The following is a 65,127-nucleotide window of genomic DNA, read 5'->3' as shown; positions in this document are numbered from 1 at the left end:
GAGGTGTGTTCAGTTCACGTGTAAAGGATTCACTAGTGGGGTAGGTGGCGGGTATGGACAGGGACAGTTCCATTGTTTTCCTGCACAATAACTAAACATCCTGTGGCCATGTGATGTTGTGATGACAGGAAGAGAAAGAAGACGACCATGAGACGAGGAGCGGAGTTGTGTAGCTGGGATGTAAGGGAGAGCAGTTGAGAGAAATAATCAGGGCAGGTGTCACAAAGACATTAAAACACAGCACGGACAGTTGGTACTGGAGGCCACAACGGATGGGAAACCTGTATAGACAACGAAGGTTTGTCATTTCGTCAGTTCGACTTTTTGTGAAAGAATTTTCTTGTTTCTCTAAAACCTCAAAGCACCTTTGTCTGAACACAAGTTACTTCTGCAAAAGCAGTTGTCTAAGACAAGAGGCTTAGCACCAAAAGATTAAGGGAATTAGAGAAAGAAATAAATACAAAGACGAATTTATGAATTCTGTAATATGTTTTACTCCTGTGACATCACATCGCATGCCGGAGAAGCAAACTGCAGTCAGTACAATCATGTGTCAGCTCAACAAACTGTCTGCTGTGCTTTCTTCACTCTCCATCATTCCTTGAGTGTACAAGTGGGTATAAACATATGTAGTTATAATTTCTGTACTAAACATGACAGATGAAATCAAAAGTTTCAGCAAAGAAATAAAAGGAGCCACCACTGAGGCGGGAAAGTGAAGCCTTGCTGACCCCATCACTATTATATCTCCAGCTGTAGGCGAGGTCGGGGACTGGAGGAACTGGGTCACTGTGGCCCAGAACGAGGCTTTCGACGCGCTGTACGAGAAACGTATGGCCGGCAGTCAGCTGACCTACAGATACCAGTGACTCGTGTCCCACTCTGCCCTTTGTCAGCCTCAGCTTCTTTGAAGTGACATCAGATAACGATGTGAGATTCGACGACAGCTGTCCTGTTATCGTTGACGCTTTTCGTAAGGGAGATAAATGCGGCAAGATGGGGATGGTGTCCCATATGTTGAAGCTGTAAAAAGGAGTCTAGTTTATTATAAGATGTTAACTTCGCTGATGATTCCATGTTACGACTGAGCCGTTACTGGACTGTCCACATTTAAGCAGTTTTATGTATTAATTATATCCGTGTCTTAGCTCTGAATATTTAAACAAAACACGTGACATCATAGCTGACCTCAGAGTTGAACTTTCTCGTAAAAATGCGTCAAAAGACTAAAGTCGTTTAAAGGTGACAAACATTTAGTTTTTGTAAACTTCTATTCGTGTGTGTGTGTAGAGTGTGTGTGTGTAGAGGGTGTGTTAGTAGAGGGTGTGTGTGTAGGGTGTGTGTGTGTGTAGAGTGTGTGTACAGACGGTGTGTGTAGAGGGTGGGTGTGTGTAGAGGGTTGTGTGTGTGTAGCGGGTTGTGTGTGTGTGTAAAGCAGACCTGCGCAAAGGCCGGCCCGCGGGCCGGATCCGGCCCGCCTCCTGTCTCTGACCGGCCGGCCCGCCCGCTGTCCCGCCCGCCAGTATATATACTATATATACAATATTGGGTAAAACTGAGTTAACTATATTAGTCCGGCCCTCTAAGACCATCCCATTTCTCATGCGGCCACTTGGGAAAATTAATTGCCCACCCCTGGTGTAGAGGGTGTGTGTGTAGAGGGTGTGTGTGTGTAAAAGCCGGTACAGAGTGTCATGGCCCAGTGACCATAATGACAGAAACGTAAAGTGGTTTATCGTATCTAGGTCTAAGCAAGTCCTTTTTTACCTCCCCTGATAAATTAGGTTCGCATGTCTTCTATTCCAGAAAATTTCCAGTGACAGATCGGAGAAGACCTTCCACCCTTTGCACTACCCTCCAGGGGCAGCACAATATATATTTTACATTGTATATCTGGCCTCTGATGTTTGGGGGTAACTCAGTGTGAGACACTGTAACGATTCGCAATTCAAAGACCAATGTATTGTTTTTATTGTAATTATTTGTTTTCTGTGGTACCAGGGGAGAGCAGCCACGGAAGCGCTGACGTAATCCCCACGCAGATTATTTCACGTCATTCGACGTGTTTGACGTAGAGAAAGTTGTCATAGGCGTAACTATGGCGACTGCTGCCGATTGAGGTGGGAGCCATGCCGACCACACGATACAGAGATTATGATTGGTCGGCATGGACCCCACGAAGAATCGCTAATCAGTCGTCTTAGTTAGCGCGTTGCTAATGGCCTGATTGGTCATTAGAGTGAGAGGAGTTAGTTAAGTTAGGACAACTAACGTTGCTGTAGGAGAGAGAGCTGAGTGGAGTAAGACCTACGAAGAGTATCAAGTCTTTGTTAACGGACGCCAACGTCCATCCCCATAAACGTGGAGCCGAGTCATCATCTTGTGAGCTCAACACCGACCGACCGACGAATGACAGACAGACAGGCTGACTGACACCAATCATTCATTGCTAATGAGAAAGCGTGATTTTTTAAAAAAGAAGATTGTTCAGTCTTTTCCAGTATTTTTGTGTAAGAAATGTGTGATTGCTTGATGTTTGATTGCTTATTGAATGTCAGTAAATACTGTGTCACCACCGCAGGCGTTGTTAAGACAACAAAGGGTTAAAGTAGTAAGAACATTGAAAGGTTGTAACTGTATGAGAAAAAGAATTCACAAATCTGGAATAATGTAGAAAGAAAAGAAGAAACCAATTTTTACACAATATATGCAAACAAGTACCAAACCAATATATATTTTCTTGAAATATACATAAAATATAAATATTACTTACCTACTGTCTACGTAAATATTGAATCTGTTTCTGTTTGTCAGTCTGTTCGTCAGTCAGTCAGTTGAACGGCGTGCCACTCACTTCATCAATTCTGTCTGAAGTCAGTGAATGTTGACATTACTGTCATGACATAAAGGTATGTAGATAGCAGCAGATTGAGGAACTTATTTGACACGTTTTTGATCTTGCCATCTTAACAACAACAACAACAACAACAACAACAACAACAAAATCACCTGTATGTATGGAAAAGATGTACCTATGAGACAGTTTTAAAAACAAAGCTCATTAGTCTAATCAGTGGAACAGTCTTAGGAAGCTCGTCTTCCACTTTCTACAAAGGCTCAACATGTTTGAGGCGTTTGTATGAGTTACCGTGAGTTACACATAATGAAACGACTCGCATGCTTGTGTGAGACTCACTCACCGAGTGCACTTTAAGAGGTGAAGGCGAGGGCGTCGCAAGATTCTCCGAGAAAATAAAACCGACACTGTATCTGTAGTGTGTGTGGAGGCTGAAGGGTGGAGGGAGCTTGAAACACAAGTCGTTTGATATGTAACAACCAATCCTGTCTAGTTTACCATACATAATACACACATAATGTTTGGTGAGAACCTGTACTACAGCGGCCTTGACACGATGAACTGTATTGTCAGAGACTTCAGTTCACACGGGGGTCACACAAGGTGATATCGTGTGACAAAACAAGACCTAGTGACCACCAAACACAACTTGTCAACACAGACACGTGATCACGTAGACCTGACTACAGGAAGGTGCACGCGCCTCGGGGTCATGGACGTGAGGAATTCATTCGTTTACTTATTCATTCACTGACTGCCAACAAGTCACGAGCGTCTGACGATACTTGTCGTTGGGGACAACATCTGGATTTGTCTGCTTGGGATTCCTTCCTGTGACAAAAACAATAAAATGTAACAAACGCATCTTCATTTGTAAAATACTTACAATTAAACTTCATCCAGCGACCTCTTTATCCTTCGTCACTTCCTGTGGTCTTTGGCTTTCACCGGCTTCCTTGGGTGAAAACTCGTACCTGATTAACTCACCTCATTGAAGCTTTTTATTCGTTACCTTCTGATATTTTAATGGTGTTTCTTGGTTCACTAGGTCACGTGTGCTTAGTTTGAATTGTATATCTGTTTCTGCATACACTCAGCTCATTATCAAAGTACTGGGAAGTACTCGTGTACTCACGAGTGCACTTTCAGAGGTGAGAGCGAGGGCGTCGCGAGTTTTTCCGAGAAAATAAAACCGACATTGTGTCTAGTGTGTGTGGAGGCTGTAGGGTGGAGGGAGCTTGACAAGAAAGGTGTTTGATATGTAACAACCAATCCTGTCTTGCTTACCACTCATAATACACACATGATGTGTGATGTGAACCTGTACTATAGCGGCCTTGACACGATGACCTGTATTGTCAGACACTTCAGTTCACTCGGGGGTCATACAAGGTGATATCGTGTGACAAAACAAGACCTAGTGACCACCATACACAACTTGTCAACACAGACACGTGATCACGTAGACCTGACTACAGGAACGTGCACGCGCTTATTGCTAAATGTATAAAACACATACTCACACTCCTAAGTTCCATGCTCTTAGTGCATAAGAACACAAACGAAACATGGACAGCATACGAGGGACAGGACAACAAACAAACAACATAAGATTTATACAAGAATAAACAACCAAACTAAACGAAGAATAAAATCAAACACAGAAAACACAAAGAGGAACCAAATAACAAGAACAAGACCTGAGAGCTACATGATATTACAAAAGGAAGGGTGTGACAAAGGACGAGCATTATGGGATAGATTGTTAGGAGTCATGGTTACGGAAGAGGTGTGTGTTCAGTGCACGTGTAAAGGATTCACTAGTGGGGTAGGTGGCGGGTATGGACATCGAGAGAGACCAATTTATGAGAGACAAAGACGAATTTATGAATTCTGTAATATGTTTTACTCCTGTGACATCACATCGCATGCCGGAGAAGACAACTGCAGTCAGTACAATCATGTGTCAGCTCAACAAACTGTCTGCTGTGCTTTCTTCACTCTCCATCATTCCTTGAGTGTACAAGTGGGTATAAAAATATGCAGTCATCATTTCTGGAGTAAACATGACAGATGAAATCAAAATTTTAAGCAAAGAGATAACAGAAGCCACCACTGACGCTAGAAAGTGAAGCCGCGCTGACCCGGATGTGACGTAGGCCACGCCCTTCTCGGGGTCACGCGAGGATGTGTGATGATCGATGGTGCGCTGCACCCAGCTGTCACACTTCTCTAACTAAAGGTTTTCAATTGTTGTCTGTTCTGAAACGTGAAGAGAGTTGAATTAACAGCCTTTCCTGTCTTTAGTAGATGTAACTGGCTCCAGGGTGACTCCTCTCTTTTTCATATTTGTCCGTTTATCTGCGCGAGATTTTGTGTCTAATGTTCATCAGTTCATCTGTTTATCTTTTCATCTGTTATTTTCTAAGTTTCTAAATGGATGTCTGCACCACTTTCCATCTTTTCGCCATTTTATCTTTACCCTGACATCGGCGCCATCTTGTCATCACTTAGATGTGAGATGTTTACTAATGCAATATTGTAGATAATACAAGTACACACACACACACTGACAAATAGCACACGTCAGCAAAGTACAAACACCATTATTGTATAGAAGTCTGAGTTTATTTTTAAAAGCTTTAGCGAAAGAAGAAAGAAAGATGGTTGTATGTTGCCATTGTTGTTTATTATTATTGTGAGTGTCAATGCGAGTACATGTGTCTCCAGCCTCCACACACACTAGATACAGTGTTGGTTTTATTTTTCGGAAAATCTCGCGACGAGCGTCTGTCGATACTTGTCGTTGGGAACATCCGTTTTTGCCTGCTTGGGATTCCTTCCTGTGACAAACAGACTAAAAGTTTATAAATGCATCTTCATTTGTAAAATACTAACAGGTGAACTTCTCCATCCAGCGGCCTCTTTGTCCTGCGTCACTTCCTGTGGTCTTTGGCTTTCTCTGGCTTTGCTGGGTGAACCCTCCTACCTGATTTACTCACCTCCTTGATGCATTTTATTCCTTACCTTCTGACATTTTCCTGGAGTTTCATGGTATATTAGGTCACGTGTGCATAGTTTGAATTGTATATCTATTTGTGCATTGACTCAGCTCATTATCAAAGTACCGGAAGTTGACTTTGTAGGAGACAAGGTGTGTGTTGGATCGTCTTGTGCTTGAAGAGATCACAAACTGAGAGATTGCCTGAGGAACAGGGATGTTATATAATACATGTGGTGCACTAAAATAGAGACAGACTAACCCTGGAATCTGTACTACATGCTACATGTATACAAACAGAATATTTACATTTGAAAGTATTGTCTACCTTTAAGTTTGGGAATTAGTACAGGATGAGAAGTAATGCTCGAAGTAAGTAGCCCTCTGCTTATTGCTGCTTATGTTTGAAGATTTTGTGAGATATGATGGTTTGATTCTTCTTGTCCAAGTACTGGTGTACTCTCTTTCTCAAGAACTAGTTTCGTCCCTCTACGCTCTTATTCCGCTTCCATTCTGTGTGTATTATGTATGGTGAACTAGACAGGTAGGCAGGTACGACCACGTGCTACCTGTCCCCCCTTCCCCAATCCCCACAAAAAGGACTTGTTGTTACATATAGAATAACTTGTTTTTCAAGTTCCCTCCATCCTACAGCCTCCACACAGACTAGAAGCCATGGTCTGATCCCCAGTCGCTTTTATTTTGTCGCGAAATGTCGCGACGCCCTCGCACTCACTTCTTCAAGTGCACTCGGTGAGTGAGTCTCATACAAACCAGAAAGTCGTGTAATTAAGTGTAAGTGATTGTAGCGCGACACCTGGTGGTTGGGGTGTCTGAACATGTTGAGCCGTTCAGGAAAGGTGGAAGACTTTCTACTTAAGACTGTCCACTAATTAGACTAATGAACTTTATTTTTAAAACTGTCTCACAGCTACATCTTGTCCATACATACAGGCGATTTTGTTGTTGTTGTTGCTGCTGCTGCTGCTGTTGACGGTTTGGGCGGACACGTGTAAAATAAGTTCCTGCCTCTGCTGCTGTCTACATACCTGTGTGTCATGACAGTCATGTCAACATTCACTGACTTCAAACAGCATTTATGACACGTGGCACGCCGCTCAACTGACTGACTGACGAACCGACTGACAAACGCGTGTGACGCGTTTTACAGGTGTCGTGTCAATCCGTAGAATAAGTTGGGTTTTTTTTTCTTTGTCGCCAGATAACTTTCATAAGAGCCCAGCGTCTACCTGTACTCACAAAAGGTTCTCAGGTTTAACAGAAAAGACACATACTATGTTAAATGACTGTGCTACTTGAATTCTATCTGTTGTGCTTATGCACCTATATAATGTACTATGTTCAGCGTGCATTTCATAAGCTTTTTGTGTATAAAATCATGCATATACCTGATGATGGGTAGTAATTTCAGATGATTTAAAATATTTTATTAGTGTCTAAAGAAACACCAGTCAGACTGACATCGCCGAGTTGATCAAGATGTTACAACTTACAGAGTGCAAAGCTTTCCGCGAAATCACAACTTGAAGAGAGAACCAGACATTAAACTGTTTCTGTAAGCCCTGTCTACACAATGCACATCTTGATTTGAACTTTGAATGTTTTTAAATCCAGTTTAGTACAGGTTTTATTTTAGCATCAAATTTTTTTCACACGGCTTTAGACACATTTATCAGCCACAGGTGGAAAGAAATTCACAAAATTTAAAAGTTGCGACCAAAAAGTGCGAGTACTCTTACTCCAGGTCAACAATCGTAACTCACTTTGTAATCACTTGTACCAGAGCTAGACCTCAGGTAAATGTCTCTGTATCTACGACATTGACAGTTAATTGTCCAGTTTCAGTTTAATTATCGAGATACTCATCGTCGTGACGCACATCGTCTTCATTCGACCTCGAGTCATCTCGTGTTTTCATCCAGAAAATGTAGCCGAAGGCTGAACTTTCAACTTTGTAGCTGAACATTCATTGAGGAAACGAACTTTTATCGACTTTGCCAGGTCGTCCTCTGCATCATCATAAATGTCGACCTCAGGTGTCTTTCGTGCTCTGAGGATTCGGTCACCGAAATCGGTCAGGTTTTGTTTAAGTTTTTACTTGGGTAGAATGTTTTAAATTTGTGTGTTCTTGTACCGCTGTGCTTGTGTGATTCTGTCTGTCAGCTGTCCACAGTGTCAACAGAATAAATGCTGTGGCCTGTCAGTCTTTGTCATGCCATTACACATGCTGACAACCTGAAGGTGTCTCTGACAAGAGTTTGTTATTGCAATAAAAAGTTTGGCTTCATGAGCGGGTATGAGATAGTGTTTATACAAACAAGGTGTGTGTGTGTGAAAACGAGATGTTCCCATAGTCTGCTTTACATCAGTAATCATGTTTACTTCTTTATGTTTACATTAAGGTAGCACGTGCACTTGCTGAACTCAGTGCAAGCTAATTCTGCAATTTCTTATGTCCTTGCATTAGCATCCCCCATGTCCGGAGCTTTCTGCTCCATTTTTCTCTTGTTTACACATACTGACACACACTCAGATGATGGATCGCAGGTTTCTAAGTTAATCTCTTCTTTATTTATGGGCCTGCACTACCTTAATACTCCTTGTCCTTGCTGTTGACAAGAGGTGAAGTAGATGACATTGATGACCTCAGCAGGTGTCCACAATAGGTCATCGTTAGTGTCATTATGTCAGGAAAGGCTGCTGTAGTGACAACCATTGTTAGATGAAGACTCAACCATCTTCAGTGTATTAATTTGTTTGTGTGATGTTTCCACCTTGATATATAGTGTCCTGTGTCTTGTATTTATGTCTCAGACACAGTGTCTTATGTACAAACCTTACTCTCCTATTGTCTTGTATCCATGGCATATATACATATACTTACCTTGATACATGGTGTCTTGTATTTATGTCTCTCACGCACAATGACCTATGTACATACCTTACTCTCCTATTGTCTTGTATTTATGTCTCTCAGACACAGTGTCCTATGTACATACCTTACTCTCCTATTGTCTTGTATCCATGTCTCTCAGACACAGTGTCCTATGTACATACCTTACTCTTCGAATTCCAGCGGCTTTAGCCAATCAGATTCAACCACAGCGGCACGTGACAAGGTATCACAAACACTGAAATTCAAGTTGTGGCCAGAAAATGTCAGTCCTCTTGCTCCAGGGTTAGAATTGTAAGTTAAATTGTAATCTCTTGTACTAGTGGTATTAATACATTTTAGGTAAGCATCTCTGTCTGTAGTCAACTGATATCGTTACTAGTCGTGACGCACGCGGTCTTCACTCGACCTCGGGTCATCCCGTTTTTCATCGCGAGGAATATAACGGAGGACTGACCGTTAAATTTTGTAGCTGAGCACTGAATGAAGTAACACATTTTATAATCTTTTCTATGATAATTTATATCCTCCTCTGCAGGATCATAAATGTTGGCCCCTTACAGCGCCTTCTTTAAGCGAGGTAAGCCCTGGTGTGGAAATTACCAACAGTGTGTGGGTTGTTAGGTTTTTTTGTTTGTTTTTTTTGTTGCTTGTTTTGCTGCTTGTTTGTTTTTTGTTTGTTTGTTTTGTTTGTTGTTTTGTTTTGATTTTGTTTATATTGGTTTTATTTTTATTTATTTATTGTTTTGCAGCTGTAGAGATAAGGCACAGAGGCTCAGAGAAGTTTATTAGGAAGACGATGTCAAAGACATCAGTACACTGAGAGGTGTTCTCAAGTCTTCATCCTCTACCTTCGCACTTGATGACAGTTCACCTGTGCAGGGGGCAGATAACTCAACGCGAATGTCAGTTGTGACAGGACAAGGAGGAAAACCATAAATGTGGATGTCAAGCCCTTCGTCATCCGTCTTGGCTGGGCGAGAGTAGGTACAGAGGACACTGATTGGATGCAGAGTTGACATGAAAATAAAACCTACTTACTCACCTCATTAGCATCTCTACCTGGTGGCCTTGGTGACCTCTCCCTGTGACAGTCATCGCTGTATCCGGGTTCCTCCTCTGACGAGATGCTTATAAGAGAAGCCACTGCCTGCTTTGGCCAGTAACCAGGTCTAGCGACTGTAACAACCACCGGATACCCGTCACAACCCAGCTCCACGTCAAACGAGAACAAAGCCTTCACAGTGAGTTGCTTGCTTTCACCATCAACTTGTCTGATAGTTCTGTGCTGCTATCCTACAATCTTTCAATACATACTCATTAGTCTTCTATTACTTCATTTTTTATTGCTTTATTGTTGGTATTTTGTACCTGTTGGACTGATTTAACATCACTTTCCTTAGAATTTAAAATGATAAAATTCAGAGTAGAAGATTCTATTAATTAATTTTTTTAAATCCTGATAGCCGTAGGTTTGTCTGTCTGTACATCTATGCGTGTACAAAGTCAGGAGCACCTTGTGTGTCCAAGTTGTTTATTGTCTAAGTGTGTAGACAGTGTTACAAAATGTGGCGAGTGTCTTATTTGTTGAAATTCGTTTGAAGTCACAAATTTTTTGTTCCTCTTTGTTGTCTGTTATTCATTCAAAGTGACGATCAGCTGTGGTCCTGTTCACACATAATCATGAACAGATTGTGTGTCTGGGTTTATAGTCTTGACGGTCAAAAATTGTTTTTTATGTATTATTAAATGTATTATTGGTTATAATAGATCACTGACAGCTGGTATGTCTATGGTGTTTATTGTCCATAAACAAAGTAAACACAGTATGTGTGTATGTTATTTATTGTCTCACTGTATACCCGGCCACTAACAGCTCTGGTGACCACTGATTGCAGCATCTCACCATGCGACTCCTAGTCATCCTGGTGGTGGCTGTTGTAGGCCTGTGTGTCGTGTCTGCTGCAGCTGCTGATGGTGGGTAGCCACTTGGTTCTTTGTATATATATATAAGGTATATACACTGGTGTATGTTATTACGATAGATGCAGTTAATCCATTCATGCTACAGTGGGGAAGTGTGTGTGTGTGGAGTGTATCTACATGTACACAGGTGTGTAGACACATCTAAAGGAGTTTTAAATTTATTTATGTTTGTGACTGCGTGCGTGCGTGTTAGTTCGCCTGCGCGTTTGTGTGTGCATGCGTGTGTAACTATGTATGTCTGTTGTTGTGCTGTGTGTCTGCAGCGTACAGTCAATATAACTTTATATATATATACACACACAAGTAAATACCAACACAATAACATCAAAGACCAGTTTTTAATTATCATTATTTCTTCGTTTGTCATCAGCTGCCCTAGAGGAGCAGGGATTGTTGCATCTGCTGCTGAAGAGACAGGCTGGCTACCCTAGTTACCCACGAGTGCCCCCTCACCACCCACCTCGCCCACCTCCCTGCGTCTGCGTGAGGCATCCGTGTCCGTGCTCTGGACCCGGGTATTAGTCGTGATGCTACCCGCCACCCCTTAGTGTAGAGCTCAAGCAATGAGAGAGATGATCTCGTCACCTCTTGACCCTGTGTGTGACCCCGTGATTACTCATAACCACCAGGTCAAACGTGCAAATGTGTCATTATGAGTATTTCATTCCTACCAGGAATATAACCCAGGTATAACCGGACTAGACGGCAGTCAGAAAACAAGATTTTCACATAACCGATGATTTTCCAATCCGATGAAAGTGTATGCAATATATACACAACATACATTTCTATTATTGATGATTTGTAACAGAAAACTGTGTTCATATCACTAATAAATTTTGCACAAAATAAAACGTGACTGGTTTATTAATTACCTCTCTGCAAGAGAATGTAAAACAAACGATTTTTATAAATCCACGAAGAAAACACGAAATAACCTTTTTTATCGCAAAGGTGGGCTGACTAAGGTTGGCGACTCATGGAAGTAGATACTTTACTGATGGTTAGTTAATTACACACTCCTTGGGCTTCTCAATTAACTTTTTGTATCATCTGTCGTGAGTGTGTGTGTGTGGGTGTGTGCCTGCCTGCACGAGGGTGTCTGAGTATCTATTTGTGTGCATGTGAACTGTGTACGCAATTATTGCGCCATGGAGCAGAGCAGATATAACTATGTAGCAGCAGGCAGTAATGAAAACACAGCAGGCAGTAATGAAAACACACCAGGAATCCCTCCTCTACCTTTACAAACTTTACAAACGTCTTCCTGCCACACAGGCTTGTTCGTGAATGTCTAGTTGAGTGTACAGTGAACACTCGGCTCCTGCCTGCACTCTCGCATTCGCATCACGCGCAACGATCCAGGGGCAGTAACTCTGGTCAATGACACTCTTCCACGACTATCTCCCTTTAATAATAATAAAAAAAAAAATTAGGTCGTTCTACCATTTTCCAGTGAATAACTGTGGGCAAACACATATTCCTAGAAGTGAAAGGTTCTGTGGACTAAGTAACACTGAGGACATACGCAATAAATTCCATGATATATTAATTGTAAAACATTTGATGACCAGTAAAAAAATAATTTTCCGCTTTTCCATATTCACAACTCAAATGCTTATAAGTTCCAGTCATTATTAACCTCAAACAATAAAAAGTCTCTCAGCTTACTAGTCCGTTATGTGAAGTTATTACTAAGGATGGTGAAGTAAATGAAGGATAAAATTTGGCTGAAAGAGGGATAATGTATATTGGGATGGATGAGTGTATTAATATGCATAACACCTCTTAGAGATAAAGAAATAAAAATACAGAATGTATGTGCTGAGAGAGAAAAACAAGAGTGTGTTTATTCTTTATTTACAGTTTGCAAATGATCGAGGGCTTTGATTTTTCTTGACTATATATGCAGGTATGCATGAAGAGTTTGGAAGAAGGAAACAAAATGAGTGGATGACACAAAAAAATGTGTTTTGTTTAGTTCTTTGTTCTTTTCTATATTAGCTGTCATAAACCAACCAGTGAGTGTGTGTGAATGAAAATGGATATATTTTTAATATCTTAAACAAAGAATCTTTAATTTTGAATCCACATTTTGCATGTCATGGTTGCAACATTCCTATCTAAGAAAGCTCAACAGAGTTCATACACAAATAAATTACCAAGATGTAAGAAGCATCGCGAATAATTACTCAAAGAACTAAAGATTACTTCAGAGAAAAATAGTCACATGATCGCGACCACGACCTATGGCACCAATGTGGACACATGTGAGTCTGTGAAGTACACTGGATGCTGCAAGACATTGTTGCCCACCACAGACAGAAATGAGACTGACTCCTGTGAATGTTTGCTTTACTGCCATGTCTGTCTACAAATAAGTGTAGTTCGACACAACTGTATGTTTTGCAAATATTCGTCTAAAGTTCGTCAGGATAGTCTATCCTGCACGTTTGAACTGTCCTGTTCATAAACACACACATACACAAACACACACGGAGCAACAAAGTTGTGGACAAGTCGAGTCACGTGTTAAATCTGCCTGTCAAAATCGTAGTGAAAAATATTTGTTTCAGCTTCAACAGGGTGAAGGGAGGATGTATAAACACCTGACGACCACTAAATCTTTGCAACGGCAGCCGGTGAGTCGAGCTTCGGGTCAGTAGTGGAGCTGTTAATGGTGAGTCTATTCCTCACATACAGACACACACACAGACACACAGACACACACAGACACACAGACACACAGACAGACACACACACAGACACACACAGACACACACAGGCACACACACAGACACACACACAGACACACACAGACACACACAGACACACACACAGACATACACACAGACACACACACAGACACACACAGACACACACAGACACACACACAGACACACACACAGACACACACAGACACACACAGACACACACACAGACACACACACAGACACACACAGACACACACAGACACACACACAGACACACACAGACACACACACAGACACACACAGACACACACACAGACACACACAGACACACACAGACACACACACACACAGACACACAGACACACAAATATCTATCAACACAAGCATACGCTCGTCAAGAATATGAAACTGAGTTTTTTTGAAGCAGATATATTTTAATTTGACTATTTACATGCCAGATCGGTTTCAACACACGCACTGTGATAAAGTCAAAAAAGAAAGAAAGAGTTAATTTCCAGCGTGCAGTTATTTATGTCCGCAGGATTGTAAGCATCAATGCAAGAGTGGTTCTTAAAACTTCATAGGTTTTGGTCGATTGGTTAGTGGAAAATTTTTTTATTTCTTGTTACTCCTGGAGGAGCATAGGGCCGCAACAACACCTCGCCAGAGGACCCGGTATAGGGCAGCCTCCCTCAGATGGCCCCAGGTGGTCCCCACGTCCTTTGCCTCGCTCTCTACTGTTCTTTTCCATGTCTCCCAACTCTCCTCTTCCCCTGAGGGTTCCAGTCACGTGCCTGCCTGGCAATGGTGTCAGCTGGTTTGTGCAGGGTGTGTCCTACCCTTTTTGATGTCTTGGTAGTGGCATTCTGGTTGGTTCTCTCCTCAGGCTGCTGTTGGAGATCTTTTCAGGCCATTTTATTCCCAGAATATGGAGTAGGCATCGGTTGGAGCTTGTTGATGATGGTGTTTGTCACTCTCAATGTTTCTAGCTGTTTGGAGAAGGTCCACTGAATACTGGTGTTGTTGTCTTGCTCATAATCCACCCAATGACCATCAGGAAGAGTGTTGTTGATAATATGCAACCCTGTCTTACGCCGGTCTTTATTACGATAGCTTTAGTTAGTTTAGTTGGAAAGTGCTATTCACTTAATATAATTGGAGAGAGAGAACGGATGATGCAGGATAAATGTAAACAGTTCACCCGGAGTACGGACAGCATTGAAAACGGGTGGCACATACACAGAGATACAAAGTGGCATTTCTTTCTAAGAACACCAGAAACGGAAATGTCTAGAAATAGGATCTCAGGCAAGTACAGGTGGTTTTTCTGGCCAAGGATCTGGCAGTGGCCAAGGATTTGGCATTGGCACAGGTCCTGGCCAAGGATTTGGCATTGGCACAGGTCGTGGCATTGGCCAAGGAAGAATGCTGCGCAACTCTCGTTTGTTAGGTACAAGCTGCCGGTCCCATTCCTCTTTGGATTTGGAGGAATCTGCTGATAGTGAAACACTGGCCAGTTGAGACATAGGAAACAATGATAACGCCAAAGATGTCAAGAAAAGAGTATTCACACACCTAACAGTAAAGTAATTTTATTTGGATATGGTTTTTTTGAACTCATATTTACATAACCTAAATTACTGTGACAGTGAATATCTAACTGATTTTTTAAATAATAATAATAATAATAATAATAATAATAATAATAATAATAATAATAATAATAATAATAATAATAATAATAGCATTGATTTAGTTCATTTCCCGACAGAGAGACAAGCTTATTGTTCTTCACAACATACAAGAAGCAGTAGTTGATGTTCCCATTTGACAGAGAAAGCTATCACAACAATATTTAACATTAGAGGGAAAGAGAGAAAAAAAAAACCAAAGCTTTTTTATTGGACACATACTATAATAAAAAGTAACATTTTGTTCGTATTGATAAAAATAAAGCATTGCGTCTTTACATATTTTGGCAATTTTGACAGACTAACACACACACAAATAAACACAAACAAGAGGTACACTCACACAGATAAAGAAGCAAACTGTCAACAGTAACACCAAAGATATTTTCTAACAAAGATAACATTTTCCAGTGTTTGATAAGCCAGAGCCATCCTCAAGTTAACACCTAGAGACACTCGCTCACCTGTATCAGCCGCGATCAGCTGACTCACCACCACCACCACCACCGCCACAACAACAATCAGCAGGTGTCGCATGATGACAGGGGACCTCAAAGAACTGCCACGTGAACATTTTCAAAAGATTATTAGAAGCAGTAGAGAAATGAACCTTGCAAGCATTAAGAGAGGATCGGTTTGTTTAATTTGCAATGATCATCTCACCGACAGATTTGCTCCCTGGTCGTTTTTTTTTTCGGCTTCTTGTTGAATTCTGCATTGTGATCATTGCTAAGTGTTTTGTGTATGAAACCGAATTACTCGAAAAGTCTTGTATTCGTTCCTTACCCGCCCAAATCGTTTTAACAACGGCTAATTTATTGATGAAAGCCTTTTTGATACCTTTCCATACATGGTAAATATGCCGGAAATGATAAGAGGGCAACACTAGCTAACAGACGGTTTTAGACTAAACAAATAAACTAGGAAAATAGAACCGTACCTAAGTTGTTTGAACACAGCGTTTAATTATACCTATAATCTGAATGTAGCAGACAGTATACAAACTCGAATCTTGCAAGTGATGTGAGTTTCTCATTACTTATTACAAATAAACAATTGTTTTGTCATCTAATAGGAATACGCGTTACCTTCCATCGCTGCACCGGTCGGTAAAGTATTTTATAAATTACAGCCCCATTATTTGTAAACTTAACCAGCAGGTCTTCCTCCTTGAGCACATGAACTTTCTTGGCGAATAACAGTTTACATAATATTCTCTCTGAATCTTGCCGCCTAAAAATGCGTTTTTCCATAGACTAGCATCTAAAGTTGTGACATGCTCATGGCAGCCACTGAAGACTATCAGAGGAGCAAACAACTACAAACACGAAATGTACTTGTTTCCCTGATACATAACTGATGATAAAACTATAAAATTGATATCTCACCGATTGTTGCTGTTCAGGAAGGTCTGACAGTAATGGTTGTCTCGGCCTTATATCGCCCTCCTGACCTGGGAACCCGGATGTCCGAGTAAAGACATTTTTTATAATCAATAAAATCAGGATGTCACTTTTTATAACAGGATGTGTCTAATAAATATGCCTCGAGTGCTTTCTTCCTTCTTCTCTCTCTCTCATGTTAATTATAAACCTACACACGTGTCAGTGTGTGTGTGAGCTTACACGCTAGCAGTCACTAAGATGTTTCACAGAACAGTGTGAGGTCTCCATGTCAGTCTGGTCCATCCTGTACCCGTATGTACAACCTGAGGACTGAGGCTGTGCTTGTGAACTCAGAGTGCAAATCACTTGCGAGTCGAGCTCATGGTTGTACGAGGGTCTGTCCACTGGAGCGGGTGTCATGGGATTGTTGGTTGTTGTTGTTGTTGTTGTTGTTGTTGTTGTTGTTGTTTGTGTTGTGCTGTATGGTTCTGACCTATCTTAAATTGTAATTTTGAATTCTTACTTAATTTCTAGTTACAAAAAAGGCACCTGTGTGAAAAGAAATGAAAGTATGCCTTACCTCAATCAAGCTCAGTATAGGCTATGTTATTATTTTCGTATTACTTCTTTATTTCCCCATTTAAAACTAATCTTTAAATATAGAATTAGCAAGATGGCGAGAACAGAGTATCCATAGTCAATCTGTTTTTCAAGAAGCTTGAACACACAAAATGTACTTTTACATCAAAAAATAAAGTCACTTTAATAACTTATGATACCATACCATCCAGAAAAGAAACAATATAGTTTTTGCTGTTGTTCTTGTTGTTCGTGTTGTTGTTATTGACAATAGTTAATTTGATCACCAGAGGAGACTACTTTATCACGTAAGTAAAGCTATACTCCATCACGTGACCGTTTGTACACACAGCAAAGTCAACGATGACGAAGTTGACTGTCCGACATCCGTCGTTTCAAACAGCCTTGACCGTGTTCCCGGCAGGTGCTGAGCAGTCCTTGACCGTGGAAAGTATCACCTGAGGACCATCAACACCTTTCGCCGAATTTTAAACTCTGGGAGGAAAATCTTCTCCCTGTTCAAAGCCTAGAGAACATTTTACTTGGCAAACGAAGGCGCCATCAAGTCATTTTTAAGAAATAAAAAACCGCCATTTAACAGCTAATCACATTTTTCATATGAATTCTGAATCCCGCTCTCTGTCCGTCTTCCTCTCTGAACAAGGGTAATGTCAAGGGGAGATAAATCTATTGCCTGCAGGATAAACGTGCTTTGCATTCCCGGGTAGCCAGTAATGAAATATTTTTTGCAAGAGTAGTTTCGTATTCATGATTTTATCAGTACCTAGCACGTATTTCGGGTCTCGAGTAGTGCCTCGTGTCCACTTGCCTCTGCTTAAACAATCTTTATTGTCTGTACCAGACACAATACAGGACAAAAACTTTACTTTTGGTCGCAAAATAATTTATACATGTGAAAATGACATAATGTGTATAAATTTAGAGATAAGCATACACACCCCATCACGACAGTTAACACACACGCACACCTATAGACATGAACTTCATCCAGTACAACATCTGTCATCTCCAGGTAAAATGCTATCGAGGATCAGTGAGATCAGTGAGACTGGCGATCTTTCAAACATGTTAGTGATGATGAAAGTGAACCATGAGCGTTTGTGGCGAGTAGGAGGTCTAGACAATCATTGTAAGTGAACAGAATGGATGCAAAAGTCAGAAACCTCCCTGGAAATACAAGTCTGTGTCACGAGTTACTGTACTTGTAGTCACAAATATCACTCGTATTCTAAGTTACAGCACCAGTCTGCTTTCTGGGATCATGTGACCATTGTTCTCTTCTATTTAAACTTGTTCAGACCAGTGGTCAGCACCCGGGGTACCTCGTGGCTGCTGTGGTGGTCACGTGTCAGCTAACGACAACCACTGGTAACAGTCACAACTTATTACGATTATAGATTATCTCCCTTGCTAATCTGACTCACGTACCTTGAGCATGACATGATTGTCAACATGTATGTAGACCTACTCTCCCTGTCATCACACTTTACCTGTAACGGTCAGGTGCACAGTTTACCTGCGAGCTGTAGGAGGACGAAGGGCGGGTGTGTGGTGGGCAGAGGGTGCTGGAGAGGGAAGGAAAAACAATCAAAAGTAAAGAAGTTTTGGCGCATTCAGAAAATGGTTTATTTTCAATTTGATACTTGAGGGTATGTGCCTCAGTGCCTGGCTGTGACTGGACGGTGTATTTACTGTAATACAATGAAAACCATGAGGTTTAAAATCAGTCTAACTGGGGACAGGGTCTCACTCAACACCTGGTCCTGGCGGCTCATGGCTCACATCCTAAAGACCAACCTGAACGGTTTGTGTTCTTTTTTAGATATCAGAATATATATGCAATATAAACCTAACCTGTAAATGTAAGCCTTTAAACGCCATCTGTTAATTAATTATCCGATATGATTCGATCCCGTGATGGAAGAGAGCCGTTAACAGTGTACTACATGCAGGGCCGTGCTTAGGGGCAGGCGGACGAGGCATCTGCCTAGGGCCCCGCGCTTTTGATTGATATGGTAACTAGGCATATGGAAGTGTAGTCAGCCGTGGCGTGAGGGCCCCGCACATGCCCTTTGCCTCGGGCCCCGCGGGGCCTAAGAACGGGCCTGACTACAGGGGCAACAAAGGGCAAACAATCACAAGCAGATTCCAACACATTGCAAACGGAAACGCACTCTGTAAAAGGTGTTTGAAATGATTCATAAAAGTTGGTCTACATAATTCATTACTACCCCCCACGGGTACAACGACAGGGTGGTGGGAAGCAGAAACAGAAAGTCCGGTAAGACCGAGGCGGTGGCCCTGTGGTTTTCGTTCAAGGGGTCTGACGTCTCTTCACCTTGTGCACCAGTCCCTGGACCTCCTCAGCAGCTGTTAAACTAAAAATAAATCATTTTGTTGGCTGGATTAATGGGCATTGTAGATGTGAGGACGGTTGTCTTGACACCAAGTTCACCCTAAGTTCACTTCAGACGACAGAAAGAGAAACATTTCCTTAATAACTTTAATGTTTTTTTTTATTGACATGAAAACGAAATTGAAAGAACTTCTACAGTCGTGACACCACATCCAACATTCTCGCTACAAACGACAGAAAGGGAAACATTTTCTTCATAACTTTATTGTTTGTTTGTTTGTTTTTGTGTGTGTGTGTTGACATGACAACAAAAGTGGAAGAATTTTTACAGTCCTGACACTACATCCAACATTGTCGCTAGCAACTGTCATCAGTTTTACTGACGATGCCGACTAAAAGACCCAAGAGAACAATGAAGACATACCGTCAGCCGTTGAAGTATTCATCACACAGACAGCCATCAGAACAACCACAACCACTATCAGGTGTTGCATGTTGACAGTAACACCTGCGGGCGACAACACATTTTAAAGATTCAAGATAAGTGTCTTGTAAAAGTTGCAATTATCAAGGCGACACATCATGTTTAACATTGTCTCCACAAAACTGCAGGACACTGATCCTATGGAAGTTAAAGACTTTGATGTAGCCTGTGGGTTGTGTATGTGTATAAAAACGAACGACGATAATTACATTTCAGATTTAGAAAACGCAGTTGACTACTGTCAGGGAAACTAACCACAGACAAAATCCTCCTCTGTTTTCTGTTGCAGTTCCCCCCACCCCATGACAAGAAGACAAAAGTAAATCTGTTCACTGTACTATGAACGTTACAATAAAGGTGGTTACTTACCCAAACACCTGACAAGGAGAACATTGTATAAATATAAGCGCCCCAGGTTGTCTCCCTTTTATGCCAGCAGCTAAGCAAGACGCAGAGGTAAACCAGGATGCGGTTGAAGATGTCTTTGGTTTCAATCCTCTTTCACTGATGTCATCATCTGTACAACTCAAGAAATGCCAACATCAGAAGTGTTTTAATCAGATTTAGAAGAGGTGTGTCTATAATAAAAGTCTATAGCTTATAGTTTGTCCACATTAAAAGTACGCAATTAGTTATCTTCTGATTACATTTTGCACAGAAATAGATAAAACAGAATTGTGAGTGAGTGTATGTGAAAGAGATACGATATAAAAACGAACGACTATAATTACATTTCAGATTTCGAAAATGTCATTGACTGCTGTCAGGGAAACTAACCACAGACAAAATCCTCCTCCGTTTTCTTTTGCAGTTGTCCTCCCCCCGCCCATCCCATGACAAGAAGACAAAAGTAAATCTGTTCACTGTACTATGAACTTTACAATAAAGGTGGTTACTTACACAAACACCTGACAAGGAGCTACAAGGGCCCCAGGTTGTCTCCCTTTTATACCCGCAGCTAAGCAAGACGCAGAAGTGAACTAGGATGCGGTTGAAAATGTCGATTGTCCAAACAAACAAGGTGGCGTGTGGTGCTAATCAGATTGTGTATTTGCTAAGCATTCATTGACAATGAAGTGTTAAAGACAGTCACCTACTTATCACCGCCACCAGCCTCAGGTTTTAAATCTCGCACAGCAAATATTGTCACAGCTTCCCACCTTCTCCTCCTGTCCACCCTACGGAACCGGAAAAATCAAATTAAAAAGGAATCCACCACATGGTCTCCCACCTTCACTCTCTGATGTAAATGGCATGGCTACTCGTATCAAGAAAGGTGTAGTTGAAATCCTCAGGGTGTTGTCTACTGGTGAACATGCTCTTGATGTTTTCTTCAAATTGTGTCTGTGAGATTCTTCCTATGAGGATACATGCCGCAGAGTTATGGCAAGTGGTTTCCATGCTCAAACCAATAGAAACTGTTCACACTTTTAGTTTAAACAGATTTCTGACAGTCGCACTACTAACGCACTGGTTTATAGACAAACATCAAGATACACCTTACATGTGAGTGTTTTTGTAAAAAAAAAGTATTAAATACTAGCTACAAATTTTGAGCATAACTTTATGACTGCCACTTAAATCTTACAATGTGTTTGTTAAAGACAACCAAAACATGATAACATGAGCTTGTTCTACAGCAGGGCTTCTGCTTACGCAAAAAATTGCGTACAGTACGCATTAAAAGTGCGGTGGACCCCTTCAATTTTCGTCAATGAGGTCCCAGGGGACCCCTTCAAATTTCGGCGAAAAACATACAAAATTGAGTAAGTGTAGTGTTTGACATCGTAGCCCAATCTATTGTCGTCTGCTACAGGGTGACTTCCCTTGCACTGAGTTTTTTCCCCTTACCGGGAAGAGTTCCATTAACGGTACTATATCTAACAAATAACTATATAACAGCAGGCAGTAATGAAAACACACCAGGAATCCCTCCTCTACCTTTACAGACTTTACAAACGTCTTCCTGTCACACAGGCTTGTTCCTGAATGTCTAGGTGAGTGTACAGTGAACACTGGGCTCCTGCCTGAACTCTCTTAGTGCCAAACTCTCGCATTCACATCACACGCGCAACCGCCCAGGGGCAGTAACTCTGGTCCATGACACGCTTCCAAGACTATCTCCCTTTAATAAAAAAATTAGGTCGTTCAACCATTTTCCTTTGAATAACTGTGAGCAAACACATATTCCTAGAAGTGACAGGTTCTGTGGACTATGTAACACTGAGGACATACGGAATAAATTCCATGATATATTAATTGTAAAACATTTGATGACCAGTAAAAATATAATTTTCCGCTTTACCATATTCACAACTCAAATGCTTATAAGTTCCAGTCATTATTAACCTCGAACAATAAAAAGACTCTCAGCTTACTAGTTCATTCTGTGAAGTTATTACTAAGGATGGTGAAGTAAATGAAGGATAAAATTTGGGTGAAAGAGGGATAATGTATATTGGGATGGATGAGTGTATTAATATGCATAACACCTCTTAGAGATAAAGAAATACAAAATACAGAATGTATGTGCGGAAAGAGAAAAACAAGAGTGTGTTTATTCTTTATTTACAGTTTGCAAATGATCGAAGGCTTTGATTTTTCTTGACTATATATGCAGGTATGCATGAAGAGTTTGGAAGAAGGAAACAAAATGAGTGGATGATACAAAAAAATGTTTTGTTTAGTTCTTTGTTCTTTTCTATATTAGCTGTCATAAACCAACCAGTGAGTGTGTGTGAATGAAAATGGATATATTTTTAATATCTTAAACAAAGAATCTTTAATTTTGAATCCACATTTTGCATGTCATGGTTGCAACATCCCTATCTAAGAAAGCTCAACAGAGTTCATACACAAATAAATTACCAAGATGTAAGAATTATCGCGAATAATTACTCAAAGAACTAAAGATTACTTCAGAGAAAATAGTCACATGACCGCGACCACGACCTATGGCACCAATGTGGACACATGTGAGTCTGTGAAGTACACTGGATGCTGCAAGACATTGTTGCCCACCACAGACAGAAATGAGACTGACTCCTGTGAATGTTTGCTTTACTGCCATGTCTGTCTACAAATAAGTGTAGTTCGACACAACTGTATGTTTTGCAAATATTCGTCTAAAGTTCGTCAGGATAGTCTATCCTGCACGTTTGAACTGTCCTGTTCATAAACACACACATACACAAACACACACGGAGCAACAAAGTTGTGGACAAGTCGAGTCACGTGTTAAATCTGCCTGTCAAAATCGTAGTGAAAAATATTTGTTTCAGCTTCAACAGGGTGAAGGGAGGATGTATAAACACCTGACGACCACTAAATCTTTGCAACGGCAGCCGGTGAGTCGAGCTTCGGGTCAGTAGTGGAGCTGTTAATGGTGAGTCTATTCCTCACACACAGACACACACACAGACACACAGACACACACAGACACACAGACACACAGACACACAGACACACAGACACACAGACACACAGACACACAGACACACAAATATCTATCAACACAAGCATACGCTCGTAAAGAATATGAAACTGAGTTTTTTGGAAGCAGATATATTTTAATTTGACTATTTACATGCCAGATCGGTTTCAAGACGCACTGTGATAAAGCCAAAAAAGAAAGAAATCCAGAAAAAAGGCTTGGTTAAAAAATATCTACAGCGTGCAGTTATTTATGTCCGCAGGATTGTAAGCATCAAGCAAGAGTGCTTCTTAAAACTTCATAGGTTTTGGTCGATTGATTAGTGGAAAAAATGTTTATTTCTTGTTACTTCTGGAGGAGCATAGGTCCGCAACAACACCTCGCTAGCGGACCCTGTATAGGGCAGCCCCCCTCAGGTGGTTCCCATGTCCTTTGCCTCGCTCTCTACTGTTCTTTTCCAAGTCTGTTTCGGTCTCCCAACTCTCCTATTCCCCTGAGGGTTCTAGTCACGTGCCTGCCTGGCAATGGTGTCAGCTGTATGTCAGGGTGTGTCCTGTCCAGCCTCATTTGCTCTTTGTGATGTCTTGGCTAGTGGCATTCTGTTGGTTCTTTTCCACAGGCTGCTGTTGGAGATCTTTTCAGGCAATCTTATTCCCAGAATATGGCGAAGGCATCGGTTTGTAAAGGTCTGCAGCTTGGTGTTGACGGTGTTTGTCACTCTCAATGTTTCTAGCTGTTTGTCGAAGGTCTACTGAATACTGGTGTTGTTGTCTTGCGCATAGTCCACTCTATGACCATCAGGAAGAGTGTTGGTGATAATATGCAACCCTGTCTTACGCCGGTCTTCGTTACGATAAGTTTAGTTAGTTTAGTAGGAAAGTGCTTTTCCCTTAATAGAATTTGTTGTTAGGGAGAATGGATGATGCAGGATAAAGGAAAGCAGATCAGCCGGAGTACGGACTGCATTGAAAACGGGTGGAACAGACAGGGAGATACAAAGTGGCATTTCCTTCTAAGAACACCACAAACTGAAATGTCTACAACTAGGATCTCAGACAAGTACAGGTCGAGGTCCTGGCCGTGGCCAAGGATTTGGTATTGGCACAGGTCGTGGTCGTGGGAGTGGCCAAGGATTTGGTATCGGCACAGGTCGTGGTCGTGGCAGTGGCCAAGGAAGTGGTCTAGGGAAAGGAAGAATGCTGCGCAACTCTCGGTTGTGAGGTACAAGCTGCCGGTCCCATTCCTCTTTGTACTTGGAGGAATCTGCTGATAGTGAAACACTCGCGAGTTAAGACATAGGAAACAATGGGAACAGATTTGCCAAAGATGTCAAGAAAAGGATATTCACACCCCTAGCAATAAAGTGATTTTGTTTGGTTATGGTCTTTTGAACTCGTATTTACATAACCTAAATTACTGTGACAGTGAATATCTACCTGATTTTAAATAATAATAATAATAATAATAATAATAATAATAATAATAATAATAATAATAATAATAATAATTTAGTGCATTTCCCGACAGAGAGACAAGCTTGTTCTTCACAACATGCAAGAAGCAGTAGTTGATGTTCCCACCTAAAGAAACCTAGAGACACTCGCTCACCTGTATCAGCCGCGATCAGGTGACTCACCACCACCACCACCACAACAACAATCAGCAGGTGTCGCATGATGACAGGGGACCTCAAAGAACTGCCACGTGAACATTTTCAAAAGATTATTAGAAGCAGTAGAGAAATCAAACTTGCAAGTATTAAGAGAGGATAAATTTGTTTAATTTGCAATGATCATCTCACCGACACATTTGCTCCCTGGTCTTTCTTTTTCGGCTTCTTGTTGAATTCTTCATTGTGATCATTGCTACGTGCTGTTTATATGAAATCGAATTACTCGAAAATCTTGTATTCGTTCCTTACCCGCCCAAATCGTTGTTAGTTTATTCCTGTTATTTATTTTGTTTTTAATTACTAATAAAAAAACATTAGTCGTCTAATACTTGCTAAAGAAACAGCATTAGGTCTGTAAGTCAATTTTACTTTTCGTGAAGTTCTCCTTGTTTTAATCATTTAAAAACAATTGTTGTTGTTTATATTTTATCTCTCCGCGTTACCTTCGGTCGCTGCGCCGGTCGGTAAAGTATTTTTATAAATTACAGCCCCATTATTTGTAAACTTAACCAGCAGGTCTTCCTCCATGAACACAAGCCCAAACTTTCTTTGCGAATAACTATTTACATACAATTCTATCTGAAGCTTGCCACCTAAAAATGTGTTTTACATAAACTAGCATCTAAAGTTGGGACATGCTAGTGGCAGCCACTGAAGACTATCAGAGGAGCAAACAACTACAAACACGAAATGTACAGGTTTCCCTGATACATAACTGATAAAACAATGATAACTCACCGATTCTTGCTGTTCAGGAAGGTCTGAGTAATGACCAACACAGTGTTGTCTCGGCCTTATATCGCCCTCCTGAACTAGGAACCCGGATATCCGAGTAAAGACGAATTTGTTTATAATCAGTAGGAACAGGATGTTAGTTTTTTAATAACAGGATGTGTCTAATAAATATGTCTGGAGTGTTTTCTTCCTTTTTCTATCTCTCTCGCTCTCTCTCTAATGTTAATTATAAACCTACACACGTGTGAATGTGTGTGTGTGTGAGCTTACACGCTAGCAGTCACTATGATGTGTCAGAGAACAGTGTGAGGTCTCAATGCCAGTCAGGTCCATCCTGTACCCGTATGTACAACCTGAGGACTGAGGCTGTGCTTGTGAGCTCAGAGTGCAAATCATTTGTGAGTCGAACTCAAGGTTGTACGAGGGTCTGTCCAGTGGAGCGGGTGTCATGGGATTGTTGGTTGTTGTGGTTGTTGTTGTTGTGCTGTATGGTTCTGACCTGTCTTAAATTGTAATTTTAATTCTTACTTAATTTCTAGTTACAGGAGTAATTAGTTGTCGGAGGACAAAGGTGGCGGGTGTGTTCTGGGCAGAAAGTGCTGGAGAAGGAAGGAAAAGCAATCAAAAGTAATGAAAGTACAATTTTCCCAGTTTTGGCGCATTCAGAAAATGGTTTATTTTCAAGTTGATGCTTGAGGGTATATGCCTCAGTGCCTGTCTGTATTTACTGTAATACCATGAAAACCATGAGGTTTAAAATCAGTCTAACCGGGGACAGGGTCTCACTCACACCTGGTCCTGGGGGCACCTCGTGGCTCACATCCTAAAGACCAACCTGAACGGTTTGTGTTCTTTTTTCAGATATAAGAAGATATATGCGATATCAACCTAACCTGTAAATTTAAGCCTCTAAAATCCATCTGTTAATTAATTATCCGATATGATTCGATCCCGTGATGGAAGAGAGCCGCTAACAGTGTACTACAGGGGCAACAAAGGGCAAACAATCACAAGCAGATTCCAACACATTGCAAACGGAAACAAACTCACACCTGTAAAACATTCCACTATAATCAAGTAGAGCCTTCTGTTTTATTCCGGTTATGACACTAGTGCATTTGATATCAGCGTATTAGTAGTAGTAGTAACTATATTTCTCTCTATAATTAATTTTTTCTGGTCCAAATGTTACACGTCAAAAATCGTCTTTGTGCAACGGTTTTGACACCACAAACCACTCAAAAACATCAATAATACAAATCTTAGGAAATCTTCTGTGCCGCATTTTAGTAATTAGTAAGAATTCGATGAAATAATTTTTAAGAATATAATAATAAGTAAAAAAAATAAAAAGCACACTTTTTACATAACTAGACTATGGGGTCACAAAGAAAAAAAAACAAAAAAGAAAACACTTCAATAATTAAAACTATCCCTAAAATTATTTTTACAAATTTATTGTAGATGAATCATTAGAATGTAGTCAGTATGGTGTTGGGATTGTAAATTCTAATGTCAGTATTCAAATGTGAAAATCGTGCTACCATAGTTGTCAAGTAGATTAGAGTTAGGTGTTTGAAATGTTTCACAAAAGTTGGTCTACATGATTCATTATTATCCCCTAGGAATACAACGACAGGGTGGTGGGAAGCAGAAACAAAAAGGCCAGCGAGTAGACAGTGGCCCTGTGTATGCCGAATAAGGGGCCTGACGTCTCTTCAGCTTGTGCACCAGTCCCTGGCCCTCATCAGAAGCTGTTAAAATGAATAAATCATTTTGTTGACTGGATCCATGTTTATTGCAGATGAGAGTACGCATTGTCTTAAGTTCATTAGATACGACAGAAAGAGAAACATCTCCTTAATAACTTTAATGTTGTTTTTTTTGTGTTGACATGACAACAAAAATGGAAGAACCTCTACAGTCCTGACACTACACCCAACATCGCTGCTAACAACTGTCATCAGTTTTACTGACGATGCTGACTAAAAAACCCAAGAGAACAATGAAGACATACCGTCAGCCGCTGAAGTGGTCATCAGACAGACAGCCATCAGAACCACCACAACCACTACCAGGTGTCGCATGTTGACAGTCTGCTGTGAATATACACCTGCGGGCGACAGCACATTTAAAAAAGTCAAAACAAAGAATCTTGTACAAGTTGCAATTAGCCCGATGAAGACACGTCATGTTCAACATCGTCTCCACAAAACTGCAGGACACTGATCCTATGGAAGGTTCTTTACATTTGTAATCACAGACTAACTAATATTGAAATCAGGGAAACTCTTGTTCCTTAAAGTCATAGATGTAGCATATGGGCTGTGTGAGAGTATGTGTAAGAGGGAGGATATAATAACGAACAACGATAATTACATTTCAGATTTCGAAAAGGCCGTTGACGACTGTCAGCGAAACTCTAACCACATACTGACCCACAATCCTCCTCTGTTGCAGTTGTCCTTCCCCAACCTCATGGCAAGAAGACAAAAGTAAATCTGTTCACTGTACTATGAACTTAACAATAAAGGTGGTTACTTACCCAAACACCTGACAAGGAGCTACAAGGGCCCCAGGTTGTCTCCCTTTTATACCTGCAGGTAAGCAAGACGGAGAGGTAAACCAGGATGTGCTTGAAAATGTCGATTGTCCAAACAAACAAATCCGCTAGGTGGCGAGTCGTGCTAATCAGATTGTGTATTTGCTAAGCATTCGTTAAGGCAGTGACAATGAAGTGTTAAAGACAGTCACCTACTTATCACCGCCACCAGCCTCACTCAGGTTTTAAACCTCACACAGTAAATATTGTCACAGCCTCCCACCTTCTCCTCCTGTCCACCCTACGGAACCGGAAAAATCAAATTAAAAAAGAATTCACCACATGGTCTCCCACCTTCACTCTCTGATTTAAGTGGCATGGCTACTCGTATCAAGAAAGGTGTAGTTGAAATCCTCAGGGTGTTGTCTACTGGTGAACATGCTCTTGATGTTTTCTTCAAATTGTGTCTGTGAGATTCTTCCTATGAGGATACATGCCGCAGAGTTATGGCAAGTGGTTTCCGTGCTCAAACCAATAGAAACCGTTCACACTTTTGCTTTTAACAGATTTCTGACAGTCGCACAAATAATGCACTAGTTTATAGACAAACATCAAGATACACCTTACATGTAAGTGTTTTTGTAAAAAAAAAAGTATTAAATACTAGCTACAAATTTTGAGCATAACTCTATGACTGCCACTTAAATCTTACAATGTGTTGTTAAACATACACAACCAAAACACGATGACATGAGCTTGTTCTACAGGTTCATTGGTGTCTATGGTCCCCGGCATGTCTGGCACAATCAAAGCGTTGGACACCCTGAATTGTTGGTTACAACATTTAAAAGAGATATCCCAGGACTGTTATCAGCAAGAACATCATTTTACTATATCTTCAAATGAAGGATATCAATTTTATCTTTGGTTTCAATCCTCGTTCACTTATGTCATCATCTGTGCAACTTACGAAATGCCAACATTAGAAGTGTTTTCATCGGATTTAGAGGTGTGTCTGTAATAAAAGTCTATAGCCAACAGTTTTTTCTTATTGAAAATACGCAATTCATTATCTTCTGATATAGATAAAGCAGAATTTTATTTCCTTATTTTTGTGTCTAAGTTATACTGTTCTTTGAGAGAAATATACACCTTTGACATTTTATAGAAATCCGTCTGTGTTGAACTTACCGTTGCTACTCAGCATCAGTAGCAGGCCAGTAATATGTAGCACTGTCCTCTACATATTTAAACTATGTCAACCGACATACAGTTTGCTGGTTTCCTCTCTCGGGATCATTTTTATAAACAGTGATATGGAGCCAGGCCCATGACAAACTGTTAGGACCGAGGGCTGAACATAAATGTTTGTAGTGTCCGAGGAAGTAGTTCTGATAGCCGTCACCTTTGTGCACGTGAGAAATCAAATGTCTGCCCCACTGTCTTGGGAGTCAGAAGTGGTTGATGCTGTTATTTATGACTGACTGTGATTAGTGGGTGTCTTGTGTCACAGTGTCTTGTGTCACAGTGTCTTGTCTCACAGAGGGAGACATACAGTGAACCAGTCGTCACACAGCGGGTGGCCGAGCTGCACCTTCTGAATACGTTTATGCGGTTTATTTTTAGACAGTTGACCTACAAAAGAGGGGAGGACCATAAAATTAACCGTCGACGGCCAGCGCTTCACTTCCTAGAGAGACACAGAGTGCCGAAGCCACTGAATGGGGAGAGGAGGATGCATCCTCCAAGGAAGGTGCAGTTATTACCCTGGAGTATTTTTACCCTGGAGTGCTTTACCCTGAAGTGCTTTACCCTGGAGTACTTTTACCCTGAAGTATTTTTACAGTTGTATTGCAAAGAGTCAAGTTTAGTTGTTCTGTTTACAACTCAAGAACGGGGTGCGCAAGTGTGCATGCAACTCTGCGTGTGTGTGTGCGATAGTGAGTACAAGTAGTGAGTAGGAGAGAGAGAGTAGGAGTGAGTGCGAGTGCGAGTATGAAATTCTCTCGAAGGCCAGAAACCGTTCATGTGACAGGCAGCACAATCTTTACATGACAGTGACACAGTGAGTGGCAGTTAACTTTAACCCCAGCAGGTCACAAAGGTCACTGACTGATGCGACTTTTGGAAGGCAAAAACTTTCTTATGATGATGCATCGAGCACATTTCAACAACACCCGGGTTAATGTTTTGTTAATTAAGCTAACACACACGCACGCACGCGCGCACGCGCGCACACACACACGTACGAACACGCGCAGATGCAGGATATGAAGCAGAGTGTCTCCTTTGTGATTTTATTTGTTTGTTTACATGCCAAATGAGATTGATCACGAGCGGTGTGATAATATTAAAAATAAAAATCTCGATAACAGAGTTGGTTTCAAAGGTCTACATAATCAATCTCATTGTTTCTGTCCAAAAGATCGCTAATTAAAGCAAGATGGGTATTATGAAACCGGTGGGTTGGTTGATTTGTTTAGCAGGAAAGTGCTTCTACCTTGAGATATTTCTGAGCTGTGCTGGTGGAGGACCAGCCATGAGAGTTGGTGGCGCATACAGAGACAACAAGCGGCTTTTGTGTCCAGAAGCAGTGAAGTCTGATGTCCACAGTCAGGACCTCACACACGTATAGGGGGTGGTCTTCGTGTAGGTGACGGTCTATATGGTGGAATAGGAATAATGTCTGGTCTAACAAATGGCAAAGGGCGAGCTGTACGAAGTGGTCTCCGTGTGTAAGGATAGATGCGCGCCTCTCGTTTATCAAGCGCGTGCTGCAGGTCCAATTCCTCTTGCTGGGAGGCAACTGAGGACAGTGAACCACTCGGCAGTTGAGACACCAATCAAACGTACGACCACACATAGTTGTCAAACATTATTCACTCCGCTAACAATAATTTCTCAATTTATTTTGTCTCTGGTCCTTTTATCAACTGTCTACATAATCCACATTACTGCGACATTGAATATTTGACAGATATAATAATAATAATAATAATAATAATAATAATAATAATAATAATAATAATAATAATAATAATAATAATAATAATAATAATAATAATAATAATAATAATAATAATAATAATAATAGAAGGTATACGGACGAGAGCAGTCAAGTAGGTAGTGATGAAGTGTGACACGACATCAAAATCAAGCAAACATACAACAATACAACCACACATGACAGTGAACATTTCCAGGAACACACAGAGGAGAAGGTAGAGAAGGTAGCAGTCCACTAAATGACGGTTTCAATGTCCGTTATGACGATGTCAGTGGACAGTAAACTCTAGTTGTAAGCAGGTTGTTAGACAGAGAGAAACTGTCTAGAACTGTAAAATAGCGAGCTGGTGCACTGAACCTCACTCACCCTCATCAGCCACGACCAGCTGACACACCACCAACACCACCACTGCCACGACGATGACCAGGTGACGCATGATGACAGGACACCTGCAAGAACTTCTTAATCTGAATAATTTTTATAAATTATTAGAAGCATATAATATGGGGTGGAAATGCACTGTGCGGGTATTAAGCTAAGTTTTGTTTACACTGATCATCATACCCACACACTGCACCTCTTTCCCTTCATCTTTTTCTGGCTTTTTCTTGTCCTTTCTTATTTCCTGTTTAATATTTAATTATTGCTGTGTGTTTGAGCGCGAATGAAGAAACTTAAACACAAATATTGTATTTGTCGCCTACCTACCTCACTCGTGGTAACAGCCGATAATGGGAACATAATAAGTGCAATAGATGCCAACACAACAAATTTTAGAACAAACAAATAAACTAGAAAAATATAACGAACTGGTTTGCACATAGTGTTTTATGACATTCCTAATCTGAAAGTAGCAAACACAATACAAATGTTTATCTCACAACTGAGATGTGCCTTTTGAGGTTTTTCCCGTTTGCTCAGTTTGTTTTCGAATTTATAAACATTTTGTTGTTTAATTATTGTTTAAGAAACATCATTAGATCAATGTAAATAAATTTTACTTTCCACCAATTTCTCCTTGTTTCATCGTTTTGAAACATTTTTGTTGAAGTTGTAGGGTTCAACTTGATTCTTCATTGCTACCATCGGTCGGTTAAGTATCTTTGCTATTTGAGTGGCTCATAAATTGTTTGTAAACCTAACCAGCAAGTGTTTGGACCATATTAGTAAAGAATTTTAACCTTTAGGTGAATTTCTTATGATCATAAAAACAATCCTTGAATTACTTGGCGGACAAGTTTTCACATACACTTCTCTCCGAAGCTTATTGTCGCATTGTGTATGACTACAGTTACATAAGATTCAAACAACTCAGACTAGCAACTAAAATTCAGAAACTTTCACGAAATTTAAATGTTTTCCGAAAACAAAACTGATCATACAATGACAGAATTAATTACTCACTGATTCGTGCTGAAGGTCTTGCAGCAATGGCCAACACGATGGTTTCTCAGCCTTATATCGCTGTGCTGAGCTAGGAACCCGGATGTGTGAGTAAAGACTGAGCACTTAGCACGAACAGGATGCTAAGTTTTTTAGTTTCGACAAATAAATGCACCACGTGTGTTTGTTTCTTTTTTTCTTCCTCTCTCGAACAAATAAACACACACCTCTGTATTAATCAGTAAACTTTTTTGTCAACACTTTGAATCTTTGATGGTGATGTCAAGTGCTGTATAAATCATCATCATTATTTTTTATTTATTTCACATATATTGATAAGCTTACAGGTTAGTGGTCACATACTAGGTAGAGGTCTCAATGTCAGGTCCACCCTGTACCCGTATGTACACAGGCCTGACGAGAGGGGGGGGACAGGGGGGTCTGGTGTACCCGGGCCCGCGGCTGTCAAGTGGGCCCGGCCTTGGTCAGTGGATTTTTTTTTCTTCTTCTCCTTTTCTTTTTCTTTTAAAGAAAGGTCTAAGGACAGAACACCCAAGCATTACACACGCAGAAGTTGAGTTTGAGTGTAGATATTGAGATTCGAATTGTAAACATACATTATATACTGGGAAAATAATTTACGATTACAAGTACAAGGGGCCCGGAGAGGTCGTCTGTCCCGGGGCCCGGGCTGGCTCTCGGCGGCCCTGTATGTACAACCAGCAGACTCAGGTTGCCCTTGTGAACTCTACTTAGTGCAAATCATGTTTGAGTGGAACTCATGGTTGTACGAGGGTCTGTTTGGTGTAGTAGTTGTTATGGCATTGTTGGTTGTTGTTGTCCTGTGTGGTTCTGACATTTACTTTCCCATAGAGCTGCTGCTAGTCACCCTTTGGGATAAATAAAGTGTTATTTATGTTAAATTGTTTTTTAATTTTATTTAATTATTAGTTACAAAATAATGCGATTGTCTGGGAACCGGCAGAATTGAAATTGTCTAACCCTTATCACATCATAATACTCATTAATACATCTTTACTGTTTAATATAAGAATATATCTTAGGAACTCGTGTACACAATCGTATTAGAAACTTTACCCGTGTATAGATTGTTTTTGTGTTAATAATTGTGTCGACAGTATGTATACCTGTCTGACAGGAAGTCAAGAATGAGGAAACTAGACAAATGTCGGATATCATTAAATGACAAAGTTGTGCTCTCTGTAAAATCTGGTTGTCCACGTGACTATACAGCTGACAGCCAGCGAATAATTTATTATTGTTTAGGACAATGGGTTTGACATTTATATTTATTTATAATTATATGTAGTATGCTCATTTTCTCTCTCCCCCTCTCTCTCTCTCTCACACACACACACCTTGTGTAATTGTTTACAAATTGTGTTTCAATTAAAATGGTTGTTTACAAATGGAAGGAAAGTAAATTATTTTGGTAATTTTATTACCACAGAAGGTGACTTCCTGACTAAAGTAAAAGTCCATACCTGCTAGAAATTGTGTGCGTTTGTTTGTGTGTGTGTGTGTGTGTGTGTGTGTGTGCGTGTGCGTGTTTGTGTGTGTGTGTGTGTGTGTGTGTGTGTGTGTGTGTGTGTGTGTGTGTGTGTGTGTGTGTGTGTGTGTGTGTGTGTGTGTGTGTGTGTGTGTGTGCGTGTGTGTGTTTGTGTGTGTGTGTGTGTGTGTTCGTGTGCGATGTATTTTCTGTAAACTCAGATATTCAGATAACTATTATAGCCATGCTAGCTCCAGCTGGCTCGGTCATTCTGTTTGTCAGTATATTTGTATTTATTATTTCTGTCTCTCATTGTCTGTGTTGCTGGTCATCAGAGTTGTTGTGTATGTATGTAAATACTGTAAGTGTGTGGCGCACGTCTGTGTTTTGTCTGTGGGTGTGTTTGCTGTTGTTGGATGTGTTGGTGTGTGCGTTCCCCTCTGTTCATGCCTATACCATTGCATGTTCTCCATCCTCAGAAGAAACTACACCACGTGACTGCTTGTGTACACAGCAGGCTCAACGATCACGAAGTTGTCTTTGTGAACTTTGAAGTTGAAGACGAGGTTGACATTAACAAGGTGTCCGTGTTCCCCACACGCGCCGGGTGGCGCTTGACTGTTGGAGGACACCCGTGCATGCCTCACACCTCACACCTCCATGCCCAACACCTCCATGCCTCACACCTCAGTTTGGACTCAGAGACAAGTCCTCGCCACGTCTCGCACCCCGGAGAATGTTTTACTGGGCAAACAAAGGAGTAAACATTCAACTAGCACTGTCACAGCCAATCAACTGTCTCACCTGCATCCTGGATTGTCCTGTGGGTCGAGGTCATCCCGCTCTGCATCCGTCTTCCTCCCGGTGATGATGTCAGGGGCAGATAAATCTGTTGCCTAACAGCTGAAGCCTGCTTTGCATACCTGGGCGAGTAACGAAGCACATTTCGCTAATTTATGCATAAAAAATTGTGAAGTTTGGTTTCGTACTCATTATTTATCCTTAACTAATCGGTGTTTGGGGATGTCGTGCCTTGTATCCTGTTGCCGACACTAGACAGTCGTAACAAATAATTCATTCTGAATGTGTACAGGACCCTCCCGCGCAATGATGATTGTAAAGTACATCTCTATATAACGAGCTGTTGTACTTGAATTCACAAATATCATGAGTATTCTATGTTACAGCAGCAGTCTGCTTTCTGTAACTGATCACGTGACCCCTGGTGTGTATGAGCAGGGTCAGGCCAGGGGTCATCTGGGAAATCGTGTGGTTGCTGTTCTGGTGTTGACGACCATCATTGATAACACATGCAGCATGTTTGTAAACACATCGATATTTACACGTGTAGATATTTGTAAGCACAGTTCTGACACACTTCACCAAACCCAATCACACATGTAAAACATTACACCATAAACAAGTAGTGCCTTTTGCCTTGATTGTGCTATGATGTTATGTTTTTCTCAGGGTCTTCTAAATTAGTTGTATCACAAATATAGTCCTTTTCATCTGCTGATTTTGTGCATCTAATGTAAGTAATGGCTTTTGGATCCATGGGCACTCAGAAAATGAGCGAAGAATGATGATGATCCCCTACTTACCCCAGGGTGGAATCCCATCCTCTAAGGTGGCTTTCGACATCAGGTAGATGAAAACAAAATGCCACACATGTTCATCTCCCCTATATTTATGTTGATTTTTGATAAAGTTTATATCAGTCCTCTAGCTCTGGGTCCACACCATACCAACATACTAAGACAGTAATTATCTTATATCATTTATTCAGTATTTTGTATTGTTTACATGGTTTATAGTTAACTGGAATATTACACGCAAACTAAGGTGTAAATAAGGATGGAAAGTATTTTAAGAAGTGTCTAGATTGAATAAAATTGTCATTCACAAAGGTAAAGTGTGTGTGTGTTAGAGAGAGAGAGAGACAGAGACAGGCTGTATGAAGTTTAAACACGGCAATGAGAACTGTGACAGTTTGTGATGTATGTGTATACGACATCTGAGCCATCAAGTTTATTCCTTCTTTATGTTTTGTAAGAATAATTATTGCCACCAAAGACTTTTTTCGACTTTTCTTTACTTTGCTTATTGCTCTCTCTCTCTCTCTCCATCTCTCTCTCATGCATTTTTTCAAACAGTCATTCACTGACGAACTGCAATTAATGATCATTAATCAACCTTTGTTGGGTTTTTATTCTTGAATCCATAGGAAAAGTCAGTTACAGTCAGTGTGTATTTTGTTTGTTTGTCTCGTTACATATTTACAGATATCTGTCACAAATATTTGTATTATTGATAAGAATGTTTCTTTCACTTTAGGTTACAAGAGGCTGAACAAATATAAAGGTGTGTGAATTGGAGGATTGAGGACTGAATGATACTGGAGGAGCAAGTCTCTGGCAAAGAGCTCAGTCAGTTGATACTTTGAAGTAAACAACCATTCTGACCGTTAAATTCATGTTGACAAACAAGTCAGGAGAAGGTAATTATTTCATCGTTTCTTTTTGAGTAAAATACTATCATGATGATGCTCGTCATACACGGTTTGTTTATCATCCACATGCAGGACAGACTGGCAAAGCTGCTACACAAGCACAGGAGGGAATCGTGGAGGTGACGGGTAGCAGTCACACGGGTACGTGAAACACCAACAGACTGGAAATCTGTCAGTTGCAAGCGGTAACAACTGGGCTTGTCGCTTAGTCAACAGATGCAACAGGCTCTGACCTCTGACCTCTGCTAGAAATAAACAAAATAGGTATCAGAAACCAAGATATTAAACACGAATGTATACATTCAACCGCATTGTGAGGGTAAGTTAGTTTAGTTGAAGCTAGGTAGATGAATTTTTAGAATTCGAGAACGAATTAAAAATAGTCTATAATATTATTTTATGATATTATTAATAATAACCGCACACTTGCTTCGTGTTTGATATATTGTTGTCCGTGTGCTCAAGGTTTTATATTTTGTATTTCTAAATTTCGGCTTCTTTTAATCTTTCATGTGCAGTGCTTCATAACAGGAATAAATTTTTTTTCTTTTATTATATCACGAGTGATTAAAAAACATTTCATGTGAATATTTGTTTCCAAATCATTATTCGGAACGACCTGACTACAATAGTCAGATTTCCGTAGTGTGTTTAATGTAAGTTTGAAAGAAATCACATGCATGAGGTAAGGTTCACAAAATAAGGATTTGTTTTATCAAAAATATTTAGTATTTATATTATTTTAAAGAAATTTAAAGAAAAGGTGTTAAGATTTATACATGAAGCGCTTTCAGCTAACCAATGATGGTGAAAAATGCTCTATAAATAAACTTTTAAAAATTGTTGCTGTTGTTGCTGTTGTTGTTGTTGTTTGCATGCTACTTGAAATAACCTATTAATGTGTAAACAAATGTGTCAAGCTATGTTAAAACCTGTCAACCTACATTAGTCAATTAACCACCATTACAACATGAAGCAAACACCGTTACCTGTATCGGCCATGGAGTTCGTGAGCTGACACACCACCACCACAACCACCACAACAATCAGAAGGTGTCCCCGCATGTTGACCAGGTGTCTGAAGCTTTACAGTGTAGTGCTCGCTCTCACAGGTACGGCAAGGGAGTCAATCAAGCTGTACACACACCTGATTGTCTCCCTTTTATACTTCTCGTACACGAGGAAGACGGATACAGTCAGGGGACAACAAGACGCATGAGTAAACAGGATGAAAATGTCGTTTGTCCGTTAAAATACATTTTTTACTTCCTAAAGAAGTGGGTCACCTTGTCAGCGTGTCAGTCCCTTCAGGAGAGATTGTTGGTTTAGTCAAGAACCGCGTCACAACAGGAGGCACCAACTGCTCGTCTGTCAGTTGTTGTTGTTGTGTTTGTTGTTGTTGTTGTTGTTGTTGTTGTTGTTGTTTGCACATGTCTGGCAGAGACAAGGGGTTGGGCTCGCAGACGTCTTTCTTTCGTCTTTATAAAAGAGGTTTCATGATTGTTATCAATGAGATTGTCAATCAGAAATTGTGTCCAAGGAACTGTGTGAATGTGACCGGACAGTATACATGTACAGTGGAGGTACATAGCCGAGTGGTTACAGCGCCGGTGTTCGAACTGAGATCCAGAAAAGTTTGGTGTCTAGCACCTCATGTCAGTAGTGCACAACTGTTAACATCGCCAGTCGGACCAGGGTGGCCAAGTTTCTAGTTTTCATGGACAGAGATTTTACGGGGACAGGTTTGGGTTTGCAGAGAGGTGGGCGAGGTGCCGGTGGCCAAAGGTCGTAGTTTTGGTGATGACACAGGTCGTGGTCGTCGTCTTACCCAGAGACTAGGAACAACGCCACGTGCCTCTTGTTTGTCAACCACGTGCTGTATGTCGCTTCTCTTTGTCCTGTGAGGCCGTTGACAGGTCAGCAGTATGGAGGTGATAGGTCATGTGTATGTGTATGTGAGTATGTGTGTGTGCGTGTGTGTGTGTTCTAGTGCGCGTGTGTGTAAGTCTGTGTGTGCGCGTGTGTGTGTGTGTCTGTGTGAGTGTATGTGTGTGTGTGTGCCATGATCTCAGTGCTGACAACTTGCTGCGACTGCCGCTGGATGCTCAACATCACAAGGATGGACACGAAACGTGGAGAAACAAAGAACTTTTTTTTTTTGTTTTGTTTTTTTAATGTAACGACTTTCATTCTTTCTTCTGTTCAGTCTCTCATCTATTCTTTCATTCGCAGTTTTACTGACGAAGTGAAATATAACAGATTGTAATTCAATATTTATATTGTTTACTTTAATCTTCAGGTCAGATGAGTTGCTGTCAGTTCATTGTTTACTTTTGTATTTACAACCACAACGGTATTTTTATTATTGCTAACAACATACTAAAAATGCAGACCTTCTTCCATTTTAAGTTTACACAAAACTAAAAGAATAAAAATGAATTTAAATATAAGGATTGAGGACTGAATTATACTGGCAGCACAGCTGACAGCGAAGGAGCACAATCAGTGAGTAGAGTTCACTGACTCCATGGCAACACTTCAAAACAAACAGCGATTCTAATTCTTTTGTTTTTGCTGGCAGACAAGTCAGGTGAAGGCAGTCGTTTCCACTCTGTCATTTGTAGTAATGGGAGAATACCATGATGCTGCTAGTGATGGCTAGTTCGTTTATCATCCACCTGTCCGACCGATTTACACTGGAGTTACCAAGTGGGGTCCAGAATCGGAGCAGGTGGGCGTGGTAGGCATTCCAGGGGGCACGATTCAAGGACGCACATGCACACTGGACGTTTTGTAGGTAGAAACCATGAAGTTGGAGATGGAGGCCATCGACGTGGAAAAAAAGGAGGTGGAATAGTTGGAAACAGGGATTCTCGCTTAGTCAGCAGATGCAGCAGGCTCTGGTCTTTGGTGTCTGCTCAAAATAAAAAAAAAACGTGGATCAGAAACTAAAATATTGAATACAGATGTAGACATTTAATTTCAAGTGATTTTCCAACAGTGAAACCAAGGTAGAGGAATTTCCACTCTCGAATTACCAAGACTAATTGAAAGTGATTCTACCATACTGTTCAATGTTTCTACACACAGAGTTTATGTTTAATATTTTGTCTGTTTGCAAAGACTGATGTTTGCTGTTTGGTTGACTGTCGGCTTGTTCTGATATTTTGTGTGCAGCGCATTCAACTCGCATCATCACAGATAAATACCCTCGGCAAATTTAAATCTTTTGGGGTTTTTTTCCTTCCTTTCTTTAATTATATTTTTAAATTGTTTTAACGGTTATACTATGAGTGATAAAAACATTTCCTGGGAATATTTGTTTACGAATCATTATCGGGAATGATGCAGCTACAATAATGAGATTTTCTTATACTTATAAATGTAACAAAAACACGCGTGGGATTCGATCCACAGCATGTGGCGAGGCAACAGGTGGATGGTCAACGACAAGCAGTCAACAAAATAATATGGAAACAGAATGAGATACTTTGTAGCAGACACCTGACTTGATATTGATGTCTGGCTGCACACATCGTCTCAGGAATACAATTATATTTCTCTTTGAACCTGTTTATTAATATTTTCCCAAATATTTAGTGATTATATTATTTATAGACTTGAACGAAAGTTTGTTGTTGTTTCTTTTTTTTTTTCGTTAAGCGTTTTCAGCAAACGTTTAATGGTGGAATAATGCTCTATAAATTAACTTTTCAAAATGTGTTTTTTTGTTGTTGGTTGTTGTTGTTGTTGTTGTTGTTGTTGTTGTTGTTGTTTCATGCTACTCGAACTAACCTACTAAAGTATCACCTGTGTTAAAACCTGTCAACCTGTATTAGTCAATTAACCACCATTACAACATGAAACAAACACCGTTACCTGTATCGGCCATGGAGTTTGTGAGCTGACACACCACCACCACAACAACAACAATCAGAAGGTGTCCCCGCATGTTGACCAGGTGTCTGAAGATTTACAGTGTAGTGCTCACTCTCACAGGTACCCGGCAAGGGCGTCAATCACACTGTACATACACCTGATTGTCTCCCTTTTATACTTCTCGTACACGAGGAAGACGGATACAGTCAGGAGTAAACTGTAAACAAGACTCATGAGTAAACAGGATGCGGATGAAAATGTCGTTTGGCCGTTCAAATACATTTTTCACTTCCTGAGAAGGTTGGTCAGCCTGTCAGTGTGTCAGTCCATAAGCCGTAAGACACGTGACTAACACCGTTGCTGGGGATCGTAACTGTCCATTTTGTTTGTGATATCCAGCAGTCAGCAATGCATTTATTTTATTTTTGTTTGTTCAACAGACACTAGTCGCCAAGAGAAATGTCCACTTTTGCTGCTTCAACGCCGGCCATCTGGTTACAGGTTAGCATTGTTGTTTACACCGCAAAGCACAAATCATAAAATGTTACGACTATAAGTGAGTATTGGTAAATATTGTTGCATACATTTTCTTCCTAAATAATATTTTAATAGCGTGCGTGCGAGTGTGTGCGTGTCCGTGTGTTTGTGTTCTAATGCGTGTGTGTGTGTGTATGTGTCTGTGTGTGTCTGTGTGTGTGTGTGTGTGTGTGTGTGTGCGTGCGTGTGTGTGTGTGTGTGTGTGTGTGTGTGTGTGTGTGTGTGTGTGTGTGTGTGTGTGTGTGTGTGTGTGTGTGTGTGTGTGTGTGTGTGTGTGTGTGTGTGTGTGTGTGTCTGTGTGTGTGTCTGTGTGTGTGTGTGTGTCTATGTGTGTGTGTGTGCCATGATCTCAGTGCTGACGAAGTGTTGCGACTGTCGCTGGATGCTCAACATCACAGGATGGACTCGAAACGTGGAGAAACAAAGAACGTTTTTGGTTTTTTTTCATTTATCGACTTTCATTCTTTCTTCTGTTCAGTCTCTCATCTGTTCTTTCATTCGCAGTTTTACTGAGGAAGTGAAATATAACAGATTCTCATTCAACCTTTATATTGTTTACTTTAATCTTCAGGTCAGATCAGTTGCTGTCAGTTCATTGTTTACTTGTTTATTTACATCCATAACGGTATTTTTATTTTCGCTAACAACATGGTCAGAATGCAGACCTTCTTCCATTTTACGTTTACAAAACGAAAAGAATAGAAATGAATGTAAATGAAAGGATTCAGGATGGAATTATGCTGGCAACACAGCGGACAGCGAAGGAGCACAATCAGTGAGTAGAGTTCACTGACTCCATGGCAACACTTCAAAACAAACAAGGAGTCTAATTCTGTTTCTTTGCTGGTATACAAGTCAGGTGAAGGCAGTCGTTTCCACTCTGTCATTTGTAGTAATGAGAGAATACCATGATGCTGCTAGTGATGGCTAGTTTGTTTATCATTTCCACCTGTCCTACAGTTTTACAATGGAGTTACCTAATCCAGTCCGGAATCGGGTCACGTGGGCGTGGGAGGCGGCAGTACCAGGGACACGATTCACCGAGGCACATGCACAGTGGAGGTTTTGTAGGTCGAAACTCTACAATAGTAAATGGAGGCCTTCGAAGTGGGAAAAAAGGAGGTGGAATAGTTGGATTCTCGCTTATGGATTCTCGCTTAGTCAGCAGATGCAACAGGCTCTGGTCTTTGGTGTCTGCTCAAAATAAAAAAAAAAGTGGATCAGAAACTAAAATATTGAATACAGATGTAGACATTTCATTTCAAGTGATTTTTGAACATTGAAACCAAGGTAGAGGAATTTCCACTCTCGGAATTACCCACGACTAGTTTAAAGATATTCTACCATCTTGTTCAATGTTTCTACACACAGAGTTCATGTTTCATATGTTGTTTGTTTGAAAAGGCTGATGTTTGTTGTGTGGTTGACTGTCGGCTTGTTTGGATATTTTGTGTGCAGCGCATTTAACTCTCATCATCACCGAGAAATACCCTCGGCAAATTCAAATCTTTTGTGGTTTCTTTTCCTTCCTTTCTTTTATTCTATTTTTAATTAAATTATTTTAACGGTTATACTACGAGTAATAAAAAACATTTCCTGGGAATATTTGTTTACGAATCATTATCGGGAATGATGCAGCTATAATAATGAAATTTTCTAATGCTTATAAATGTAAGGAAAACTTCCTGGGATTCGATCCACAGCATGTGGCGAGGCAACAGGTGGATGGTCAACGACAAGCAGTCAACAAAATAATATGGAAACAGAATGAGATACTTTGTAGCAGCCACGTGACTTGATATTGATGTCTGGCTGCACACATCGTCTCAGGAATACAATCAATTTTCTTATCCTAAAGTTTTCTTTGAAACTGGATATTTTCCCAAATATTTAGTGATTACATTATTTATAGACTTGAACGAAAGTTTGTTGTTGTTGTTTTTTTTTTTTTGTTTTTTTTTTTTTCGTTACGCGTTTTCAGCAAACGTTTAATGGTGGAATAATGCTTTATAACTCAACTTTTCAAAATGTGTTTTTGTTGTTGTTGTTGTTGTTGTTGTTGTTGTTGTTGTTGTTTCATGCTACTCGAACTAACCGACTGAAGTGTCACCTGTGTTAAAACCTGTCAACCTACATTAGTCAATTAACCGACCATTACAACATAAAACAAACACCGTTACCTGTATCGGCCATGGAGTTCGTGAGCTGACACACCAGCACCACAGCAACAACAACAACCAGGTTCCCCCGCATGTTGACCAGGTGCCTGAAGGTTTACAGTGTAGTGTTCGCTTTCACAGGTACCCGGCAAGGGCGTCAATCACACTGTACATATACCTGATTGTCTCCCTTTTATACTTCTCGTACACGAGGAAGACGGATACAGTCAGGAGTAAACTGTAAACAAGACGCATGAGTAAACAGGAGGCGGATGAAAATGTCGTTTGGCCGTTCAAATACATTTTTCACTTCCTGAGAAGGTTGGTCAGCCTGTCAGTGTGTCAGTCCCTAAGCCCTAAGACACGTGACTAACACCGTTGCTGGGGATCGTAACTGTCCATTTTGTTTGTGATATCGAGCAGTCAGCAATGCATTTATTTTATATTTGTTTGTTCAACAGACACTAGTCGCCAAGAGAAATGTCCACTTTTGCTGCTTCAACGCCGGCCATCTGGTTACAGGTTAGCATTGTTGTGTACACCGCAAAGCACAAAATCCTGTTCAACCTGTCCTTATTTGTTTTTAACGCATTTGAAACTCTTGTGGATGTTTGTTGAATAAGAGTGTTGTTTACTGGTTTGTAAGATAGTGTGTTAATGCAATTATAGACAGGTTGTCCATCTTGTATTTATTGATGCCTTTAGGCCATTCATGACTTCAGACCTTATCTATGTAGAGTAAAATCACCTTCCCCTTGAAAGGGGTAGATGGTCTAATCAATTAATTATTTCTTCTCTCTCTCACTCTCTCTCTCTCTCTCTCTCACACACACACACACACGGACATACAGACAAACGTCTCATGCAAATCCGACAGAAAATTAAGCCGTTTGCCTTGTCTCGGACCAGTCGGACCAGGGTGGTCAAGTTTCCGGTTTTTACGGGGACAGGCTGGGTTTGCGGGGAGGTCGCCAAAGGTCGTAGTTTTGGTGGGACACAGGTCGTGGTCGTCGTCTTACCCTGTGCCAACGTGCCTCTTGTTTGTCAACCACGTGCTGCAAGTCGCTTCTCTTTGTCCTGTGAGGCCGTTGACAGGTCAGCAGTATGGAGGTGACAGGTAACAACATTAGACACAAGCAAATGCATGATCCCGGAAGATAAAGCTGTGTATACCACTGAGTGTATAATCATCTTTTTCCAATGACCTTTTGACCCTGTGTCTACATTGCATAAAATGTTGCGACTATAAGTGAGTATTGGTAAATATTGTTGCATACATTTTCTTCCTAAATCATATTTTAATAGCGTGCGTGAATGTGTGCGTGTGTGTGTGTGTGTGTCTGCCATGATCTCAGTGCTGACAACGTGTTGCGACTGTCGGCTGGATGCTCAACATCACAAGGATGGACTCGAAACGTGGAGAAACAAAGAACTTTTTTTATTTTTTTTTTTCATGTATCGACTTTCATTCTTTCTTCTGTTCAGTCTCTCATCTATTCTTTCATTCGCAGTTTTACTGACAAAGTGAAATAGAACAGATTATCAATCCACCTTTATATTGTGTTTACTTTAATCTTCAGGTCAAATCAGTTGCTGTCAGTTCATTGTTTACTTGTGTATTTACATACATCACGGTATTTTTAGTTTTGCTAACAACATGGTCAGAATACAGACCTTCCATTTTACGTTTACTCAAAACTAAAAGAATAGAAATGAATGTAAATGAAAGGATTGAGGACTGAATTATACTGGCAACACAGCGAAGGAGCACGATCAGTGAGTAGAGATCACTGACTCCATGGCAACACTTCAAAACAAACAGAGTCTAATTCTTTTGTTTTTGCTGGGAGACAAGTCAGGTGAAGGCAGTCGTGCCCACTCTGTCATTTGTAGTAATGGGAGAATACCATGATGCTGCTAGTGATGGCTAGTTCGTTTATCATCCACCTGTCCGACAGCTTTACACTGGAGTTACCAAATGGGGTCCAGAATCGGGTCACGTGGGCGTGGCGGGTAGCAGGGGCACGGCTCAGTGACACATATGCACGGTGGAAATATTGGAGGTGGAAACCCTGGAGATGGTAATCTTGGAGGTGGAAACCTTGGAGCTGGTAATCTTGGAAGTGGAAAACTTGGAAACAAGGATTCTCGCTTAGTCAGCAGATGCAACAGGCTCTGGTCTTTGGTGTCTGCTCAAAATAAAAAAAAACGTGGATCATAAACTAAAATATTGAATACAGATGTAGACATTTAATTTCAAGTGATTTTCGAACAGTAAAATCAAGGTAGAGGAATTTCCACTCTCGGAATTACCACGACTAGTTTAAAGATATTCTACCATCTTGTTCAGCGTTTCTACACACAGAGTTCATGTTTCATATTTTGCCTCTTTGCAACGGCTGATGTTTCAAAAATTGTTGTCTTGTTGTTGTTGTTGTTGTTGTTGTTGTTGTTGTTGTTTCATGCTACTCGAACTAACCTACTGAAGTGTCACCTGTGTTAAAACATATTAACCCTACATTAGTCAATTAACCACCATTACAACATGAAGCAAACACCGTTACCTGTATCGGCCATGGAGTTCGTGAGCTGACACACCACCACCACAACCACCACAACAATCAGAAGGTGTCCCCGCATGTTGACCAGGTGTCTGAAGGTTTACAGTGTAGTGTTCACTCTCACAGGTACCAGGCAAGGGCGTCAATCACACTGTACACACACCTGATTGTCTCCCTTTTATACTTCTCGTACACGAGGAAGACGGATACAGTCAGGGTTAGACGCATGCGTAAACAGGATGAAAATGTCGTTTGGCCGTTCAAATACATTTTTCACTTCCTGAGAAGGTGGGTCAGCCTGTCAGTGTGTCATTAACTTCTGTTGGAAATGTTTGTTTACTTGGGAACTACGTGACAACTACGTCACAACTACGTCACAACATCAACAGGGGACAAGAGGCACCAACGGCTCGTCTGTGTGCAAGTCCCGCCTCACGGTGTCCTCAAAGGTGGCTGTCGACATCAGGTAGATGAAAACTGAATGCCACAGATGTTCATGTCCCCTATATTTATGTTGATTTTTGATAAAGTTTACATCACTGCTCTAGCTCACACCATACCAACATACTAAGACAGTAATGATCTTACATCATTTATTCAGAATTTTTTATTGTTTACATGGTTTATAGTTAACTGGAATATTACACGCAAGCAAAGGTGTAAATAAGGATGGAGAGTATTTTAAGAAGTGTGTCTAGAATGAATAAAGGTGTCAGTTCACAAAGGTAAAGTGTGTGTGTGAGAGAGAGAGAGACAGAGACAGGCTGCATGAAGTTTAAGCACGGCAATGAGAACTGTGACAGTTTGTGATGTATGTGTATACGACATCTGAGCCTTCAAGTTTATTCCTTCTCTATGTTTTGTAAGCATAATTATGGCCACCAAAGACTTTTTTCGACTTTTCTTTACTTTGCTTCTGGTTCTCTCTCTCTCCCTCTCTCTCCCCCTCTCTCCCCCTCTCTCTCTTCCCCCTCTCTCTCTCTCCCTCTTTCTCCCTCTCTCCCCCTCTCATTCTCCCTCTCTCCCCCTCTCTTTCTCCCTCTCTCCCCCTCTCTCTCTCCCTCTCTCCCCCTCTCTCTCTCCCTCTCTCCCCCTCTCTCTCTCTTCCCCCCTCTCTCCCTCCCTCCCTCTCTCTCTCTCTCAGTCCAGCTTCCGTCAAACACTGAAAACACAGTCGTGTAGGTTTGCTTCCACAACTGTTAACATCATCAGTCGGACCAGGGAGGCCAAGTTTTCAGTTTTCATGGACAGAGTTTTTACGGGGACAGGTTTGGGTTTGCAGAGAAGTGGGCGAGGTGCCGGTGGCCAAAGGTCGTAGTTTTGGTGATGACACAGGTCGTGGTCGTCGTCTTACCCAGAGACTAGGAACAACGTCACGTGCCTCTTGTTTGTCAACCACGTGCTGCAAGTCGCTTCTCTTTGTCCTGTGAGGCCGTTGACAGGTCAGCAGTAAGAAGGTTATAGGTCAGCAGTACGGAGGTGACAGGTAACAACATTAGACACAAGCAAATGCATGATCTCGGAAGATAAAGCTGTGTATACCACTGAGTGTATAATCATCTTTTTCCAATGACCTTTTGACCCTGTGTCTACATTGCATAAAATGTTGCGACTATAAGTGAGTATTGGTAAATATTGTTGCAGGCCTGACGAGAGGGGGGGACAGGGGGGTCTGGTGTACCCGGGCCCGCGGCTGTCAAGGGGGCCCGGCGTTGGTCAGAGGATTTTTTTTCTTCTTCTCCTTTTCTTTTTCTTTTAAAGAAAGGTCTAAGGACAGAACACCCAAGAATTACACATGCAGAAGTTGAGTCTGAGTGTAGATATTGAGATTCGAATTGTAAACATACATTATATACTGGGGAAATAATTTACGATTACAAGTACAAGGGCCCGGAGAGGTCGTCTGTCCCGGGGCCCGGGCTGGCTCTCGGCGGCCCTGTGTGTGTGTGTTCTATTGCGCGTGTGTGTGGGGGCGTGAGTGTGAGCGTGTCCGCGTGTGTGTGTGTGTGTGTGTGTGTGTGTGTGTGTGTGCGCGCGTGTTTATATGTGTGCGAGTGTGTGTGTGTATTATGTGCGTGTGTCTGTGTGTGTCCGTGTGTGAGAGCGCGTGCTAGTGCGCGCGTGTATGTGCGTGTGTGTACGCGTATATGTGTGTGTGTCTCAGTGCTGACGACGGGCTGCGACTGTCGGCTAGATGCTCAACATCACAAGGATGGACATACAACGTAGAGAAACAAAAAACGTTCTTTTTTTTATTTTTTTTTTCATTTATCGACTTTCTTTTTTTCTTCTGTTCAGTCTCTCATCTATTCTTTCATTCGCAGTTTTACTGACGAAGTGAAATATAACAGATTCTCAATCCACCTTTATATTGTGTTTACTTTAATCTTCAGGTCAAATCAGTTGCTGTCAGTTCATTGTTTACTTGTTTATTTACATACATAACGGTATTTTTATTATTGCTAACAACATGGTCAGAATGCAGACCTTCTTCTATTTTAAGTTTACACAAAACTAAAAGAATAGAAATGAATGTAAATGAAAGGATTGAGGACTGAATTATACTGGCAACACAGCGAAGGAGCACAATCAGTGAGTAGAGTTCACTGACTCCATGGCAACACTTCAAAACAAACAGCGAGTCTAATTCTTTATTTTTGCTGGCAGACAAGTCAGGTGAAGGCAGTCGTTTCCACTCTGTCATTTGCAGTAATGAGAGAATACCATGATGCTGCTAGTGATGGAGAGTTTGTTTATCATCCACCTGTCCGACAGATTTACAATGGAGTTACCAAGTGGGTTCCAGAATCGGGTCACGTGGGCGTGGCGGGTAGCAGGGGCACGGCTCTCTGACACACACACACCATGGAGGTGGAAACCTTGGAAACACGGTTTCTCGCTTAGTCAGCAGATGCAACAGGCTCTGGTCTTTGGTGTCTGCTCAAAATAAAAAAATAAAAAACGTGGATCAGAAACTAAAATATTGAATACAGATGTAGACATTTAATTTCAAGTGATTTTCAAACAGTGAAACCAAGGTAGAGGAATTTCCACTTTCGGAATTACCACGACTAGTTTAAAGATATTCTACCATCTTGTTCAGCGTTTCTACACACAGAGTTCATGATTCATATCTTGTCTGTTTGCAAAGGCTGATGTTTCAAAAATTGTTGTTGTTGTTGTTGTTGTTGTTGTTGTTGTTGTTGTTGTTGTTTCATGCTACTCGAAATAACCGACTGAAGTGTCACCTGTGTTAAAACATATTAACCCTACATTAGTCAATTAACCACCATTACAACATGAAGCAAACACCGTTACCTGTATCCGCCATGGAGTTCGTGAGCTGACACACCACCACCACAACCACCACAACAATCAGAAGGTGTCCCCGCATGTTGACCAGGTGTCTGAAGGTTCACAGTGTAGTGTTCGCTTTCACAGGTACCCGCCAAGGGAGTCAATCAAACTGTACACACACCTGATTGTCTCCCTTTTATACTTCTCGTACACGAGGAAGACGGATACAGTCAGGGGACAAGACTCATGAGTAAACAGGATGCGGATGAAAATGTCGTTTGGCCGTTCAAATACATTTTTCACTTCCTAAAAAAGTGAGTCAGCCTGTCAGTGTGACATTCCCTTCAGTTGGAAATGTTTGTTTACTTGGGAACTACGTGACAACTACGTCACAACATCAACAGGGGACAAGAGGCACCAACGGCTCGTCTGTGTTTTCTGTTGTTTATTGTGGTTGCTCACATGTCTGGCAGAGTCCCACTCTTCATTGTTTTTTAAAAAAGGTTTCAGGGTTGTTATCAGCGAGATCGGCGATGAGAAATGTGAAGTCACACTGCAAGTCTGCTAACTACAAGGAACAGTCAGTAAGCTTGTGGCAGGCGAGGGCAGGGGACATAATTAGGGGCAGTCTGTAGGTAGCACACACATGGACACACACACTCACAGGTTGATATGGACCAAATGGTATCTTTAAAACTGAAAATCACACGTGTAAGAACCTAGAGAGTAGAGCAATCATTAGAGTTGTCCTTTACTTACAATATTTGTAAGGAGATGTGTCTGACCATGTGCGTCACACGAGGTATAGAGATGAATGTCAGAATCTTGTCTGATTATTATTATTATTTGACTATATACAATAAACCCTTAATACAAAGAATGTATGTTTATATACAGACACTCAATGTTAATATGTATGTAACCAACAGCATTTGATGTTGAAATGGGCCAGATGGCCTCCTAAAAACTGAATAAAATTTATTATTATTTTTTATTATTACACACACTCACACACACTCACAGACATGGACAAACACACTCACACTCATACATGCACACACACACACACTCGGACATACACTCGTGTTGTGCAAATCCGATTGAAAATGAAGTCATTTTGCTTGTGTCAGTCATTTTATTCTTTTCTGTTTACTTGTGGTTTGTACACTTACTTCAATATTCAAAGTCATTTCAACGCATTTGGTTTAAAATGGCGGCAGAACCAATGTTAGAGTGTGTAGTCAGTCAATATTTCCTCAAAACACTCTTTTTGCAGTTTTCAGGGCCAGATATTCTCACACGAGTACAGATTTAGTGTGAGTGAGTGTCTGTGTGTGTGTGAGTGTGTACCTGTGTGTTAGTGTGCACCTGTGTGTGTTTGTGTGTGTGCACCTGTGTGTGTATGTGTGTGAGTGTGTACCTCTGTGTGTGTCTGTGTGTGTGAACGATTGTGCTCTTCACCAACATCAAGCACACCTACGTACATCACGTGGTACACACCAGTCACATCAATGATGACGTGGACAGTCAGACCGCTGATGTTGGCAACGACCTGGACATTGACATTAACAGTCATCACGGTGTTCACACAGGTGCAATGTGGGGGCTGACTGTTACAGGAATCACCTGAGGTCCGTCAACACCTGTCTAATTTCATACTCTGGGGAAAACATCCTCTCCACGTCTGTAACCAGGGAAGTTGTCACCCAACAAACAAGTCAACAAGTCAACAAGTCAGGTTAAATGTCAACCGACATTGTAGCAGCCAATCAACTAGTCACCCTCATCCTGGATGTTCCTCTTGGTCGGGAGGATCCCACTCTGTATCCGTCTTCCTCTAGACAAGAGAGATATAAACGACGACAGTTAGGTTGCCGGACATCTGAAGTCGGCTTGTCATTCCTGGGTGAGTTGCTAATTAGCTAGTGTAATTAAGCAAACAGAAAGCTTAATTAAGTATTCATTATTTTATCCGTGTCAGATTAACACTCTGTGGCTTTGTTTCCCGCCTGTTAATGTTATATTTCAGGTTTACTTTGTAAAGTGTCGCCGATTCTATCCTAATGATACAAAGACAGGAAAGGTAGAAACTGCCGGCGGTCACACCTGTGAAGTATACAGATGTATCGTCTGCTCTACTGCTCTTGTAGTTACAAATATAACATGAGTAGAATGATGTCTACTTGTCTCATGTAAGCACTGTTCACTGCTGTGTTCAGACTTGTTCAGACCAGTGGTCAGCATGCGTGGACACCTGGTGGTTGTTGTGGCGGCTGTGGTGGTGGTGTGTCAGCTGACAAGCAGCGCTGATGGTAAGTGCACCTCACGACTATACATCACTTGCCTCACAAACCTCACTCCCGTAGTCTGAATATCTCACATGATAGTCGACAGACCACTCCACCTGTCCGCCCACGTGACCACAAACAGGTTGGGGAACACTTTTCTTGTGACGTAGAGCAGGACAGACGGCGCAGGGCGTATATTTTGTATCAGTTTTTTTTAAGACACGCTGTACAAATTAACGGTTCACAACTGTAAATAATTGTCGTTACAAGAACATAATACATCGACGTGTCTGTCTATTGTATCTGTCTATTCACATTTTTTTTCTTTTTAGTATCTGTCACAGAACCAGTGCTTGCTCAGGACGTGACCGCGCAACAGGCGAGCGGCTTCCGGGAGGGAGGAGGCTTCCGGGAGGGAGTATCCCGCGTGGACGGGTTCAGACCCTCGGGGCCCAGTCGCTGGCCCCAACTTCACCCTTGCCTCTGTAGATCGCAGTCAGGGTTTCGACGTTCAGGTTTCCGTTCAACACCATAAACCCCAGCTTCCGGAACAATGTCCTCCTCTACCTGCCTCCTCACTTGCCTCACAAGCCTCGTCAACCGCAAACCTTGCTCAGACATCTTTTGCCAAAATAATTTCATCAATAAATGTCCAGTTGATTAATTCTGGTGTGGTATTTATTTGTATGAAAGTATCTCTGTCTAATTAATGGATAACAATTTATTTGTCTGTCTTTCGTCTCTCTATTCTTGAACACCGAGAAAGCTCTGATACAGTTGTCATGGAAGCTTAATCTCATTGTGCATGCACCGTATCAATCGCAGGTGGCATGCACACAATAAGTCTGACACTGTAAATGCTTAGTGTCACGTGACATGACACTGCCAGCAGTTGACTTCTCACACAGGTGTAGGTAGAAGGGACACGGATGACAAATGTTTCACATGCAGTGTCAGGGATGTTCCCTCCCTCTGTCGACAGTGACTCCAGTGCTGATGTCCATGCACACAGATCAGGCATTTTTTCGGGGGAGGGTTGTTTGTTTTTACCGAAATAATTTCATCATAAAATAAAACATTAACACATGAACTCGACTTGCATGCACAAAACCATTTGTTTCACTATCGCAGTACGTGTTTAAAATCCCTGACGACCAAAACAGTGATTGAAACAAACAAAAACTTGCAGAAAAATAAGGCAGGTGTAAACAAAACTGCAAGTATGAATAAACAATGATTCTAAGACAGCTTGATTAAATGTGAAAAAGCGACTAACATATTAAACAAAGATCCTGTGCCAGGCGCTGACCCGGAGACAAAGGTTTGTGAGACGACAGGTGACAGGTGAGAGGTCAGAGTTCACTGGTGCTGCCGACAAAGATTGACAAACGAGCCGTCGAGCCCGTGTTTTGCTGAGGGATAAATAATTCCTGTTAGTGTGTGTTTTGGGGATGCTGGGATTATTTCCTTTCAGTGAGCACATACACATTCACTCATCAGTCTCAATCTCTCTTCACTCCTCTCTACTCGTTAGTTGATAAGAATTCTTTATTAAAGCATATCATACACAGCACACTTGCCGATGACCATGTCCACCATCAGTCTTCCAAACTGTTTGCTGACAATGGCATGAAAAAGCGAAGAGAAACGCCTCCACACACTGGGGGGCACTAGATGTGTCCAGCATCTACAAAAGTCTGTCTCGGCTTGACGACTTTGTGTGGAGGGTGTGAAGCTGTCCTCGTGTTTCACGGCCGGCCGACAGTTTACTGAGAGAAAACACAAGGGCGATGCTGATCAAACATCATCTACAGCAACCAATCACCTGTTGCACCTGCATCCTGGTTCACCTGCATCTCCCTCAGCATCCTAATGTCTTCCTTAACTATACCGTTATAAAAAGGAGGCGAGCTGACAGTTTGAAACCTTTGTGAGCATCTCTTGTTTGCTGTAAGTACAGAAGTGACCTGACCTCTGCTACCTGTGTACTTATCTCTGTCTGATACAAACTGTAAATGTTGACTGGTCGCTTGTAAATTATTCTCAATTTGAAAAGTGTGTTTACTGATCATTATTTTGTGTGGATATAGGGAGCTGTGTTTAGACCCGTGGTCAGCATGCAAGGACGCCTGGTGGTTGTCGCGGTGGCTCTGATGGTGTTGTGTCAGCTGACTGACTCCGCCGCTGTTCCGGATAAAGGTAGGTGGATGACTGGGGTAGACGGACTAAACTCACCCTGTATCTAGGCAGGTTGTTAACAGTTGTCTACTTGTAAACAGATAAGATGACATGTAAGGCGACATTTGTGTTGTTGCGGATCTCGGGATGTTGCTGGCTCTGGGACCGATGGAAAGTTTTTGAAAAGTTTCGTTGCGAACAAAATTAAAACTCTTTAATTGCCATCTTTCTCATCATCAGTTCACTAGACATGTTTGAAAAAGTTAGTATAGACAATACTGGAGAATAATGAGGTTTGTGAATTGTATATGTCAGTTAGTATTGTATGTTTATATCGGGTCTTTGTTTCTTTGAGCAGCTGACAGGGGCTGGAATCCCGATGTGTTGCTGCCTCACAGGAGACCCCACATCACCATAGAACGTCGACCTCGTCCTCGTCCTCGTCCCTGGGGTCATTTCCCACGGACGACAACTCCAGTTCGCTGCTACTGTTTTAAGGCCCCTTGTAATTGTTGATGATGAGCCGAGCATCCTCTCAAAACACTTGTGAAACTTTCCACATCTTGACAGTAATGTCAGTGTTTTAGTGTCATGGCGCAGATGGCAACTAGTCAGGCAGTGAAAGTAGTGTCAATAATACTGATGACAATATCACATACATGTCATCCCAGAATAATGTATTTGTGTGTAGTATCACAGCAATAAAATTCCAACTTTGAGATCTCTCAATTTCTCTGTGTGATCGTGTGTATCTCTCTCTCTCACCTGTGTGTGTGTGTGTTGAATACCTTTACACCTTGTCTTTCTAGTCTGTCCTTCTCAAAGTGGGGAACCCCTCGCTTTCCGACTGGTATTTTTGAATTATTTATATAAATTAACCTACAACAAAGAAAACCATCTGTGGTAAACCGTTTAAAAGTGCATTATTATAACATCTGTTGTGTAAATTTGAAGAAAATATAGAATATTTTCTTGTACAAACATCAAATGAAAGATTGTAACTGTATGGGACAGAGAGGCGAGAACAGAAAAGTAGATCCAACATTTTTTCAACAAGATAATTGTTTACGCATTAAATACAAACAGTTAGAGCCAAACAAACAGGTTTTATTAAAATATTCATCACAAGTTGAGTATATCTTACTGTTTTCATCTGAGTTGGTTGAGTACAAATCCATGTCGAATACAGCAACTGGCAACTCGCTCACACATGGCGCTTGAAAGTACCAGATTGTTCACTTTTCCCAAGTCTGATGACACGAGACAGAAAAAAAGGGAGACAACCTCAGACTCTTCTGTACATTGAACAGTCAATACTTACTTCCCTTTGATGGAATATCTTGTGTGAAAGAATATAACCAATTAAGAGATGTGTAGGTCTACAACGATTTTTGTTTGTTTGTTTCTTTGTTTGTTTCTTTGTTTGTTTGGGAAGAGGTTGCCCCACTCCAATGTAAGAAAGTAATTTTCTGCTGTTTTCCTAGTGGCAGGTGAGAATGCAGACTTTGATCTTGAAACTTAAGTGTATGTATTCATATTTTGAAAATTTTCATTTTAAAATAAACTGAACCCGATGATAAAGAAATGATGTTGATTTCGAAAATGGCAGATGATGAAGCCTACAACAAAGCCTATGAACTATTGCTGTTATTTTCAATGCGGGCTGCAAGTAGAGGAGACGATGACATGTGAGAACACAAAGGTCACTGAGTACACAAACCGTCTGCTGAGAAGAGAAAGCAGAGACTGGGAGGTTGTTTTATCAATGTGAATGAGCTTGGTGCTTCATGAAGCATGTTGTGTGAACATTTCCAAAGAACAGTTAGACTAGACACTCTGTACACCAAGCGGTGATTGTGTGGAGTGGACCACGTGACGCCCACAGACCTTCTGACAGTTAGTCTTCGCTACTCAAACGACCAACTGCCGCGTCGGTCAGGTCACGTGAAGACGCAAGCAAGCGGAAGCCAATCAACCTGTTGCTCCTCCCTCATCTGTCCTCCCCTCCATTCGTCTGGGGAGGATATAAAAGCCTGACAACTGCAAGCTGGCAGTTTCATGATTTGAGCGAGCAAACCATTTTCTCTAAATTCCTCAGTAGAAGTAAGGATCGAGGCATTCAACAGTAAGTGTCATGTAGATGTTTAAATTGTGTATTAGCTTATATCAAATTACAACTGTTGATGTGTGCTATTTCTTACATCCACTGCATGTTTCATTTTGTCTCATCCTTAATCAGCTTGTAAAAGTAAATAAAGTTTACTCAATGTTTACTAATGAACATGTTTTGGTAGGTTTGTCTTATGACATGAGAACTGTTTACAAAGTCCGGTGTGTCTGTTGTTGTGTACAATTCACTGTTATTTACAGAGTTGTATGTGTTTAGGATGACAGTCAGCATGCAGGGACGCTTGGTGGTCGTTGTGGCTGCTCTGGTGGTGATGTGTCAGCTGACCACGTCCCTTGCCACGTCGCCAGACGGTAAAACTAGATTGCACGTGACTAGGTTATCAGTCTTGTGTTTCATGAGCAGAATAGAAGATGCATCAATGCATTAAGATGTAATGAGATTGTCAATGTTGATGATACTGCGCATGCGTAGTCCGTTGCATGCACTGGTGTTGATGATTACCAATTTCATGTAGGAAACTGATTATGTGAACATGTGAACACGAAATTTTAAGTCTGAACCTGAAACCTGTGTTTGACATCAAACGTCCCCCTTCCCTAGTTGACCTGCTGTGGGAGGGGCACCTGACTTGTCCAGGTGTGGGAGGGAGGAAGAGACTAGCGCCACCATCACCAACACCTGTTCGCAAGGAAAGTGCTGTCTGCAGCACATCATTACCAACCACCAAAAGGCGATGCCAAGCTCTTTTTATTATGTTTATGTTCTGTATATTGCCTTCACATTACCTTGACATTACCTTGACATTACCTTGACATTACCTTGACATTACCTTGACATTACCTTGACATTACCTGCATGTCACGCTTCACTTCGTGGTTTATAAACTTGTTTAAACACATGAGGCAGTTCAGCATCAGACACTTAGAAAAAAAAAGGTTCATGTCCTGTTAGTTGTAGGAAGATTTTTTTTTAAATTTATCATGTAATTATATAATCATCCTCATCCTCCTCCTTCTCCTCCTCCTCCTCCTCCTCATCATCATCATCATCACCAATCAATCAATCATCATCGTGATCATCATCATCATCACTCCAGGTTGTAGGCAGGGACATCTTATGATGTATTCGCTAGCTCTTGCTCACTCTCACTATTCTCTGCCTCTTGTGTATATTTAGGGCGTCAACATGTTTTGATAGAACTTGCATCGGTTTGTTTTATCAGTCTGTCTTTCCTTTTTTCAGCGGATACTATGAAGCCGAGTCTGTTTGGTGTGCTGACTAAAGGAGAGACGAACTCTGTCGCCCGCTCATTGCAGACAATAGCAGCTGACAAGTGTGATTGTCGATACATAAGACCTTGTCCTTGTTACAATTATAATGGTAAATGACAGGCTGTGTACCACATCTCGTGCTGACTAAATAAGATATGAATTGTATTATATACAGCACAACACCTTGCCTGTATTGATCAACAAAAGCAATAAACATTTATTGAAAAAGCTGGAACATTTTTATGTCTGTCATATTGAAAACACGTTTGTAAAATATTTTGTTTACCCTTTCAGGACTTTTTAGCATAAATGTGTTCTTGACTTTGCTGTTCTCTCTCTCTCTGGAATGTACTGTTGCATTGTTTGCTATGTTTGTTTATCTTTGAATTTTCTATCTCGTGTGAATCTGTTGCATTTCTCTCTCTTTCTCTTCATTTCTTCTTCTCTCTCTCAATCTCTTTCTACTTTCCCTATGTAACGTTTCAGGAAAAAAGCAAAAACCGTGAAAATAACAGCTGGGATAGTCCTTCACATGTACAATATAAAATAATCTTGGAGGAAATTGTTAGCAGACAAGTCCTTGTCAGACTTGTCCTACAAGTCGTGTTGCATGCACACACACACACACACACACACACACACACACACACACACACACACACACACACACACACACACACACACACACACACACACACACTTCTGAGTGTCTTTATGATCTGTATTACTCAGTCCTGATTAGAGGTGAGTGTGACCAGCTGACGATGACAGCGACAGATGTCAGATGTCTATCATCAGTCCTACAATGAGCATGCGAGCAGTTGTAACCGAAATATTGTGAGTTCGAAACCACGATGTAGCTGTAAAGACACCGTGCATGTCTTGAGAGAAAGTGCATGTCCTCGTGTCAACAGGAAGTTCACTGGTACTGTTAGAGAGGACAAGATGGAGGAATTCTAGCTTCCTGTCTTTGTCTTAGTGGCACCTTTAGCACAGTTTGAAGACTTACTACACCAAGAGACACAGTAAAGATGGAACTGTAGGTTCTTTGTGATATTTCCTGCTTTTGTATCAGATGCAGTCAGGAAGGACCGGAAGAACATCATTGACAGGACCACTGATGAGTGTGACAAAGGCGACTGTCTCCTTCCTTGATGGAAGATCAAACATCTAGTCAACACAACTTTGATAATACACACACACACACACACACACACACACACACACACACACACACACACACACACACACACACACACACACACACACACACACACATGCAGAGGGAGGGACAGACAGACAGTCGTCCTTACTTGCTACACAGAGCTGACTGTCACTGGACAAGACAGGGTACCTGTGAGTCTGTCACCTGGTCGGTGGGGGACTCACAGAGGACAAAGCTCCAAGCTGTAGATATGAGTATTTAAACATTAAATTGCAACCAGTCCTGAGCAATGAACTTTACACAAATAATTGCTCTTACAAGACTCCAACCGTAGCACACATCTGAGTGGACAGTTTTGAACTACCCTGAGGCTTTTCTCATTATTTATTTTCAGTTAACAAGATTATGTCCTTTGTTGATCGTTGTGACATTACATGTGACATCACAATGACTCCATGAGTCAACAAATAATCGTTACATCTTTTAATTTATTTATTTTTTTCTTGATCAGATTTTAAATAAATATTCATTTGTCTTCAAAAATCAGCAGTTTTAGGCGGCGTGACTTCCACCGATTGATGGTCACGCATATTGCAAGAAGTGTTGACAGTGTCCGTTACAAAATGTACTCCCTAAACTGGGGAATGTTAGAGCAGAAATACTACAAGGAACTAGTGGAAGTCATGCTGAAGCAGTATCAGAAACTTGGCTGCAAGATGTTTCTAAAGATCCACTTCATTTCAATCTACATTTTTTTCTGACAACTATGGTATGGTTAGGGATGAGCATAGCCAACGTCTTCATCAACAATGGAAAAAGCAATGAAAACTGTCCACTACCATGCTGTCTGACTACTGCTGGAGATGCTCACGAACAGTTGTACAACAGACAGGCAACGAAGTGTAGTCTAGGACTTGTTTTTATATACGGGTATTAACCGTTAGTCAATTAATATTAGCCTGCATGTCATCATGTGCACAATAATTATTGCAGATGGCCAAAAACTAAAAAGCCGCTTTTACATTTTGTTTGGGATATTTATACTAAGCACATAGAAATTAATAAGAATGAGAAATAAGAATTTTATTTCAGTAACATGACTGTTGTAATTGTAACATAAATGTGTCGACCAGTGTAATGTCTGAGTAGCCGCACCATGTAGTCCATGGTACTGTAATATTTGAGTGGCAGGTGTTTCCAGATGGAGATCAAGACGCCGGTCCTACTCAGGAAGAGGTGGAGCTTAGAGAGGTCGACCAATCAGATAAACTTCCCATCACATCACATCACATGTGTTTGTGTGATATTGGATCTGTAACTGTCACAAATAGTCTGTGATAAGACAACGACCACACATTTGTTTCACGAAATCAGAAAGTTTTGTCGGGACGAGTTGATCGCTCACTTTCGTGAAAAAGAAAATCAAGAATGTCATTATCATTCGATGTTTCAACAAACAGCAGTCTGGGTGTGAAAGGTGAAGATGACTGTGACAACACTTCATGTACACGCGAGAACTATGGCACTACTATTACTACGGAAAGCTATTACATACACATAGTGGGCATCACACCCGTGGCATTGCTGGGTATCGTGGGTAACCTGGTGTCCCTCGTCGTGTGGAACTCACAGACCACGTACAGCGCCACCATCTTCCTGTTCAAGTACCTGGCCGTGTGGGACACCGCATACCTCGTGTCGGTCATACCTGTGATATTTCTGTATGAAGTCGATCCTACAGGGGTGGCATTCATATTACTGAACACTTTGTCATTCCTTGCCAAGCTGGAGTCAGTGCACACCACCCTGCTTATTGCCTTCACCCGATGGCTGGCGGTGTACCGACCTGTCCACGTGCACACCGGAAGTCTGTTAACACGACGTCACGTGGTGCTGGCCTGTCTGGTCGTCTTGGTCTGGTGCCTGGCGATCAGCGCCGTCTTTTTGGCCTTTGACCTGGTTTCAGTGACATTTATCGCGGAGTTATCCGGGTATTCCGCCATCCACACGGTAGGCCTTTCATTGCCTGCCCTGCCACTCTTCGTCTTTAACTTTGCCCTGATAAAAAAGATTCGTTCTCCATCTTCTCTAAAGTCAACAGCATCGGCCTCAGAACAAAAACAGTTTTCGTCTAGGACAAGTGACCAGCGCCTTACCGTCACCATCTTGTTCATGAGTTTCTTTAATGTCGCTGCGTACACCATCGGCGAGACGGTGAAGATCTTTTACTGGTTCCAGGCCTTCAGAGACAACAGCAACCTCTTTACCACTCCGGAGTCTTCCTTCGAGCTGCTGCAGGTGGTCAACTCCAGTGTCAACTTCATCTTTTACATCACATTTTCCAGCAAGTTTCGCAGTTCCTTCACAAAATGTTTGAAGTGCCGGGTACTCAGAGGCCGTGCAGTCAGCGCTGGACGACCTGTTGCTTCGTCCCACAGACAGGATTCCAGTCACAGTCTGGCAACCACCGCACTGTAGCTCTGTGAACAGACCCTCCTGGGCACAGAATGTACTTCTATGATAAGATTTCAGCACCGAGCACTAAAGTAGAACATTTATTTCTTGTAAGTGTTTCAATACTCAATGAGATGAATGGATTGCTAGATTCTTACACAGGATGTTTAGTTATTGTGCAGAAACAATGGAACTCTCTCGCTGTCCATACCCGCCACCTACCCCACTAGTGAATCCTTTTAAATGTGCACTGAAAACACACCTCTTCCGTGGACATGACTCCTAACATTCTATCCCATAATGCTCGTCCTTTGTCACACCCTTCCTTTTGTAATATCATGTTATTCTCAGCTCCTGTTCTTGTTATTTGGTTCCTCTTCGTGTTTTCTGTCTTTTATTTTATTCTAGGTAAGTACAGCTGTTGATTCTTTTATAGTTCATATGTTATTTGTTTGTTGTCCTGTCCGTCGTATGCTGTCCATGTTTCTTTCTTGTTCTTATGCACTAAGAGCATGCTCCTTAGGAGTGTGAGTATGATCTTTACACATTTTACATTTATTATTATTAATAATAATATCATGATTATTTTTATTGCAGGTATCACCTCCATTATGTAAATAGTCATTTTATTGTTATATTTTGTGTCTAAACGACACTACCTTGTGTCTTGCTGTCTTCCTGTGAGAAAAGATGTGCAGAGCGATAATCATTTCTGTCTGTATTTGTCTGAAATAAAGGTGTCGCTAGTGTCTTAGTGTTTGTAGCAACAGTTGATTTCCACTTAAATAACATTTGAATAGTAAAAGTAAAGGGTTGCTGACAGTCTCCTAACCAAACTTTTGTGTTTACCTGTCGGCTCAGTACCCGGATTGACTCAGCGTCACCTCGCTTTGAAAGGGGAGCTGACTCTGTAGAGGGTGGGAAAGGTAACCAGCGAGGGTTGAGAAATCAAATATTGTCTTCACAAGAAGCAGAACCCGAGAGAAGTAAGGTCTCTCACACCACCTCATCGTCCTACCGCCATCAGGTACATCACGTGTGTGCGTGTGACGTCAGTTCTGTGTGTGACGACAGTTCTGAATGTGACGTCAGTTCTGTGTCTGACGTCAGTCCTGTATATGACGTCAGTCCTGTATGTGACGTCAGTCCTGTATGTGACGCCAGTTCAGTATGTGACGTCAGTTCTGTATGTGACGTCAGTTCTGTGTGACGTCAGTCCTGACGTGTTTCAAAGACAAAGGCTCTTTCTGGTGTCTGTTTCATAAAAATGTTACTAAACAAAATCCCATTGTTTACCAATGACAGCAGTTTGACTATACGACATAAATTTGTTTACTAGTCAAATCGCCATCTTCACTCTACATCAGGGGTCTCAAACTCAATTTACCCGGGGGCCACTGGAGGCAGAGTCTGGATGAGGCCGGGCCGCATCAGGTTTTCCACAAGAAAAGCTCTTACAAAAACATTCCAATGTCATCAAATGTCTTATTTTTTCATCTTATTTTTGTGTTAAAAAATAAAAATAAATTAACAAATTCATAAGAAAAAATAAATCAATTAGTAATAAATGAATAAATTGAAAATGAAAATATAATAATAATACAGCAGATATAGAAGACTGAAGAAAATATAGATGCTGACCAGAGAAATGTAATTATTATTATTCAGATTCAAATGTCTGTATTAGCATTTCTTTAACATTTAACTTTCTGAATATGAATGGAACATTGAACATAAACTGTTTTGAACATGGCTTCTTCTGCCTACTTCTTGCTGCTAGAGGTCTGGCAGCGCTTACTCTCACATAGCCGAGCCACATTTGGCTTAAGGGAGGAAGCAGCTGAGACCCTCAGTACGGCTTGAAGATGCTCATCAGTAAGTGTGGATCTGTACTTGGACTTATTGAAGTTCAAGGTAGAGAAGAGCTTTTCGCACAAGCATGTGCTCCCAAAAAGACACATGGTCCGCTTGAACATTCGGGAAAGTTCAGGGAAGCTAGGGGGCCATTCTCTCAAAAATTGCCCGAGCTTGTCTGCTTTTCCACTCACCTCCCTGAACTTGGCTTTGAGTTCAGAGTTGCACTGCAGGTCAATGAGCTCCATTTGAAGCACAGGAGGAGCATCTTGTACATAAAAGGAGTAGGGGTCCTCAAAAATTTGAAATGTGGTTCTGTGCGTCTTGAAATCCGCAAATCTGTGATCGAATTCCTCCTGTAGCTTCAAAATGACATCCACATACTCTTCACCGCTGAACGGTGTGCCTGCATCCATGAGTGCCTTGCATGCTGGGAAATGGCAAAGGTTTGTCTGAGAAAGCTGGGCTTTCCATAACATAAGTTTTGTAGAGAGTGCTCTCACATTGTCATAGGCAGCACTGACAAGTTGCCCCTGACCTTGTAGCTTCTTGTTCAGTACGTTAAGCTCATGTGTCATATCAACCAAAAAAGCTAAGTCCATGAGCCATTTTGGATCACTTAGCACAGGAACAGCAACCCCATCTTTCTCCATGAAGGCTTTCACTTCGGCTCTCAACTCAAAAAATCTCTTCAATATGTTTCCCCTGCTGACCCAACGTACCTCGGTGAAGCAGAGCACATCCCCATATTCTGACTCCATTTCCTCTAAAAAAGCACGAAACCTTCTGTGCTTTAAGCCCCTGGATCTGATTTGGTTGATACATTTCACAACGAAAGACATCACATTGTCAAACTTCAGGCATTTGCTGCAAAGGGCCTGCTGATGAATAATGCAGTGCAGAGCAATGGCCTCCTCCACACCTTCCTCTTCCAGTTTGTTTGTTTGTTTGTTTGTTGTTTTTTTTTGTTGTTGTTTTTTTTTTGAACAAGTGCCACCAGTCCTCCCTGTCATTGATGGCGCTCCATCAGTTGTTATTCCAACAAACCTCCTCCAAGGCAAACCGGCATTCTCAATGGCATCACACAGCTGGTGAAATATCTCCTGAGCGGTGGTCTGGCCATGCATTGGAATCACTGTGACAACTCCTCTATGACTTCAAAAGTGTCATCAACACCGCGGACAAAGACTGCGAGTTGGGCAGTGTAGGTGATGTCTGTGGTCTCATCAAGAGCGACTGAGTATACACTGAAACATTTTGCTTTCTCACACAGTTGATCATAAATGTCACTTGACATTTCAGAAATGCGCTCTGCTACGGTGTTGGCAGAAAGGCTGATGTTGCTAAACTGACCTTTCTTTTCTGGACAGACAATACTTGCAGCCTGTAATATGCACATTTTTAAAAGTTCACCTTCTTTGAATGGCTTTCCTGCTTTAGCAATCATCTCACTAACCACGTAGTTAGCTTCGACTGCTGCGTCATTCTCTTTGGTTGCTTTCTTAAAGAAATTTTGTTGCCTCAGTAGATGTGTTTTAAGATTAGCAACCCTGCTGACTCTCTCATCTCCCTGGTATTTTGCATACTCCTCAGCATGTCTAGTTGTGTAATGACGTTTCAAATTGTATTCTTTGTGCACTGCAACTTTCTCTGTTCAAATAAGACACGTTGGGCTGCCTCTGTGGGAGCGAGAGAGGAGAAGATATAACAGTATCAAACTCGGGCCGCACTAACATGAAACTTTGATATTGAGGTGGGGGCCGCAAACTTTTGTCCGGCGGGCCGCAGTTGGCCCGCGGGCCGCGAGTTTGAGACCCCTGCTCTACATCCTCATGTGTAATGTCAAGACCACTAGACGTGTGTAAAATCTTTGTCAACTTAAACTGTCGTGTGCAGACATGTCACATCAAAGTAGCACCACTGGTATCTGTGACTACAAGTCTTTACAGTATACAGTGATGACATTAGTAGATGAAGTAGAATTATTTCAGGGGCTGAAACCATTTTTAGATGTGTAATATTTGTCTGGTGGTGGACACAGTCTTGGAAGTTTTTCTCTATCACGAGAGGACAGTCCTACCACTGAGGCAGACCAGTGAACACAGTCTCCTCCTGTCAAAGTCTCCATGTAAGGAGATGTCGAGATGAAAGGCAACGTAGGAGGCGCTGATTGGCTTCTCGTTTTTCTGCCTTCAGAAGATGACCTTTGACTTTGTCTTCCTTCCTTTCTGGGTCAGTCTGCATTTTCTCATGCATTGATGGACGGTGATGTGTTTTACTTTCACAGGACTTTAGCTGTTAACTTTTGAAGAGTCCAATCTTGATTTTCTTTTACAGTTAAAAACACTGGTCCCTTTGTTAGCCACTTGAAGAGTAGAGCCACGTGGGTGTAGGAAAGAGGAGCAACAAGAGAGAACACAGTTGGTTGTGGAATCAGACGGCGGTCACGACCTGCAGGGACACTCCTCCGTTCTCCAAATAAACATCCTTACACACACCACTACCTGTACTCCTACATCTCATACACTCAAATCTGTCACAAAGAATAACGAACAACTGCATTTTTCTAGT

The 65,127-nt window shown here is 41.3% G+C and overlaps 3 protein-coding genes and 9 long non-coding RNA genes across 12 annotated transcripts; 4 read left to right on the top strand and 8 right to left on the bottom strand.

The window, feature by feature from the left end:
• Positions 1-9,860: 9,860 nt before the first annotated feature.
• On the top strand, positions 9,861-11,612 carry LOC112563071. Its single transcript, XR_003098957.1, has 3 exons — positions 9,861-10,016; positions 10,671-10,749; positions 11,129-11,612. It is a non-coding gene; the product is annotated as an uncharacterized LOC112563071 (long non-coding RNA).
• Positions 11,613-14,324: 2,712 nt separating this feature from the next.
• Positions 14,325-25,873, bottom strand: LOC112562968 (cathelicidin-3-like). Its single transcript, XM_025236612.1, has 3 exons — positions 25,832-25,873; positions 15,628-15,722; positions 14,325-14,967 (listed from the first exon to the last, which is right to left on the bottom strand). Exons 2-3 carry the CDS (start codon positions 15,698-15,700, stop codon positions 14,777-14,779), a joined length of 264 nt encoding a protein of 87 aa, XP_025092397.1. The 5' UTR covers positions 15,701-15,722; positions 25,832-25,873; the 3' UTR covers positions 14,325-14,776.
• Positions 25,874-26,890: 1,017 nt separating this feature from the next.
• On the bottom strand, positions 26,891-28,627 carry LOC112562410. Its single transcript, XR_003098858.1, has 3 exons — positions 28,374-28,627; positions 27,846-27,941; positions 26,891-27,582 (listed from the first exon to the last, which is right to left on the bottom strand). It is a non-coding gene; the product is annotated as an uncharacterized LOC112562410 (long non-coding RNA).
• Positions 28,628-30,651: 2,024 nt separating this feature from the next.
• On the bottom strand, positions 30,652-32,890 carry LOC112563189. Its single transcript, XR_003098977.1, has 3 exons — positions 32,782-32,890; positions 31,744-31,826; positions 30,652-31,176 (listed from the first exon to the last, which is right to left on the bottom strand). It is a non-coding gene; the product is annotated as an uncharacterized LOC112563189 (long non-coding RNA).
• Positions 32,891-36,447: 3,557 nt separating this feature from the next.
• On the bottom strand, positions 36,448-37,929 carry LOC112562458. The gene is made up of 2 exons (XR_003098865.1): positions 37,772-37,929; positions 36,448-37,024 (listed from the first exon to the last, which is right to left on the bottom strand). It is a non-coding gene; the product is annotated as an uncharacterized LOC112562458 (long non-coding RNA).
• A 1,116-nt stretch (positions 37,930-39,045) lies between these two features.
• On the bottom strand, positions 39,046-40,819 carry LOC112562459. The gene is made up of 2 exons (XR_003098866.1): positions 40,662-40,819; positions 39,046-39,696 (listed from the first exon to the last, which is right to left on the bottom strand). It is a non-coding gene; the product is annotated as an uncharacterized LOC112562459 (long non-coding RNA).
• A 917-nt stretch (positions 40,820-41,736) lies between these two features.
• Positions 41,737-43,536, bottom strand: LOC112562457. Its single transcript, XR_003098864.1, has 2 exons — positions 43,379-43,536; positions 41,737-42,392 (listed from the first exon to the last, which is right to left on the bottom strand). It is a non-coding gene; the product is annotated as an uncharacterized LOC112562457 (long non-coding RNA).
• Positions 43,537-44,896: 1,360 nt separating this feature from the next.
• Positions 44,897-46,082, bottom strand: LOC112562455 (prophenin and tritrpticin precursor-like). The gene is made up of 2 exons (XM_025235741.1): positions 45,922-46,082; positions 44,897-45,546 (listed from the first exon to the last, which is right to left on the bottom strand). Exons 1-2 carry the CDS (start codon positions 45,995-45,997, stop codon positions 45,329-45,331), a joined length of 294 nt encoding a protein of 97 aa, XP_025091526.1. The 5' UTR covers positions 45,998-46,082; the 3' UTR covers positions 44,897-45,328.
• A 2,075-nt stretch (positions 46,083-48,157) lies between these two features.
• On the bottom strand, positions 48,158-49,397 carry LOC112562456. Its single transcript, XR_003098863.1, has 2 exons — positions 49,237-49,397; positions 48,158-48,855 (listed from the first exon to the last, which is right to left on the bottom strand). It is a non-coding gene; the product is annotated as an uncharacterized LOC112562456 (long non-coding RNA).
• A 1,546-nt stretch (positions 49,398-50,943) lies between these two features.
• On the top strand, positions 50,944-52,167 carry LOC112562454. The gene is made up of 3 exons (XM_025235740.1): positions 50,944-51,121; positions 51,435-51,527; positions 51,836-52,167. Exons 1-3 carry the CDS (start codon positions 50,959-50,961, stop codon positions 52,036-52,038), a joined length of 459 nt encoding a protein of 152 aa, XP_025091525.1. The 5' UTR covers positions 50,944-50,958; the 3' UTR covers positions 52,039-52,167.
• A 952-nt stretch (positions 52,168-53,119) lies between these two features.
• LOC112562671 lies at positions 53,120-54,814 on the top strand. Its single transcript, XR_003098899.1, has 3 exons — positions 53,120-53,453; positions 53,594-53,702; positions 54,040-54,814. It is a non-coding gene; the product is annotated as an uncharacterized LOC112562671 (long non-coding RNA).
• Positions 54,815-55,743: 929 nt separating this feature from the next.
• Positions 55,744-57,122, top strand: LOC112562238. The gene is made up of 3 exons (XR_003098817.1): positions 55,744-55,806; positions 56,076-56,162; positions 57,055-57,122. It is a non-coding gene; the product is annotated as an uncharacterized LOC112562238 (long non-coding RNA).
• Positions 57,123-65,127: the final 8,005 nt, after the last annotated feature.

The sequence above is a fragment of the Pomacea canaliculata genome, linkage group LG4 (assembly GCF_003073045.1).
Source record: "Pomacea canaliculata isolate SZHN2017 linkage group LG4, ASM307304v1, whole genome shotgun sequence".
Classification (NCBI taxonomy): Eukaryota; Metazoa; Mollusca; class Gastropoda; order Architaenioglossa; family Ampullariidae; genus Pomacea; species Pomacea canaliculata.
Note: the sequence above shows the minus strand (reverse complement) of the source record. Positions and strands in the feature narration are given on the sequence as shown.

Bases quoted from the DNA above. Each gene is read 5' to 3' on its own strand.
- LOC112562454 (XM_025235740.1), top strand. From the start codon at position 50,959: ATGTCAACCGACATTGTAGCAGCCAATCAACTAGTCACCCTCATCCTG. The intron at 51,122-51,434 runs GTGAGTTGCTAA...TGCTGTGTTCAG, and splicing joins AGTCGGCTTGTCATTCCTGG to ACTTGTTCAGACCAGTGGTC. The intron at 51,528-51,835 runs GTAAGTGCACCT...TTTTCTTTTTAG, and splicing joins GCTGACAAGCAGCGCTGATG to TATCTGTCACAGAACCAGTG.
- LOC112562968 (XM_025236612.1), bottom strand. From the start codon at position 15,700: ATGCGACACCTGCTGATTGTTGTTGTGGCGGTGGTGGTGGTGGTGGTG. The intron at 14,968-15,627 runs GTGAGCGAGTGT...TTTCACTATCAG, and splicing joins GCTGATCGCGGCTGATACAG to CAGATTCCTCCAAATCCAAA.
- LOC112562455 (XM_025235741.1), bottom strand. From the start codon at position 45,997: ATGCGGGGACACCTTCTGATTGTTGTGGTGGTTGTGGTGGTGGTGTGT. The intron at 45,547-45,921 runs GTAACGGTGTTT...TATTTTGAGCAG, and splicing joins GAACTCCATGGCCGATACAG to ACACCAAAGACCAGAGCCTG.